This window comes from Cajanus cajan, chromosome 9 (assembly GCF_000230855.2).
Source record: "Cajanus cajan strain Asha chromosome 9, NIPB_CcT2T_4, whole genome shotgun sequence".
NCBI lineage: Eukaryota > Viridiplantae > Streptophyta > Magnoliopsida > Fabales > Fabaceae > Cajanus > Cajanus cajan.
The window spans coordinates 4,041,440-4,113,299 of record NC_138525.1 but is presented as its reverse complement, the minus strand read 5'-3'; the positions used below and the strand labels follow the sequence as shown (position 1 = coordinate 4,113,299).

General features: G+C 30.0%; 8 protein-coding genes across 11 annotated transcripts in view; 4 read left to right on the top strand and 4 right to left on the bottom strand.

The window, feature by feature from the left end:
- Positions 1–10,602: 10,602 nt before the first annotated feature.
- On the bottom strand, positions 10,603–17,851 carry DGS1 (dgd1 suppressor 1). 2 transcript variants are annotated; one of them, XM_083063422.1, is made up of 14 exons: positions 17,580–17,851; positions 17,310–17,451; positions 17,013–17,216; positions 16,251–16,388; positions 15,932–16,093; positions 14,894–15,088; positions 14,128–14,228; positions 12,981–13,070; positions 12,109–12,181; positions 12,012–12,040; positions 11,812–11,935; positions 11,411–11,521; positions 11,058–11,158; positions 10,603–10,913 (listed from the first exon to the last, which is right to left on the bottom strand). In XM_083063422.1, exons 1-14 carry the CDS (start codon positions 17,777–17,779, stop codon positions 10,796–10,798), a joined length of 1,788 nt encoding a protein of 595 aa, XP_082919548.1. In that variant the 5' UTR covers positions 17,780–17,851; the 3' UTR covers positions 10,603–10,795. The 2 variants fall into 2 exon arrangements, with proteins under 2 accessions (XP_082919548.1, XP_020210284.1); XM_020354695.3 differs by having other exon boundaries at positions 17,310–17,424; positions 17,580–17,850.
- A 2,610-nt stretch (positions 17,852–20,461) lies between these two features.
- LOC109810458 (cation/H(+) antiporter 4) lies at positions 20,462–24,184 on the top strand. The gene is made up of 3 exons (XM_020373924.2): positions 20,462–20,761; positions 21,523–22,563; positions 22,973–24,184. Exons 1-3 carry the CDS (start codon positions 20,462–20,464, stop codon positions 24,059–24,061), a joined length of 2,430 nt encoding a protein of 809 aa, XP_020229513.1. The 3' UTR covers positions 24,062–24,184.
- Positions 24,185–29,549: 5,365 nt separating this feature from the next.
- On the top strand, positions 29,550–33,172 carry LOC109810465 (cation/H(+) antiporter 4). The gene is made up of 3 exons (XM_020373931.3): positions 29,550–29,843; positions 30,587–31,627; positions 31,987–33,172. The coding sequence occupies exons 1-3, from the start codon at positions 29,550–29,552 to the stop codon at positions 33,076–33,078; spliced, it is 2,427 nt and encodes an 808-aa protein (XP_020229520.1). The 3' UTR covers positions 33,079–33,172.
- A 694-nt stretch (positions 33,173–33,866) lies between these two features.
- LOC109795127 (uncharacterized) lies at positions 33,867–36,304 on the bottom strand. The gene is made up of 3 exons (XM_020354550.3): positions 36,145–36,304; positions 34,738–35,699; positions 33,867–34,298 (listed from the first exon to the last, which is right to left on the bottom strand). The coding sequence occupies exons 1-3, from the start codon at positions 36,251–36,253 to the stop codon at positions 34,293–34,295; spliced, it is 1,077 nt and encodes a 358-aa protein (XP_020210139.1). The 5' UTR covers positions 36,254–36,304; the 3' UTR covers positions 33,867–34,292.
- Positions 36,305–38,684: 2,380 nt separating this feature from the next.
- On the bottom strand, positions 38,685–45,963 carry SCAB1 (plectin-like protein). Of its 3 annotated transcripts, XM_020367725.3 has the most exons (14): positions 45,829–45,963; positions 45,453–45,566; positions 44,788–45,088; positions 44,463–44,591; positions 44,009–44,101; positions 43,768–43,908; positions 43,039–43,107; positions 42,758–42,841; positions 41,982–42,162; positions 41,414–41,530; positions 41,172–41,230; positions 39,894–40,028; positions 39,232–39,381; positions 38,685–39,126 (listed from the first exon to the last, which is right to left on the bottom strand). In XM_020367725.3, exons 3-14 carry the CDS (start codon positions 45,067–45,069, stop codon positions 39,082–39,084), a joined length of 1,485 nt encoding a protein of 494 aa, XP_020223314.1. In that variant the 5' UTR covers positions 45,070–45,088; positions 45,453–45,566; positions 45,829–45,963; the 3' UTR covers positions 38,685–39,081. The 3 variants fall into 3 exon arrangements, with proteins under 3 accessions (XP_020223314.1, XP_020223306.1, XP_020223320.1); XM_020367717.3 differs by lacking the exon at positions 45,829–45,963 and having other exon boundaries at positions 45,453–45,818; XM_020367731.3 differs by lacking the exons at positions 45,453–45,566; positions 45,829–45,963 and adding an exon at positions 45,261–45,403.
- Positions 45,964–49,030: 3,067 nt separating this feature from the next.
- On the top strand, positions 49,031–51,664 carry LOC109805600 (transcription initiation factor TFIID subunit 9). The gene is made up of 3 exons (XM_020367755.2): positions 49,031–49,131; positions 49,455–49,727; positions 51,216–51,664. Exons 2-3 carry the CDS (start codon positions 49,464–49,466, stop codon positions 51,492–51,494), a joined length of 543 nt encoding a protein of 180 aa, XP_020223344.1. The 5' UTR covers positions 49,031–49,131; positions 49,455–49,463; the 3' UTR covers positions 51,495–51,664.
- A 1,077-nt stretch (positions 51,665–52,741) lies between these two features.
- Positions 52,742–55,583, bottom strand: CYCB1;4 (Cyclin B1;4). Its single transcript, XM_020367743.3, has 9 exons — positions 55,287–55,583; positions 54,863–54,983; positions 54,708–54,765; positions 54,327–54,563; positions 54,091–54,207; positions 53,753–54,001; positions 53,507–53,668; positions 53,239–53,420; positions 52,742–53,127 (listed from the first exon to the last, which is right to left on the bottom strand). The coding sequence occupies exons 1-9, from the start codon at positions 55,327–55,329 to the stop codon at positions 52,983–52,985; spliced, it is 1,314 nt and encodes a 437-aa protein (XP_020223332.1). The 5' UTR covers positions 55,330–55,583; the 3' UTR covers positions 52,742–52,982.
- A 14,856-nt stretch (positions 55,584–70,439) lies between these two features.
- LOC109789262 (early nodulin-like protein 18) overlaps positions 70,440–71,860 on the top strand; it is a 2,703-nt gene continuing 1,282 nt past the window's right edge. Inside the window, exon 1 of the mRNA XM_020348176.3 lies at positions 70,440–70,804. Coding sequence (XP_020203765.1) covers positions 70,609–70,804 — 196 coding nt within the window. The 5' untranslated portion in view covers positions 70,440–70,608. The remainder of the gene's footprint in view (positions 70,805–71,860) is intronic.

Here is a 71,860-nt window from a genome sequence, read left to right as displayed (position 1 = left end):
TATCATGAGCCTACCCTAAAAATAAGAAAAATTAAGACTTGAAATGAAATATTTTGATATATATATCACTAATGTATTCATGTATAACACAATTAAATCCAATCACTAGAGTAGTTGGGTTACACGAGATATTAGGTTCAAATTTGTAGTTATCAATTATCATTATAATTTTTACTAATAAAGAATGCAATAAAATCATGATATAAAAAAATTACATTTGATTTGACTTTATTACAATCTTTGGGTGGGAGGTGCATTCTTAGATGTGTTGGATAAGAGATATCAGATGAATTTATACGAAAGCTTATTTTAATTAGATTTAACTTATTTTTATATCCTAATTTTTAAGTATTAATTTTTAATTTTATTTTTATCTTCATTAATTATTTGAAATATTTTTCATCTCAAAAACTTAATTATATCTTTCTATATTATATTACATTTATTGTTTAGTTTATTAGCTAATTTTACCAATTAGCTTGTTAGTTAATTTTACCAAACCTTGCTTAATGAAGATGTTAAACATCTTGTTAGATGCTTTTGACCTTTTAGCTTTTAAGGGAACAACTGTTATTGTTCTTAAGTTGAAAGTTTTATGCCTTAAAGAAAAAAGTAGAAAGTTTTATTTGTAAGCTTTTGCTTAGGGATCTTTGATAAACTGTACGTTTCCATACTCTTGTTCCCTTCGAGCTTTCCAGTGGCTAAACTAATACTGTAAAAATTAATCAATATACTGTAATTAATAACAAAATCATATGTTCTTTCTTCAATAATACTGAGTTTATATTTTTATAATTATTAAAAGTTAAAATTCCCAATTCTTTTTTCTTCATTAAATTTAATAATTTTAAACCAATGAATTATTCGTAAAAATAAATTACGTACTTGATCGAAAAAAATAACCCTAAGTTATGCAATGTTGTAATAAGTGTTAACTGTATTGAAAATTAATCACCCCTAACGTAGTAATCGAAGTCTGGCTTATTTTCGCACTCAATTTTCTACGCTCTCACCCAGCTTTGCAATTCACATCCTAGCATAAGTGTTAATACTAAATAATAGATAATCGCATAATAGTATTGAACACTTAATTCCTTGAGAAAAAGAAAGTGTTTTCTTACAAATAATAGATGCCGCTAGCTTTATTTTTCGGCAGAGGTCATACTGATTTTTTTTTTCTTTTTTAAGTTAGTTTATCGAGAGCCTTAGAGACTTACAGCTTATTTGACATAATATAAGAACTCGCTTACTTTTTCGGCATCCCTCGCTCGCCTACTCTTTTCAGCCTCTGTCTTATATTAGACAAATAAATCATAAATCTTAAGGATCGAAAAATACTGGACCAATGGTTCATAGCGTTCTGTTGTACAATATCCTCTTAAAGAGGCGAGTACAGAGCATACTAGCTAAAACATGTACCACTGAGAGCATAATACTATAATAGGATCAAGAGCTTTCGAAAGAGAGGAAGAGAGGTTTTAGAAGTCCATGAATAATAAACACACAAGAGGTTTTTATTGCAAACTCGACTTGGTTACAAACTGAGAGAGTGCCTCCTTATATAGACTCGGAGGGGTTCTCATGTGGCTTACAAGCAACAGACATTTTTCACAAGGGCCAATTCTAATTGGCTATCTAAAAGGTGAATACAGGAAAAGACCCTCGTGGGGTGTGACTCATACAAACATACGGACTCGTCTGACTAAGATGATAAGGACTAATTAAAAAGAGGGACCCACATGGGTCTGATTCACACAAAATACAAATTATCGTACACACTGATTACACAACTAGTGGCAAACATGGCCTAGGTGTCAGGCATCTTCTGGAAAGTAGATTCCTATCCTCCTTTAATGATGGGTTCATGACTAGGAGAGAGATTCGGATCTGATGCATCTGAATCAGAATAGCTGTGCATCATTAATTCAGCATAGTAAAGATCTTCGTCGTTTTCTCCTAAATCATTAGTTGTCTGGAACTGTTCATCAGGCACGTAATATTCAGTTCTGCTCATGAAAGCATTGATTCCTTGATGGCTTGTCTGAGAAGGGATTAGACGACTGTGTGATGAGCTGGCTGCATCTTGGCTCCCTTTTTGGATCTTTACTTCTTTGAGATGATTGATTAATTGTGTCCTGTAACTCTGATCTGGAGGATATGTCTCAAAGGTTCCCCAGAAATAAGCTTCAGTTTTAGACCACAGTTGTCTTGTTGATTTCTGAAAGTAAGGACGACTGATGATGGCTATGGAGGTCAAGGACTCACATTGTTCTCTGGTCTTTCCATTTGATTCTTTTGAAAATTGAGGACCGTTTTTAACTCATTTCTCCACAATGGGAGAGGCGAAAACCATTCTAATAAAGTCCAGAATAAAAAATCTGTTTTGTCTGGATTTATCAGAATATTATAAGCAGATTGTGTCTTCAGGGCAATCGCAATTGGATTTTGTACAGTTTTACACCATATGGCCCAAAGAGTTGGTTCACATAAATCCCAACCAATTTCATAGAATAATTCAAATATTTCGGGATGTTCTTCTGTAGGATCAAACATGGATGGAGGGACTACTTTAAACCTTAAAGTCTCATGAAGATAATAAAAAAAATGAGCTTTAGCAAATTGAATAATTTCTTCAGGACTTTTTGGTTCAAAACCAGGGGGATATAGCTTTCTAGTTTTTGTTGTATCAGGTAAAGGTTTTACCATGAAAATCAGTGGAAAGCTATAGGTAGATGATATGACTATGACTGGGTTTTGAGGTCTTGAAAGGAAATCAAGAATGAGGTTATGTTTTCCTTTAATGTGTTTAACAGTGAAGTCATACCTGGAAAACCAGTCTTTCAGTCTTAAGATCTAAGGTTCAGGCGGTAATTTGTTCTTGAATTCCAAGATCTTTGGAAATGAAGAATTGTCCATCTGAACTTCAAAATGATGTCCTCGCAAATGGAAATCAAACTTTTTGATTCCATTTTTTACAGCTAATGCTTCTTTGTAGGTGGTGTGGTAATGCTTTTCTGCTTCTTTGAATTGTCCACTAGCATGTCCACAATAGAATTTCTTTCCTTGTACTTCTTCAATAAAGACTGCACCCCAGTAGTGATCACCTGCATCTGTTTGAAGGATTCTCTTTCCATCTCCTGGGATTTTTAATGCAGGGGGATCCTGTGCGATCTTCTTTATTTCTTGGACAGCCTGGGTTTGTTCTGATCCCCATGGAGGGGGGTCTTTCTTCAACATTTTTGAGAAAGGACTAGTATACCTAGCAATCTTGGGAATGAAATCCCGAATGTAGTTTATGATTCCAAGGAATTGTTGAATCTGTTTGACAGTTATATTTCCTTCAGGAAAATTGAGTAACTCTTCAGCAATATGGGGTTGAGGTTGGTAAGTCCCTTGAGAGAATTTCATCCCTAGGAAATCAATTTCCCGCTGTGCTAACTGTATCTTTTTCTCTGAGAACATGATTCCATACAGATTTGCTCTTTCCAGGAATTGGTTCAAAAGCTTCTTGTGACTCTCCATGTCTTTGGAAAACAAGAGGTTGGGATTTATGTGAACCAACTCTTTGGGCCATCCATGTTTGATCCTACAGAAGAACATCCCGGAATATTTGAATTATTCTGTGAAATTGGTTGGGATTTATGTGAACCAACTCTTTGGGCCATATGGTGTAAAACTGTACAAAATCCGATTGCGATTGCCCTGAAGACACAATCTGCTTATAATATTCTGATAAATCCACACAAAACAAATTTTTTGGGCCATCTATATGTCCCTCCATCCATGTTTGATCCTACAGAAGAACATCCCGGAATATTTGAATTATTCTATGAAATTGGTTGGGATTTATGTGAACCAACTCTTTGGGCCATCTATATGTCCCTCCATCCATGTTTGATCCTACAGAAGAACATCCCGGAATATTTGAATTATTCTGTGAAATTGGTTGGGATTTATGTGAACCAACTCTTTGGTCCATATGGTGTAAAACTGTACAAAATCCAATTGCGATTGCCCTGAAGACACAATCTGCTTATAATATTCTGATAAATCCAGACAAAACAGATTTTTTATTCTGGACTTTATTAGAATGGTTTTCGCTTCTCCCATGGTGGAGAAATAAGTTAAAAAAGGTCCTCAATTTTCAAAAGAATCAAATGGGAAAGACCAGAGAACAATGTGAGTCCTTGACCTCCATAGCCATCATCAGTCGTCCTTACTTTCAGAAACCAACAGGACAACTGTGGTCTAAAACTGAAGCTTATTTCTAGGGAACCTTTGAGACATATCCTCCAGATCAGAGTTACAGGACACAATTAATCAATCATCTCAAAGAAGTAAAGATCCAAAAAGGGAGCCAAGATGCAGCCAGCTCATCACACAGTCGTCTAATCCCTTCTCAGACAAGCCATCAAGGAATCAATGCTTTCATGAGCAGAACTGAATATTACGTGCCTGATGAAGAGTTCCAGACAGCTAATGATTTAGGAGAAAACGACGAAGATCTTTACTATGCTGAATTAATGATGCACAACTATTCTGATTCAGATGCATCAGATCCGAATCTCTCTCCTAGTCATGAACCCATCATTAAAGGAGGATAGGAATCTACTTTCCAGAAGATGCCTGACACCTAGGCCATGTCTGCCACTAGTTGTGTAATAAGTGTGTACGATAATTTGTATTTTGTGTGAATCAGACCCATGTGGGTCCCTCTTTTTAATTAGTCCTTATCATCTTAGTCAGAGGAGTGTGTCTGTTTGTATGAGTCACACCCCACGAGGGTCTTTTCCTGTATTCACCTTTTAGATAGCCAATTAGAATTGGCCCTTGTGAAAAATGTCTGTTGCTTGTAAGCCACATGAGAACCCCTCCGAGTCTATATAAGGAGGCACTCTCTCAGTTTGTAACCAAGTCGAGTTTGCAATAAAAACCTCTTGTGTGTTTATTATTCATGGACTTCTAAAACCTCTCTTCCTCTCTTTCGAAAGCTCTTGATCCTATTATAGTATTATGCTCTCAGTGGTACATGTTTTAGCTAGTATGCTCTGTACTCGCCTCTTTAAGAGGATATTGTACAACAGAACGCTATGAACCATTGGTCCAGTATTTTTCGATCCTTAAGATTTATGATTTATTTGTCTAATATAAGACAGAGGCTGAAAAGAGTAGGCGAGCGAGGGATGCCGAAAAAGTAAGCGAGTTCTTATATTATGTCAAATAAGCTGTAAGTCTCTAAGGCTCTCGATAAACTAACTTAAAAAAGAAAAAAAAAAATCAGTATGACCTCTGCCGAAAAATAAAGCTAGCGGCATCTATTATTTGTAAGAAAACACTTTCTTTTTCTCAAGGAATTAAGTGTTCAATACTATTATGCGATTATCTATTATTTAGTATTAACACTTATGCTAGGATGTGAATTGCAAAGCTGGGTGAGAGCGTAGAAAATTGAGTGCGAAAATAAGCCAGACTTCGATTACTACGTTAGGGGTGATTAATTTTCAATACAGTTAACACTTATTACAACATTGCATAACTTAGGGTTATTTTTTTCGATCAAGTACGTAATTTATTTTTACGAATAATTCATTGGTTTAAAATTATTAAATTTAATGAAGAAAAAAGAATTGGGAATTTTAACTTTTAATAATTATAAAAATATAAACTCAGTATTATTGAAGAAAGAACATATGATTTTGTTATTAATTACAGTATATTGATTAATTTTTACAGTATTAGTTTAGCCACTGGAAAGCTCGAAGGGAACAAGAGTATGGAAACGTACAGTTTATCAAAGATCCCTAAGCAAAAGCTTACAAATAAAACTTTCTACTTTTTTCTTTAAGGCATAAAACTTTCAACTTAAGAACAATAACAGTTGTTCCCTTAAAAGCTAAAAGGTCAAAAGCATCTAACAAGATGTTTAACATCTTCATTAAGCAAGGTTTGGTAAAATTAACTAACAAGCTAATTGGTAAAATTAGCTAATAAACTAAACAATAAATGTAATATAATATAGAAAGATATAATTAAGTTTTTGAGATGAAAAATATTTCAAATAATTAATGAAGATAAAAATAAAATTAAAAATTAATACTTAAAAATTAGGATATAAAAATAAGTTAAATCTAATTAAAATAAGCTTTCGTATAAATTCATCTGATATCTCTTATCCAACACATCTAAGAATGCACCTCCCACCCAAAGATTGTAATAAAGTCAAATCAAATGTAATTTTTTTATATCATGATTTTATTGCATTCTTTATTAGTAAAAATTATAATGATAATTGATAACTACAAATTTGAACCTAATATCTCGTGTAACCCAACTACTCTAGTGATTGGATTTAATTGTGTTATACATGAATACATTAGTGATATATATATCAAAATATTTCATTTCAAGTCTTAATTTTTCTTATTTTTAGGGTAGGCTCATGATACATACTTAATCTAACAACTTTCCTAGAGCGTTATTAGCAAGTCTTATGCTTATTAAAAGGTGTTCGTTCAGAAGGGAGTATTCTCACCCTCTCCAGTTCCACAGTTAAAACCACATAGTAAAAACTACATTCAACACAAAGATTTACAAGATAAAAGCAAAGCATATAGATGTTCAGAGATTAATTAATAAAGTAGACTGCTTTATTATATATTATTAGTATTTCTTGCGGACAACATGCATAAGGTTTAATAATACTTATTATAGGACCAGTCTACATAAGAAACAGAATCACCCACTTTCACATTGAGAACCAAACAACACTACTTATTGCCCTTCTTCTCTTCAGCATGCAAATCAGCAAAGTAACCCTGAGGGTTTTTCTCAAATTCCTTCCTTGAAATGCATGATCCATCTGCACCAGGAGCTTTCATCACCTTATCCTCTTTGGGTTTTGAGACTTCACCTTTGCTAACGTCACCACTAACTTTTCCATCCATGATTCAAATCAAACTGATCAAAATAGTTATATATGCACAATTGAGCTTAAATTAAAGATTTTGAATTATTAGCTGGGATATGACTAAATCCTAGACCTGCCTGGCTATTTATACAGGAAAAACGGTGAAGTTCTCGTTCATGAATTGCATGGCGATAATAAATACCTTCATTCATTTCCAAGACATGCATCCATTCATGCATTCGACCAAGAAAATATTAAAGCATTCATTTCATTTGACTGATGCTTCAATTTTCAATAATCTCACGCCATTCATGCGCCCAATTGTTCACACAGAAATCTATTCAAGAATTAGTATTAACGAATTTGATTATTTGACCGCTTAAATTGTGTTGCTTGACCATATATGAGAGCGTTGGAGTGAAAGTACAAGAAAATCCATACAAAAACTCATCATGTTGCACGGAAACAATTTCTTTTGCAAGAAAAAATTATTAGATAGTGGAGGATAATCAAGTAATTTCCTTACAAGAATCACTATATGATATATATACGTATATTTTTTAATTCACAAGAAAAAAATAATATTTAATTACATATTATGTAAAGATTAGCTACCATTTATTTGATCTAATTAGACTATCTAATAATTTTCCATTTTAAGAATAGTGTAAAGATGATTGCACTCTTGACCAATTAAAAATGAGAAATTCTACTGTTCCTTATAAATTTAAAACGGTTTTGAAATTGTTGATTTAAGACGGTGTCTCATTTTTGTGATTAATTGTTCAGTTAGAAATGTGTTCATTGTATGAGTTTTGGTTGTATCAAAATTTTGAAGAAAGGTTTTCAAAGTAAGAGTACTAGTGAATAAAAGAATGAGGCCGGGTTGAGAAGGATTATATTGTAAAAGGTTTTATTATTTTAAATGGCGATCTTTTGATCTTTGTAATAAGGAAGAAGATTTATAATTATGGTTTTATTAGTTTGACTAATATGAGAATTCAGAAAATCTATGAACATGGATGTGATGAATCCAATGTTCACTTCATTTTTATTGGTCTAAAAAAATGGTTATGTTAAGTCACTTAGATGTATAAAAGTACCAAAATAACTCTCATTAAAAATCACTAGAATAGTACTTAACATTTTTATCATACATAAAATCATATACATATTGTATATGGTAAGTCAATTGCACTCAATTTCTAATATAACTAGTAAGATATTCATGCATTTGTCTGGATCACTTTTATTTCCACCCATGTAATTATCATTTATATACTTAAATTTAAATTTAAATATGTTTTAAATGCAACTTTCTAAATGTTGCATCAGTGATTCTTGTGGTGCATTATGTATTCCTAACAACATAATTGTAAGCTAATAATATACCATATAGTAATACATATTGTTTATACACTAATTAGAGGTTGTATTTTCCACAAATCATTAATTAATAAACGAGCATAGTCTTTTCAAAATATTGATATTGATATAATTCAACCACACGTTTAAATTTAGTAAATGAATAATTGACAAATTTTACAACAGCTAAAAGTTTTAAATAAACACATTTTAGCCTAAATTAAATAATCAAGACTAAATTAAATAAATTGAAGGATAAAAAGTAATTTAACTTAAAAAATCATTCTTTAAGAAGCAAGTAAGATTTTCTTCTTTAAAAAAAAAGCAGAAAATTATAACTTTTTATTTAAAAAAAATAGTAAACAAACGAAACGTGTCCAAGGAATTTAAATGCTATTTATAAAAATAAAAATATCATAATATTATCCACACAAAAAATATTGCATTGGATAGGAATCAAATTAAAGAGGTGATATTTTAAAATTAAGAAATAAATTATTTAAGTCAAGATCCATAATATTTCTATGTTTATTAATTTAATATGATACGACGCGTTTAAATAAAATTGAAATTGGTATATTGACTAACATTCTAATATTCTTGAAATACTTTTTATCTAAAACTTACAAATACGACCTTGTAATGTATTAAGATTTAAAATTAAATGTTTCATTAAAAATTAATTGAGATTAAATAAGTTTAATGAATAGTATTTAAAAAAATAAAATACGATGCTAAATACACAAGAAGTCACACAACATAATGAGAAATAAAACATAACTCTAAAAGAACTCGTTTAAAGCTAAAGATTCACACATTTAGATAATTAATACACAATGCATAAACACTCCATTTTAATATATTTGGAATTTCTTTGGATAATACACGCAAAATAACCAACTTTCTTAATCCCATAGTTGTAAGATTTACTCTAAAAAATATGGGTCGACTTGGTATTTTTAAGTTTGATTTTTGTTCATGTGAAAATAATATTTAACTGACAAAAATCATATTCTACAAATACATACTTGAGTTTAAAATAATAATTTTTTATTATCAATTTTTGAACACTATTTAATCATGTCCATAAAAAGAAGAAAAAAATACACATAGTATATACAGACATTAAATCAAGCCCAGCCATACGACTTTTGGTGCCCATGCAATTCGAAAAAATAGTGTTCTCATAATTATTTGAGTATTGTCCTTCATATATTTTTTGTTGCAAAATCATTAATATTCCATTCATAATCAAGATTCTTTACAAAAATATTTTCAATAAAAATTAAAGCAATATTTTCAATAAAAATTAAAGCAATATTTTCAATAAAATATTTTCATATATTGCTTGCATTCATCCATGTAAGATTCTTTCTCAGATGACTCCTTGCTAGTTTCGAACCAAGGACTTAAGTTTATAATCCAACCAGCCATCAAGTCTCTCGGAAAACTGGCAAGGAGTCATCTGAGAAAGAATCTTGCAGGACAAATGCAGTATCTTTATCTGCAGAACTTTGTTCTGAGTAAAGAGACTCTACTTCATCTTGGTCATTTAGATGTAAAGTCGTAATCATCTTTGTGGCCTTTTGAGCTTTGTTTGGGCAGGACTTAGCAAAATGTCCTTTCTTGCCACAAATGTAACATCTTTGACCTGGATTTTTCCCACGAGTCTCCTTCTTCTTAAAGGTTTTTTATACTTCTTCTTCTTGAAGTGAGATTTGAACTTCTTGCATTTGAATTTGTTCTTGGGACAGTGGCATTTGTCCTTGTCTTTATATTTGATTTCCAAGAAGGGTTTTCTACAAGCTTTGACATACTTCCCTTTATCTTTCAGCATGTTTGAAAAGTATTCATGTTGTTGGCAAAGCTTGTCTACAACTTCTTGGATCATCTAGTGGATTCGACCCATTGTTAAGCCTGTAAAGTCTTTATTCATGGCAGTAGTCATTCGGGCTAGTTCTGGCCTCTTTTGTCACAATCATTTGCAAAATAAAAATCATTTTATATTGTTATTGATATGTGCGAGTAGGTGTATGGACACTTAATAACAATTCCATTCAATTTCTGTTTCATTTCTTGTGATAAAGAAGTAGTACATACTATTTGAAACCTTTTTTTATCTGGTGCTATTTGAAACTAATGCAGTTACAACGTGAATTGCTGAGTAATGTATGATCTCGATTGTAAATAGAAAACATTTAATTTTTATTTTTCAATTGTTTTAATCTTGTTTGGCAAATACGGGCATGCACATGGAAATGATTAAAAACGTTATCACTGCATGCAAATGAACAGAGACTTCCGCTAGTGTGCATATTTTCACGACCAAATGAAAATATATCATCCTCCATAATATGATTTGTATTCAATCGATAAAATTGTCAAAAAAATGTTGTCATACTGTGGTGATAAAATGTCACCGTGTATGAGGAATACATGCATACATCCACAACAAAATTGGATTTTGAAGTAGCAAGAAAAAGATCGTTAAAAAATTAAGAAAAAACAGTAAACTACAATATGCTACCGGCGGTTTTGACTTGGAAGCAAGCAGTCAAATGCAACCATGTGTGATATCACAGAAAGCTTGTTTGCAGTTTGCAGTCCAGGGTTAGCCAAATCTATTATATCCTGACGCAAACTGTTCATAATACCACTCAGCAATCTCAACATTCATAATAAAATTTATGCTCTTTTTATGTATTTAAGCAGTAAGAGGATATAAATATAAATTTGTCAGCAATGGCCTAGAGAGTTATAGCTAAGAGAGAAGAGAGCAACTAACCATTCCCACTCTCCGGAAGCTTCAGCGTGCCACTTGACAGAATGATATAGGCGATCCAAGCTGTAGAGTACCAATCCAAACATATATTTTGCATCTCTCTCCTGTAGACAACATGTAACGGGACCTTTTTATCCTTGCTTTATCCATCTAATTCAAATTAACCAAGGGCTTGTTTGGGGTGATTGTGGGGTTTTGGTTTTTAGATACAATTTTCAAAACAAAATGCGTTTGGCTAAAATGGATCTGAAATACTCTGACTAGGTGTCCCACATGTGTTTAGAAAGGGAGGGAAAGAAAGTTGAAACTTCATTTTGGGAACCGCCAAATAAAATCAAGTCAGGGAAGGTACTTACCAAGCCTTGATCAACATAAATTTGGTACCGCATAATCCTTTTCTTAACCTCTACAACAAGAAGCCTCCTCTGAATCCTAGCAACTCTACCTCTTCCCTCAGCTTTGGTATCCTAATTTACATGAAGATTTTTTGGTCAATTAAATAGTGCATAACGGAATTTTTCTTTAAGAGAGAATATAAAGATAGTACATATACAAGTTTACAAATCTGACCATATGGGTCTAAAATTAATGAGCCTCAAGATAGAGTTGCCACAAGAATTAAAGTTTTAGTACTCCAATAGTCATGTATAACAGTAGTGGTTAGAGTTGGTATAAGAACTATAGTAGGATATTTGGACTCCTATGTCCTATCTGCTTTAAACTCATCATTTTGTGCAAACCAAACAGGGGAAATTACCTGTTTGAACCATGCACGTACTAACATGATGAGTAAGAGAGAGAGAAAGAATGCAGGTAAAGCAGTCAGAACCGCAAAGTTGATTTCATTTGCCCGAAGGATCTGGTCCAGCTCTAGCATTGCCCTGACAAAAATATTATCTTGAGGAATTAAAACAATGTGTGAAATATTCAATTATGTTTTCAGATTAAAAAACTCACGTCTCAGTATCTAGCTTGAGCTTCTGAACCTGAAACAGTGAAAAAGTCATGTTAGAACCACTTAAACAGATGTTACATATAACATGTATTACATTACCTGAATAAGTATAGCTCGGACCAGCTCTCCATTGAGAATGTTTTGAATAGGATGCATGAGTTCCTTCTCATATCTGCATTTATACTTGAAAAAATTAGATCATAACACTTATGATAAACATTAATATTACAAGAAATGAAGTGATACTATGAATTTTACTAATAAGAATTCTAAATTCAATATTTCTTTCTTGCTATTATATAATATAGAGGAGCAGAGGACTAGTATATATAAAAATCACTTTCTGCATGTTATTGTTCTTTTTTTTTTTCCATCAAATTCCAATTTTTAAAATTGTCAATCAATGTAAATTGAAAAAAAAATTATATGAAAATCCAGGCACGGAATTTAGATTGTTCTAAGACATCTAATCTAAAATCAGGAAGACAACTTTAAAAATGAAGAACCCATTACCTCAATTATTTTGCCTATAAAAGCTCACCTATTTCCTACCACAAAAGACACTGCCAGTTAAACTGGGATAGTTAACCCAAAAACCCCAGGCAAGAAACACCTTAGTGAAAATATACAGCAGCACAATCATTTAATGTCTACCAACAAAACAGTGGCTTTCTTTAAAAACCAACGTATTTTCATAAAAAAACCTCAAAGTGAGTAGAATAGGTAGAAATTGCATATGCCAATGACATCCCAGAAAGTCATTGGCATGGAGACTTATTTAGTACTAATTCCAGAAAACAACCAAGTTATTACCAACATATAATGAACCCTGTAGTATAATGTCATGAAGAATCACTCAACAGGCAAGACCATTTTTCAATTTCAAATTCAATACCACAAACCACAGTTACCTTACTACCATCATACCAGCATAATTAGAGATAGTTCTAAAGCAAAATATCACATCTCACCTATACATGACTATCTCAAGCATTTCCTGATCTGAAGCATTCACTGGGAACTTTTGACCCTTTGCCTGCTCACTGAAAGCCAGCAACATTCTGTACAGAAATTTAAAATTTTTTTACAAAGACAGCAGTATCCAATTATCCATGCAACTAGCATGGCTTTCAATATCCATGAATATGAGCAAATGCAATTCTAGGTAGTAAAAAAAATGAAATAATTGATGGTACAACTACAAAGGCTAGTTATCACTAATATTTAGTTACTGCTGTGCTGGACATATTTTATCTCATTGTTAACAAATTCAAATCCTTCAGACCAGGATTTAGCTTGTAACAAATACTGAATTATATTTCTGCCATGGTATTAAAGGATGATAGAGTACATTCTAAAATGACCATAGTAGGTAACTGATATACAATGAATCATCGGGAAAACGTAGCATCCTGTATTGACTGCAAACCTTTCATTAGTTGATTTTTTTTCCTATTTCTTTTCAAATTAAATCTTGTACGTGTAGAATTGTCTTCAATCCAAGCCACAATAGAGACTAGACACAAATTATAATTTTCTTGATACCAAAAGTTTCACCGAAGAACCCGGTCATAATCCTTTAAACATTCCTTCACAAGTATCACACTCAACACACTTCATCAACTTGCACGCATGCATATTCTATTATGATTTATGAATGAATAAGACCATGCATGTGCATAATTACATATTCAGAAGCAAACTTCCACGATCTGCAAGAAACTTATGCACACTATTCTATACTATCTAATAACTATTAAATATTAATTGTATAGTGGGTTTTTGAAAGGCAGGGTGCTTCATAATCTTCAAAAGATTCAATATTAGTCTTCATTTATCACTTTATTTGATAACTCATTTTTTAAAAAAAAATGAAATGATGTCATTTTCTTTTAAAAAAATTGCCCTAAAGGATTGAAAGTTTTTACGTTGACGGGAAAAACTCAACAATTTATAATAAAAAGAGGACCATAGTAACAAATTTATTAAGGTGTCTAAGTAACAACATACATTGCAAAACTGCTAAAAGTTATGTTAAAAATAAACATTCTGAACATTGAGGTTCTATACAAGTTTTGAAAAATAAAAGGGAGGGCAACGCATTTAGAAACCAGTAACCTGTGTAGTGAGTCAGCTGTTAACTTCACTTCTTCATGGTCCATAATACCTTGATGTCTCTTTCTGAAAGTGTCAAAAAGTTCGTCCCTAATGGACAAAATCTGAAAATTGATTGCATCAGAATATATACACAAATTATGACATGGGACACAGTGATGAACAAGAGGACTCAAATCTATAGGAATTTTATGATTATTATAAAACTTTTGTAGGGATTACTTTAAATTATTTTATTTGGTTTCAACCAGTAGATTTAATGCAATCAAAGTACAATGTGTACTAGTGAGATATTAAATTTGAATAAATAATTCTAGGGCTCAGCTTTCTCAATTTAAAAACAAGAAACACTCTTCCTAGCTTTATAATATTAAGAACTTCCCTTATTTCTGGTGGATTCCTATCCTACCATTTCTACAAAGTGCGCTTTAGATCAACTACTAGACAATATTAAACATTATATTATGCTTCAATCCTATATCAATTTGTAAACCTCAATTACTGGTTTAAAGATAGGAATGAAGAGGAATAAGATAGAAGAAACAAAAATTTCTCCATTGCTTATGAAAAAACAAAATCTTAGGAAGGTCACATAGTTAATAGTAATTATCAATAGATTGAGAATTAAGGGCAAAATGAGGTTAAGAAAATTGAATAATGCTGATCACAACTATCTCATTAGGAAATGGTTAGTTCGTGTCCCCTTTATTGAAGAGGGAAAAAATGAAAGACAAACAAAACCCTGGTAAATTACTAAGAAGAAATGTACCGGTTGCTCTACGTGATTCTCAAAAAAGCCTATTGTCGAGTTCTTAGCTTCCTGAATCCAATTATCAAGATCAGAGCTTCCCATCAAACTACTATGCCGCAAGAGCCAAATGGAGCATACTGACAGACCAACAGCACCACATGCATAGCGGATCCAATATTGGGTTATTTTTCTTGGTTTTCTATGTTTGATGACCTGAAATATCACAACCATAAAAGTACAATTTAAAACTTTATTGAAGCTACAGAGCAAACCAATCAACATAAGCCAACTGACAACTAGAAACTTCTCTGTATTATCAAAACAAGTTGAGTAATTCTTAAATTTCAGAGCCTCCATAAATGACTAAATCCAGTATATGTGGTAAAATAAAAATAAAATAAAAATAAAAAAAGTCTTTTAATGTAAAATAATTTCAGTATGTGAAAAAAAAACTATCATTACATTTTTAAAATTCTAAACAGAAAAAAAAAATCTTTGAAGGGAGACTTAACTAATAGGAGTATAGAAATTCAAAAATAGTAAAAAGAAAATAATTTCTATGTAACATTTTTTTAGTAAGTTTTAAGAAGTTCAAAAAAAAAAAAGGGTGATCGGTTCACTAATGCTGAACGATATGGCACATAACATAAGCAATGCTACACTGCTGCTCACCAAAAATTTACAGAAATTATAAAATTGCTAACACTAATAGAGTGAACCTCTAAAAGCTGAACGGTTAAATTATGAAGATTGGATTCAGATCGGTTTTCATTATTTCTCAATTTCCACAATAGTGAAAGTTACAAGTAATTTATGCCACCGGAAATGGTATTTCTTGAAATGTATTATTCACATATTCAACTCTAAAAGGCCATCCTAATTAAGATACTGGAGGAGAGCTCACTGAGATACATAAATGAAAGACTCTAAAAGACTAAGGTTACAGTTACCACAAGAACTCTGCCATGAAATAAATTTTCCTTATGCACATAGGTATAAAATTAGAAAGCCCCATTCTACAAAATTAATGAGATAACATAAGATAGAAGCTCTTACAAGAAAAGATATGTATGAGTCCAGCTTGTCTAAATTTTGATAAACAGAATTAATGGCATCTCTCATTTCACAGTCTGTCCACTGGGACCCCTCCTCATTTATTTCTGGCATCTTTTCAAACAGCAAAGGGACTGAATAGCTCCCATCAACAGAAGAATCACTCTGAATAAGTAGAAAAGATCAATTCTAGTTTAGTTGCAAACTTACTCCAGTTTTGGTTTGAACAATCATGGCTCATAGAGATAACAGTTAAGAGTGATATACATAAAGGAAAACAGAGGGGTAAAAGGAAAAAACAAACAACATTATTTATATAAACCTGACGCATTGTATGTAGATGTCCAATTGAAGCTTCTAATGTTGAAAACAAATCGTTAATTGTAGCCAACAACGAGGGCAGCTTACTCTCTGGATTTGCCACTAACTCTTCTCCAATTTTATCAACTTCCGTATAAACCTGATCATGAAGTTTCAAAGTTGAAGTAATATCAGAATTTTGATGGCACATTGGCATTTAACAAAGTTGATGAGAAATTCTTCCATATTTTTTATTTTCTATTTTTACATGTGAGTTCATAAGTGAACATTGCATCAGTTCACCATAAATATTAGTCTACATTTCCAGAATCACGTGATATGCCAGAAGAACTTGAATCCCACATCTACAGGTAAACAATTTTGCTTAAAACCATGCCGACTGAAACTATCCTTCAAATCTATCCTCATAATCCCTCTGAAGGCCCATCAAAGAAATTCCCCCGGAGACATCAATAACGGTGTCACACAACCCAAAAAACAAAATTAGGCCAATTGCATTAGAAGTTGCAGCCACTACAAAAACATATAAGAAACAACACCAGCTTCATAATGATTCTGTCATTCCAAATATTCTCTTCTACAAATACAAAGATTAATAATAATAACACCAAGTGACAGAATCATACAATACCAAAGGATTAATAATTACTTACTAAGTAAGCTTGACAGCAAGACACAACCAAGAAAGCAAATTATATTCATTCCAATTATAAATGACTAATGCGATTCAAAACAAGGAAACAATGAATCAGACAAAGCAAACCTGAGCCAAAAATGTGGCGAGCGAATATCTTAAGCTACTCAAAACAGCTACTCTCTCATCGATATAATCCGATGCAGACTGGCACAGATTTTTTACGGAGGAACCTTGAGCAGTGCGTCCACGCAACAACTTAACCGTTTCATCGATAAAAGCCCTTGGACCCCTCTCAAAAATCATGAAACGTGCCTTCGTAGAATCAGACCTCTGAACCCATAAACAAACAAGCAGTATAACTAAAACTATTTGCAATAACGTAAACTATAAACACACACATAACAAGAAAAGCATTAACAGAACCTTAGCTCTACACTGCCAGAACTGCAGATTCTTTTGGATGCTATGCAAATTTACCAGAGCACGCCCTATTATGTCCTCCAAAACAAAATGCACTCTAGATCCCTTGGTGACGAGCCTGCAAGGGAACGCAACATCGAAAACCCTAATATTGATTCATTTATTAAAAAACAATGGTCGAAACTGGAATCAAATGATAAACGACATTTAAACAGGAAGGAGTTTAGTAATTAATGGTCAATTTAGTGGAAGCGAAAAGGAAAACGAAGGTACGTGGAAGAGTCGAGAGAAAAGGAGGGTAACGGAAGAGGGAAGCATTCGCGGCGGTGGGTTGATCGGAAGCGAGAAGCGAAGTTGGAGAAGAAGGGATAGAGAGCATGGATTCGATTGCGGAGGTAGTGAGAGTAATAATGCGAAAGTGAAAGGAATGTTATCTTCTCGCTGGATTCGGTCTCCGATGGTGGAACCGCCATGAGAACCACTGCTCCAAGCTTTCCCCGCACAAAAACTTTCTTAATTGCACCTTTTTTTTTTTCTTCTTCTAATCTCAGTAACTTTATTCGTCAACTGAACATTTTCTTTTTTTTTTTTTAGGTTAAAACCCTATTTTGGTCTCTTATAATCTTTTTTTGTTTTAATTTAGTTCCTTATTAATTTTTTGTCTCAATTTGGTCTTAAATTAATTAATTAGTTTCAATTTAGTTCTAAATTAATTAATTGGTTTCAATGTGGGACTTTCCGTCTAAATTGCTTTAATGGTGTTAACTTTTGGCTACGTGGACGCCACGTAGATGCATACGTGGCATCCACGTGGATGAGAATTTTTTTGAAAACACCTGGATCCAGAACGTCTCATTCTGAAACCGGAACGGGACGTTCTGGGTGCACTTTTGGTGTGTTAATTTTACATCCGGAACGGCCCGTTCCAAGTGCAAAATTAACACACCCAAAATGCACCAGAACGGCCCGTTCCAGTTTTATTTTATTTTTATATATATAAAATATTAATAATTTTATAAAATATATATTATTAATTATATTTTAATTATGTTATTATATCTAATAAAATAAATATATTAATATTTTTTTATATTTTATTTTATTATGTTTATCTTATTAATTTTTATCATTTTATTCCTTTCATCTTAAATAAGTTGCAAAAAAATTATAAAGTGATATTCCTTTTATCTTATTAATTATTATATTTTTTAATAAAATTAATTAAGAATATTGGTTTAATTGCATTTTTTATCCCTCAAGTATTACAATTGTGCAGTTTTGTGATCTCCAAGATTTTAATTGCATAATTTTAGTCCTTAAAGAATTGCAATTGCGCGATTTTGGTCCTTCAATTTTTAATTGAACAATTTTAGTCCCTCAAATATCATAATAGTATGATTTTTGTTTCTCCCATTAAAAATTAATAATTTTAATATATATATATATATATATATATATAATGTTTTAAAATTAAATAATTATTTATCTATTCAAATTAACGTATATTATAATTTTCGATATTATATCAATAATATTATTAATATATTTATAGATAAACTAATAATTTGATAAATATAACTTGTTATATATTAATATACTTCTACAAAAATATAAGTATATTAATTAGAAATATATATCTGATCTTATATATTTATATTTTTGTAAAAGTATATTAATATATATTAAGTTATATTTATCAAATTATTAGTTTATTTATAAAAAGGGTAAAAATATTATTGATATTAATTTATCAGTAATATTAAAATACTAATAATATATAAATTTTATTTATTTAGTAATAGTAAATATATATCATTTGATACATTAAAAAAAATAATATACGTTAATTTAAATAAACAAATAATTATATAGTTTTAAAACATTATATATATATATATATATTAAAATTTTAAAATTATTAAATTTTTAATGAGAAAGACTAAAATTCCACAATTATGATATTTGAGAGATTAAAATTGTTCAATTAAAAATTGTGAGACTAAAATTACACAATTATAATCTTTTAAAGACTGAAATTACTCAATTAAAACCTTAGAGATCAAAATTGCATAATTATAATATCAAAAACACAATTAAGTAAAGAATATTTTATTCACAGTTCTGGAACGGACCGTTTTGAAAGCAGAACGGCCCGTTCTGATTTCAGAACGGCTCGTTCTGCTTCACTGGTGGTGTTTTAATTTTGCAACCAGAACGGCCTGTTCCGGTTTCAGAACGGGCCGTTCTGGGTCCAGGTGTTTTCAAAAAAATTCTCATCCACGTGGATGCCACGTATGCATCTACGTGGCGTCCACGTGGCCAAAAGTTAACACCGTTAAAACAATTTGGACGGAAAGTCCCACATTGAAACCAATTAATTAATTTAGGACTAAATTGAAACCAATTAATTAATTTGAGACCAAATTGAGACCAAAAATTAATGAGGGACTAAATTGAAACAAAAAAGATTATAAGGGACCAAAATAGGGTTTTAACCTTAATAATTTCAAGTTCCACGTTTAGATATCTAACTAATTTAACTACTTAAATACAAAAATTGTAAAATTTTATAATTTGAGAAAGCAAATTGTCAACAAAAAAAAAACCCTAAAATTTGGAGTAGAAAAATATATGATTAAAATTTTATTTAATTCACAATTTTAAATATTTTTGTGATGTCTTATAATAATTATTTTTCAAATCATCGAATTTTCTAATACTATTGTGAGAATATTATGCAAATGAAAAACGTTCCAATCTCTTCAACAACAATTTTTTTTTAAAATAATCCAAATAATTTTATTATAAAATAAAATGAACCCTTCACGTATTAAAAAAAAAAAAAAAAAAAACTTGCACATTAAATGTAAAAGTCCATCAATGATAGTTAGTTATATAATACATATAATGACACGTAAACAACATTAGGTGTGACATAGCAGTTAAATAACTTACAATGCTTTGTTGTATTTATTGTTTCAGGTACAGCTGAAACAAGCTATATCTACGAAAAATCCGTTATCATGGTCAACATAATCTTCGGATGATGCTAAGAAACTAAGCCTGTCACAACTTACGCCAAATGTGACCACATTAAAAAGACTCGAGCCAATGAATAACTCATTTGTGATTCTGATCTGATCATAAAGATTATCATGGGGACATCATATAACCCCCTAATAAGCACAATAAACAATACAATTTTCAATGCAGCAGTGTTGGACGAGTACAATTCAGACCCAGACAGAAAATTTGTTCTCTTTAATGTTTCCATTGAAATGCCACCCAAGATAGTATCTGATGGCATGTGGGGTGACCCAACCTATGGCGCATTACCACATAAATCCACAATGCCACTGTTGCAATTACAAATTATCACCATTTTCGTCATCACGCAATGCTTTCATACGATACTCAAGCACTTGGGGTTCCCTTATTTCGTTTCACAAGTCATGGTACATGTTTTGTCCCCTCTCCTCTGTTTGGTTCTAGTCTCATTCAAAAACATGTCACGTGACATTTTGTTGCACTTGCACATCATCTTACATACAGAAACACAATTTTCTAATATTGTCTTATGTTTGTGTGTGTGATTTTAAGGGAAACCAATAGATCAATCCATACTAATACATATGGCAACGTAGAATTGAACTTTGGAATAAATACATTAGATGAAAGGTTGGGTACATCATTAATATCGTCCACAAAATGGTATAAGAAAATCGTCTTAAAGTACTTTCACGAGGGTATTTTAAGGACAAAATTTAAATGTAATTTTTTTAAAGAATTTTTATGTGACTTTTTTTTTATATCATAAATAGAGTTTTAGTTGAAAACCTATAATTTAAATGTTTATTATACAAATTATTTATATAAAACTATATTTTTAATCCAAGACAACACTAAAAACGCTTAAGAAATTATATCAATGATTTATAACCAAACATCAAGTGTGATATATAAATATATAGTTGTTGTTCCTTTTTATTTATTTATATATAGTAGGTATAACTTTCTGCTACAAGGTCAGCTCATTTAATGAGAAAATGATACTCAGTTACAATCTAATGTCTAAGTTAGGAATCAATCATTAATTAGATAAGAAACAAAAGTGTGAAACCATTTGCAGTAATGATTTTCAGTCTTCTTGTAGTTTGTTTACATATGAAAAACATTAATATTATATATATATATATATATATGTCTCCAATTGCAGACTGGGTTTGTCTTAGGTCCATCTCTAAAGATAGGGGCATTGATGCCATATAAAACCATGTTGTTCCCTGACGGGAGTGAAGACGTGTTGAGCCTAATATCAGGAATGGGCTACACAATGTTCTTGTTTCTAACTACAGTGCAAACGGATTTCAGCATGATAACTAGAACCGGAAGGAAAGCTTGGACAATAGCTCTTTCCTCCCTGTTGATTCCAACAGTAGTTGGTCTCAGCCTATGCTACAGATTCATGGGGGACTTTCAAAAAGCCCTTGGAGAGTTCAATGGAGGAAAACTCCCTGTGGTAGTAATAAATCACAGTGGTTGTTCCTTTCCTGTGATAGTTTCTCTTCTCTCTGATCTTGAGATTTTGAACTCAGAACTTGGACGCTTAGCACTCTCATCATCCCTTGTTATGGATGTAATAAGCCAAGTTACAACAGGTCTAGGCACTGCTATTATGAGCAGCCTAAGAACCGATTCTCATGATCATGAGCTAGGCAAGGGCCCTAAACTTGCCCTTTACACTATCCTAAAATACATTGGTTTTTTATCAATTGTGATTATGCTTGCACGTCCCGCAATGAGAAAGATTGTGAGGATCACACCTGAAGGTAGACCTGTGAAGAAAGCATACACTTATGTGGTGATCCTCATGGCCCTTGCTGCTGGTTTGCTTGGATTATTTGCAAACCAACCTGTGTTAGGTGGGGTGTTACTCCTTGGTCTTCTTGTGCCAGAAGGTCCTCCGTTAGGGTCTGAATTGATTAAGCAATTTGAGTTATTCAACACGTGGTTCCTTTGTCCTATCTTTGTCACATGTTGTGCAATGAAGGTGGATATTTTGGTGCACATTAATGGCACCTTGATTCTCATTGTGGCCACTATAATTGTTTTTATGCATTTGCTTAAGATGCTCATAACCATTATAGTTTGCCATTATTGCCACATGCCCAAAACAGACGGTTTTTGTCTCGCTCTCTTGTTGAGCAGTAGAGGTGTCGTGGACTTTTGCACACACGTGTTCCTCTTTGATTCAATGGTAACACTCTATTCCATATATTCCTTTAGCCATGCATAATGTGCTTATCACCAAGCCTTTTAAAAAAATATATTTTTGTTCACATATCACTTATTTTTAGAAAAGTTACTTGTAAATTCTACATTTGCACAATTTTTTATACAATAATAAAGAGATGTAAAAATAAGAAGAAAAGAGAAGAATGAGATAAAAGAACTAATGAAAAAAACTTAGATAATGTTACTTTCAGGTCTTAATTAAAGTTTTACTTTAGTAATATACATCAATATTTAAAGATATTTTTACTGTGTATTACTGAGATGAAACTCTAATTATAATGTATACATTGTTATTGCATACATTAATTAGTTAATGTATGCATATAAGCTTTTTTGTTTGGTCCTCATCATGTGATGTGCAATTTATGCAGTTAATGAGCAACGAAACTATGTCTATGATGGCTATATCAGTGTTGGTGTTGGGAAGCATTGCACGCATTGGGGTGAAAGCCTTATACGACCCATCAAGGAAATATGTGGGGTATCAAAAAAGGAACATACTCAACTTGAAACCCAACTCAGAGCTTCGGATGGTGGCATGCATCCACAAACCAAGCCACATATTGTCCATAAGAAATGCCCTTGACATATTTTGCCCCACAACAAGCAACCCTATGGTGGTTCACATCTTGCACCTCATGGAGTTAGTTGGCAGATTCTCACCCATCTTCATCTCACACCGTCTCCAAGAAAGTGTTGATTCAGGTTACAACTACTCTGAAGATGTCATTGTCACCTTCAACCTCTTTGAACATGACAATGCCGGAACTACATCAATTAGCACCTACACAGCCATATCTCCCTTACGCTTCATGCATGATGACATATGTTACCTTGCATTGGATAAACTCGCTTGCATCATCCTTCTTCCATTTCACGTGAGATGGAATGAGGGTGGTTCCATCGAATCCATGGATGACAATGTTAGGACTTTGAACTCTAAAGTTTTGGAAAGGGCCCCATGTTCCGTGGGGATTCTGGTGAATCGATCAAGTTCTTCCAATGCTTGCATAAAGCAAATAGGCTTGATTTTTTTGGGGGGTCCCGATGATAGAGAGGCATTGTTCTTGGCTAAGAGGGCCATTAAAGATTGTGCTTATAACTTGTTTGTGTACCACTTGGCTTCGAGTCAAAGTGAGTCACACTGGGACATGATGTTGGATGATGAGGTGCTGAAGAGTGTTAAGGGGTACTATGGGAGTATTAAGAATGTGACTTATAAAAAGATCACTATTCAGGACCCTTCTGAGACCGCTGATTTTGTCTCTAAGGTTGCGAACCAACATGATTTTTTCATAGTTGGTAGACGAAATGGGATCAAATCGCCTCAAACTACAACACTTGAGAATTGGACTGAGTTTCCTGAGTTAGGTGTCATTGGAGATTTGCTTGCTTCCTCAGATACCAAAACTAATGCTTTCATTCTTGTTGTGCAGCAACAACAAATGCCCAAGTCGTGACCGAGTGAGAGATGTATACATTCTTCTATTGATCATTTGCTTCCAATGTTGTAGCTCAAGTTTCTTATCAGCTAGCAAAATAAAATTTTCATCCAATGTTTTTGTTGATTCCTCGTGTAAAATGTGCAAATGACTCTTTCTTTCTTTAAGAAACTTATAGTGAATTTAATTTAAATAAGAGTAAATGAGAAAGTTTATATTTAATTTAAAAATAATTAAGATGAATGAGATTATTTTTTATGTTTGGCTGGATGGCAAGTATTTAGGTATGGGCGTGATTTAAGAGTGTTTTTGTTGTTGGAATGGGACCAATCTTTATGCAATGGTGTCTATGGAGATGATGGGGAATCTTTTAGGATAGAGTTTATTCAGCCAGTGCATCAGATTTAGTACACAAAACAAAGGAACAATTCTAAAAGTGTGTTTAGACGAATGGCTTTGAGAAATTAATTCATTTTTTATTTTTTGAATTTGAAATGTTTTTGTTTGGGTGAAAAATGTATAAAAAAAAATTAAAATTTGTTATAAAAGCAAGAAAAAGTATAGAGAAGAAATGAGACAATATGAGATAGAGAAAAGAATCTAATTGGTGTATTATCTTTGGAAGAGGAGTAACCTATTTATAAGTACATGTGGTAACTGAACAATTATACAATAAAGAGAATAATACATAACGGACATATAAATGGTAATGATTGATAATGAATATTGGCATCCACTAATTAAGCCACTAATTATTATTCATAACATTCAAATATTTGTGATTTTTTAAATATTTAATGAACCCAATTGAGATTTTTTTATAAGAATATGTTTAAATTTGGTGATATTTGATTGAAACTTTTTTATTTAAAAATAATCTTTTAATAATTAAAAACATACAAATTTTGGTATATTTTTATTTTGTGAAATATTTTTAGAAGTTGTACTTGATATAATAAACTCATCCAATCATTTCACAAAAATCTTGAGATTTTTAATTTTTTTTTTCTCGTCATCTCCTATATTGTCTTTCTAGTTGATCTCTCTTTTTTCTCTGTTTTTTTTTCTCCTCTATATTGATTTCTCCCTTTCTCTGCCTCTATTTCTTCCCTGTCTCTTAGTCTCTTTCTTCTCTTGTTTTTCTCTTTCTCTTTCTCTTTCATCTCTTCCACTTTTTTTTTCTTTTTCTTCTTTCTATTCTTTCTTTCATCTATTAATATTAACATAAAATTTATCGATTTTATTCTTTTAAATTATAAATATTTAAATTTATTTTTAAACTAATAAATATTATTTTTGTTAATTTTAAATTATTAAATATTTACATTTTGGCTAATGTTTATTTTTATGAAACTCAATATTGAAATTTCAATTTTTTAAAAATATATTAAAAAATTGCATGAAAAATAAATTGTCTTATCAAAATTAAGAAATTTAAATTAAATTGTCCAATCAAAATAATTATAATATCAAAAAATTTAATTAAAATTTTAAATTTCCTACCAAATTGAAATAAAAAAATAGATTATTTATAAAATTGGTATGTGAAAAGTATTTTCAAAAGAGATAAAACATTGAAAATGTGTGATTATGAGAGTGAAAGTTTCACTTTTAAGTTACATGCAATATCAACTGGAAAATAATTAAATAATATATATATATATATATATATATATATATATATGAATGAGACGTATATTATGAGAATGACATTTTTATGTGAAAATAAGAGTACACAATCTCAATTCTTAAATTGAAATAAATGACTTAAATTAAAAAATTATTAATTAAATTATCACGTAATCATTATAATTATCTTTATTATTATCATTGTTCTTATCATCATTAGAATCGACATCACCAACTTCACTATTACTACCAAAACTGTCATTGCCGCTAAATATAAGTACTATAAGAAAAAAAATAAAGAACGAAATAACAGTATAATTTTTACATGAAAATTTTTCTTAATATAAGCAAGAAAAAATCATGAGACCTAATTTAATAAAAAATCTTTATTATGAATATCAAATAGTCTCTCTTTTCAAGAGGATCACTCGTATAATCTCACCTCTCTATGAAATGGTTATATCTCAATTCCCATGAAAACAAAATGACTCTCTTTCTCACAAAAAAGAATATAAAAATTTTCTCACTCTACTTCTCTGGTTCTCTCAAAAAGGAACTCTAGAGTGGTGTAGAATAACATCTATGTAAGTGGTGATCCCTTTTTGATGGTGACCATAACTTGTCTCACTAAAGTGAAAGAGTAAGTAAATGTGGAGGTGCATGGAGGTAGAGAAGGAGAAGAGATGGGAGGTCATGAAGGATAAGGAGGAAGAAAATAAATTACAGTCGTGGATCATTTTCTTTTCATGACAATTGAAAACTTTTTGTTGGGTTCTTTTTTTTTTTTTTGGCTAAAACTTTGTGTTCTCCTTTATATTAATTGTTTGTTTCAATTTAGTCCTACTTTTATTTTTAGTTTCAATTTGGTCCCAAACTAATTAATTGGTTTCAATTTAGTCCCAAATTAATTAATTGGTTTCAATGTGGGACTTCCGTCCAAATTATTTAAACGGATTTAACTTTTGGCCACGTAGATGCATACGTGGATGCCACGTGCATGACAATTTTTTTGAAAATACCTGGACCCAGAACGGGCCGTTCTGGTTGCACTTTTGGTGCGTTAATTTTGCATCCGGAACGACCCGTTCCATATGCGAAATTAACACACCAAAAGTGCAACCAGAATGGTCCGTTCCGGTTTCAGAACGGGCCGTTTCAAATTCATCCTTTTTTTATATATAAAATATTAATAATTTTATAAAATATATATTATTAATTATATTTTAATTATGTTGTTATATCTAATAAAATAAATATATTAATATTTTTTTATATTTTATTTTATTATGTTTATCTTATTAATTTTTATCATTTTATTCCTCTAATTTTAAATAAGTTGCAAAAAATTATAAAGTGATACTTAAATATTTCTTCAAACAGAAAGAGAAAAAGAAAAATTTATTACTCTATTTATAAGACAATTGTATTTTATAAAAATAAGTAATTTTAAAATTTTTACCATAAAAAAATATTTTTCAAAATTATTATATTTTTTAATAAAATTAATAAATAATATTGGTTTAATTGCATTTTTTATCCTTCAAGTATTACAATTGTGCAGTTTTGATCCCCAAGATTTTAATTGGGTAATTTTAGTCCTTAAAGAATTACAATTACGCGATTTTGGTCCTTCAATTTTTAATTGAACAATTTTAGTCCCTCGAATATCATAATAGTACGATTTTAGTTTCTCCCATTAAAAATTAATAATTTTAATATATATATATATATATATATAATGTTTTAAAATTAAATAATTATTTATCTATTCAAATTAACGTATATTATAATTTTCAATATTATATCAATAATATTATTAATATATTTATAGATAAACTAATAATTTGATAAATATAACTTGTTATATATTAATATACTTTTACAAAAATATAAGTATATTAATTAGAAATATATATCTGATCTTATATATTTATATTTTTGTAAAAGTATATTAATATATATTAATTTATATTTATCAAATTATTAGTTTATTTATAAATATAGTAAAAATATTATTGATATTAATTTATCAATAATATTAAAATACTAATAATATATAAATTTTATTTATTTAGTAATAATAAATATATATCATTTGATACATTAAAAAAAATTATAATATACGTTAATTTAAATAAGCAAACAATTATATAGTTTTAAAACATTATATATATATATATTAAAATTTTAAAATTATTAAATTTTTAATGAGAAAAACTAAAATTGCACAATTATGATATTTGAGAGATTAAAATTGTTCAATTAAAAATTGTGAGACTAAAATTACACAACTCTAATCTTTTAAGGACTGAAATTACTCAGTTAAAACTTTAGGGATCAAAATTGCATAATTATAATACTTGAGCGATCAAAAACACAATTAAGTCAAGAATATTATATTCTCAGTTTTGGAACGGGCCGTTCTGAATCCAGAACGGCCCGTTTAAGAACGGCCCGTTCTGCTGCACTGGTGGTGTGTTAATTTTTGCATCTAGAACGGTGTGTTTCAGTTGCAAAATTAACACACCAAAAGTGAAACCAGAACGGCCCGTTCTGGTTTCAGAACGGGCCGTTCTAGGTCCAGGTGTTTTCAAAAAAATTATCATCCACGTATGCATCTACGTGGCATCCACGTGGCCAAAAGTTAATTTCGTTTAAATAATTTGGACGGAAGTCCCACATTGAAACCAATTAATTAATTTGGGACTAAATTGAAACTAATTAATTAGTTTGAGACTAAATTGAGACCAAAAATAAAAATGAGACTAAATTGAAACAAACAATTAATATAAGGAACCAAAATAGAATTTTTGTCTTTCTTTTTCTTCTCTTTTCCTGACCCACTTTTTCCCTTTCCATTTCTTTACTTTATTCTAATTCTAAATCCAAGTTCCCTTAACACTACTCACCCACGACATACCCATCTCATGATTTGAAGAGGTGTTATTTACACGTGTTTCTATTCTTTCAATTTTTGAAGAAGCTTTGCATATTGGGTTATAAAATACTACTCTTCGTTGCTCAATTAAAATATGACAATAAGCATAAATCTTATTTATAAATAATTTATATTTATTTGTTAAATTCTTTTTTATTTTCTATAAAGAAGTTTATTTGGGTAAATTTTTAAATTACATATTTATATATTTTAATTCGTGTTTATAATTATTTTTGTATATTTCAATAATGGTAACATTATCCCCACGTTTAAAGTATTTTAAATAATTACTATTAATAAATAAATCATTCATGTTAGATTATATCTCATATGTGAAACTCTTATTTGTCATTTTTTAAATTTATTTATTTATGTTAGAAAATTAAAATTGTAATATTGAATCAGAAATATTAAAACAGTGACACGTTTACTAAGGAGATATTAAAATCGTAATACTAAATCATGAAACTAAAATCATTATATATATATATATATATATAAAATAGACTCAAATCATGATATTCAATTTGTGTTGTTGTAGATTGATTGAATCTGAGTGGTTTTCATCACTATGATATTAAAATTGAAGTTGGAAAAGCCTGCTAATTAATATAATATTATGCAAAACGTTATGATGGTTATGATACATAAACGGTATTCAACTTCTGATTTAGGAGTGAAATTACAATGCGTGGTTGTATTTATTGTTTTAGGTACAACTTAAATAAGCTGTACATGACAAACTCGTACCATCACCATAATGTTCAAATGATACTAAGAAATTAGCTGTGACAACTTATGCCAAATGTATGTAGTCACATATTAAAAAGACTTGTGCCAATGAATAGCTCATTTGTGATTCTGATCTAATCATAAATTCCATAATTCTACGTAGCTATTGTATTTTGAACAATTTAATTCTTTCTACCAAGGAACATCATGGGGACATATGATCTCATAACAAGCATAAACAATACAATTTTCAGTTCAGTGGTTTTTGACGAGTACAATTCAGACCCAAACAGAAGATATGTTTTATATAATGTTTCCATTGAAATGCCAGCCAAGATAGTATCAGATGGCATGTGGGGTAACACAACCTATGACGCATTACCTAACAGAGCCACAATGCCATTGTTGCAGTTCCAAATTATCATCATTTTCCTCATCACGCAATGCTTTCATACGATTCTTAAGGGCCTGGGGTTCCCTTATTTCGTTTCACAAATGATGGTACATGCTTTCTCCCTTTTCTTCTCTTTGATTCTTGTCTCCTTCAAGAACATCTCACGTGACATATTTGTTGCACATCATGTTACATACAAAAACGATTTTCTAATAGCATGCCATTGTTATATGTGTTCTTAAGGAAAATCAGAACTTTGGAATAAATGCATAACATGATAAGTTGGGTAGAAGTCATTCTCCAAAAAATTTATTAAAAAAAAAAAAAAATCTTAAAGTTCTTTCGTGAGGAAGAATATTATATGGACAAAATTTAATTTAATGTAATTTTTCAGGTATTTTTTTTGTGTGATTCTCTCGTCACAATCAGTTTTATTTGAAAATCTATAACGTAAATTTTTATTATACCAAATATTAAGATAAAATTATATGTCTGATCCAACATCCAAGACAAAACTAAAAACACTTTAAAAACTGCATTAATGATTTATAACCAAAGATTAATTGTGGTATATATATATATATATATATAAACAACTATATATATAAACAACTATATATATAAACAACTATATATATAAACAAGAGGTTTAATTTCCTCTGATAAGATAGGTTTGTTTAAAGGAAAAATAGTATCTCCAATCATGATTTTATAACTAAGTCGAGAATTGAATCTCGATCATTAACTGATTAAGAAACATAAGTGTGAAACCATTCGTGATAACAATTTTCAATCTTGTTGTAGTTTCTTTACATATGAGAAACATTGATGTATGTGTCTATAATTGTAGGCTGGGTTTGTTCTAGGCCCTTCTCTGAAGATAGAGGCATTGGTACCATACAAAAACATGTTGTTTGCTAACGGGAGTGAAGACATATTGAGCCTAACATCAGGAATGGGCTACACAATGTTCTTATTTCTAAATGCGGTGCAAATGGATTTCAGCATGATAACCAAAACGGGAAGGAAAGTTTGGGCAATCGCTCTTTCCTCCTTGACGATTCCAACGATAGTTGGTCTTAGCCTAAGTTACAAATTCATGGAGAACTTGCAAAAAACCTTTGGAGAGTTCAATGGAGAAAAATTCCCTGTGATAATAATGAACCACACTGGTTGTTCTTTTCCTGTGATAGCTTCTCTTCTCTCTGATCTTCAGATTTTGAACTCAGAACTTGGACGCTTAGCTCTCTCATCAGCCCTTGTTATGGATGTGATAAGCCAAATTATGACAGGTTTAGGCACTACTATTTCAAGCAGCCTTAGAACTGACTCTCATGATCATGAACTAGGCAAGGGACCTAAACTTGCCCTCTACAATGCCCTAAAATTCATTGGTTTTGTGTCAGTTTTGATTATTCTTGTACACCTCATAATGAGGTGGATTGTCAAGATCACACCCGAAGGTAGGCCTGTGAAGAAAGCATACACCTATCTAGTGATCCTCATGACCCTTGCTGCTGGCTTGTTTGGAGTATTTACAAACCAGACTGTGTTAGCTGGGATAGTACTCCTTGGTCTTCTTGTGCCAGAAGGTCCTCCCTTGGGGTCTGAATTAATTAAGCAGTTTGAATTGTTCAACACGTGGTTCCTTTTGCCTATCTTTGTCACATGTTGTGCAATGAAGGTTGATATTTCTGTGCACATTAGTGGCACCTTGATTCTCGTTGTGGTTGTTGTAGTTGTGGTTGTGCATTTGCTTAAGATGCTCATAACCATTGGAGTTTGTCATTATTGCCACATACCCAAAATAGACGCTTTGTGTCTCGCTATGTTATTGAGCACCAAAGGTGTCGTGGACTTTTGCACACAAGTGTTTCTATTTGATTCCATGGTAACACTCCACTCCATATATTCCTTCAAGCATGCATATCATCATATATTATGCATCTCATTTTCACTTTTCTAAACAATCTCTTCTATTTTCTAACTCCATTATCTAGCTCATTTATTCTCTTTTCACATCACATTTTTTTAGAAAAATTGCATACAAATAGCACAATACAAACAAAATTAGATATTGCATTTCTCAAATCTAAATTATGATCAAAGTACATACCAACAACATCTATAAAATTTCATGTAAATTGTATCCATAGTTAAATTTTATTGAAAGAGGTAAAAAAATTAAGTTACATAACTAATATATAACTTTTTCTCTTGTTCTCACTCTGCAATATGCAATTTATGCAGTTAATGAGCGTGGAAATAGTGTCCATGATGGCTATATCAGTTTTGGTGTTAGGAAGCATTGCACGCATTGGGGTGAAAGCCTTATACGACCCATCAAGGAAATACGCGGGATATCAAAAAAGGAACATACAAAACTTGAAACCCAATTCAGAGCTTCGGATGGTGGCATGCATCTGCAAACCAAGGCACATAATGCCCATCAAAAATGCCCTTGACATTTTCTACCCTACAACAAGCAACCCTTTGGCGGTTCACGTCTTGCACCTCATGGAGTTAATTGGCAGATCCTCTCCCATCTTCATCTCACACAATCTCCAAGAACGTGTTGGTTTGCATTACAACTTCTCTAAAGATGTCATTGTCACCTTCAACCTCTTCGAACATGACAATGCTGGAACCGCATCAGTTAGTACCTACACAGCCATATCTCCCCTACGCTTCATGCATGATGACATATGTTACCTTGCATTGGACAAACTCGCATGCATCATCCTTCTTCCATTTCACATTAGATGGAGTAAGGATGGTTCCGTCGAATCAACAGATGAGAATGTTAGGACTTTGAACTTGAAGGTTCTTGAAAGAGCACCATGCTCTGTGGGGATTCTTGTGAATCGACCAAGTTCTTCCAACGCTTGCATGAAGCAAATAGCCATGATTTTTTTGGGGGGTCCTGATGATAGGGAGGCATTGTGCTTGGCTAAGAGGACCATCAAAGATTGTGCGTATAACTTGGTTGTATACCACTTAGCTTCGACTGAGAGTGAGCTAAGTTGGGACAAGATGTTGGATGATGAGGTGCTGAAGAGTGTTAAGGGTTACCACGAGAAGATTGACAATGTGACTTATGAAAAGATAATCATTGAGGACCCTTCTAAGACTACTGCTTTTGTCTCTAAGATAGCAAATCAACATGATGTTTTCATAGTTGGGAGACGAAATGGGATCAAATCCTCTCAAACAGCAGCACTTGAGAATTGGACTGAGTTTTCTGAGTTGGGTGTAATTGGAGATTTGCTTGCTTCCCCGGATACCAATACTAATGCTTCAATTCTTGTTGTGCAACAACAAAAATTCCCAAGCCGTGGTTAAGAGACAGAGATGTGTACATTCTTTAGTAGACATTGTCCCAAGATCTAGCTCGAGTAATTAATTTCATATTAGCAAAATAAATTTTCATGCAATATTTTTGTTGATTCCTTTTGATAGTGATTTGCTTTAATTGGTTAATATTAATTAGATGTAAATTGTACAAGCCGAGTCTTTTTTTAAAAAAATTATACTGAATTTAATTTTAAAAAAGATTAAATGAGAAATTTCATATTTAATTAAAAACTAATTAAGATGACATGTAATAATGATATAGAATTTTTTTATAACTATGTTCTTAGAACGAATCTCCTCGTACTAACAGGAAAACACAACACAAGAGAACTTCAATACTCAAATATGAGATATCTCTTAAAGAGATCAAGTTCAATTCTACTCAAACCAACAATTTAATGGTAATATTATAAAATTTGATTTTTATGCATTGTTAATTTTAAAAAGTTAATTCACACTATCAATTAATGATAAATTATTCTTAATAAAATTTGTAAGATAATTATTGCAAAGGCTAACAAATTTGTCATACATAATAATTTGTAATTAAATGATAATATATAACAATATATAGCAATTACTTGGAGATGCGTTTTTTGTCTTAATACTTGGACCGAAAGACACAACTTTGGAGTGTTTTCATGTTGTTTGGTACAAGCACAATTTTCATGAACTATTTATGGGGCAATAGGCTAATAAAAACCACACATTACCTTAAAAAAAAAAAAAAAAAAAAAAAAAAAAAAAAAAAAAGATAAAGTTTGTTTAAATATGAGTTCAGAAGGGAAAGAAATAAGTAGTTTTTATTCATAATATAGAAGCTCTCAAAAACACTTTTAAGTTGTATTCAAACAAACTCGTAATCAATTCTCAATTTCAGAATGACAAAGAAAACGCCACCTCTTAAATAGATATCTTCCATAAATAAAACCTCCCACACACAAAGTTCCAAGGCAAATGAGCTTCGATCTCACATTAAGACAGCACTAGATTGTCATGATCATGAATTAAGTACAACAAGAACGCGGTTTCAAGAGAAAGATTACAAGCCAGACTGCAGCATATACTCACTAAAATTCTGGTATCGGCACATAATTTGAATGTCAACTTGATCTCTCAAGAACTCAAAAACTAATCCCTTAAAGTTCATGTCCACTTTTATTAAGAGCTAGCAATAACCCGCTACAATTCCTCTTCAATATTCATTCCTGCAAAGAAAAAGATTATACACAAATGTTATGACACATGTAAATACAACTTATACAGAGGATAAAGAGGAAAGACATTAACCTGCTTAGTGATATTATCAATAGTTAGTTTAGGGAAGCAGCAAGATTTTAGACAATAATTTCTTATATATATACAGAAAATTTAATACAAAACATTTTTCACTAAATCTACTCTCAGCTTTCCAACTAAACAGATAAATTTTAAAAAAATTTGATTCTGAAGCATTTCTATTATATTGAAAATGTGCAAGACAATGTCTCTATATGTCTAATAAGGAGGGATTGTTTTGGTATCTAAAGTTCCACCTTCATTTATATGCTCATATGCATAATTGCACGCCAATACCTTATCAATTTCTAGAGAAAGTGGAAAACAAAGAAAGGAAACAAGAAACATAGTTAAAAGAAGTTTACAAACCTCGTCATCATCATCGTCATCGTAATCGCGATCTTCCTTCTTTTTCTTAAGCTGGGTAGTACCACCTTCTTTGCTGATAGGCAATTTCATTGCTCCAAAGGGAGTGTCAACATCAATTTGTCCTTTCATGGTGTAACCAGTTCCCCTTCCTCTAATCATGTCCCAGAGTGCGGATCCAAAGTCCTTAGGCCTGAAGGTAATTGGAATGTCAATATAACTAATTCCACTTTTCTCAATCTTAGCAGATTTGGTGAGTTCTGCACCCCCAATGCTAACATCACCAAGCCAGACCTCGTAATCAAGCGCGTTGAGGCCGAGGTCGAAATCATTCTTGTTCTCCAACTTCAAGTGAAGAGTTGCAATTGTCTCTTCAAAAGAGAACCTCTCAAAATGAATCTTCTCAAGATCAATATCAGGCTTGTAGGGGATAGGGATTTCTCCAGTTTTCTCCAAAGGTAGAGTAAACCTTCCCAATAGGGGAACATCAAAAATGAGATCAACCTTCACCCTATAAGGAATGATGCTCCCAGGTTTAATATCATCATATGTTTGCTTGATGTCATCATAAATCAAAGTCACAGGAATTTTGACAGCCTGCTCTCCATGTGCATGGATAGTACCTGCATCCGGTATCAAACCTGAAACCAGTTTCCTTCCATCACTCTCAACCAAGTAATTTATGTCGATCAGAGGGATCGGCACCGGATTAGGGTTCTTGATGAGCACATCAACCACAAGATCTGCCTTGTGAATATTAATTGATGGAATGTGTATCCCAGTAACATCAGCAGTCGGCTTTCCAAACCCTATAGCTTCCTCAATCTTCTCACCAATGTCATGAATGAAATCCTTCACCTTCTCAATGAATCCACCCTTCCCATCCTCTTTATCATCCTCCTTGTGCTTTTCATCCTTGCTACCCCTTTCCACCACTTCTGGTTTATCATCAGATGTCGACATATCTAAATTAAAGATGGTAAATGTGCAAAGAAATTAGCTTGAGCAAGATCCAGTTCCAATCCAATCACACAACAAATCAAAGTCAACAAAAGTAACAATTTGACTCTCTGATCAATTATTTACAAAAGAAAACACAACATTCTGATTACATGCAGACATATTGCTCAAACTACAATCTTAGATCTCCATGCTCCAAAAAATGCAGCAAAACTTATCATTCCATATGATGCTAGTAAAAAAGATATTCTGATTGTATCTTTTTTATGTAATTTCTTTATGTCAATGAGGTTCCCAGTAATCAAGATGCAAGATACAAAGAATCATAAGGTCAATGTTTGATCAATGGAGTAGAACATAAGATACCAACCCACAAGAAATCAAAATGAAGCATAGTCAAATTAGCCTAAAGGGGATCAAAAAAGGGGAAGATAAGTGGGAAGGAAGTACCTGAGATGAGATCAGTGATCCAAGTAACAGAGAGAGTATAACTCTGAATGGGATTAACACTACAAAATAAAATAGCTGAAAGATCAAGATTATGTAGGTGGAGCAACATAAAAATACAAAAATGTAAAAATAAAAAACAACATGAGATGATTGAAGGGTCAGATATTTGGCACGAAGACATAAAGAATAGAAGCCGTTGATTGGATAGACCACAAAACCGACCATTCCACTCTGTAAAGCATGGTCCACACGGAATGTACATGTGAATGTGATTACATTGTTTAAGGAGGGAAAGGACACCGACCATCACTTTCTAAAAATTTCAACTTTATTAACGTTACAATCACCAACTTCACAAAAACTCTAAATTTTATTCAAAAGGTATACTATCTTTAATTTATTATTTATTAATTAATTATTGAGTTATTAGTTTAAATATTTGTACAAAATTATCATCAAATATTAAATATATTTAAATTTATATTTTTAGTTAGTGAAAAGATTTTGATTTTGATTTCCGTTAAAAAAAATTAATTTTTATTTTTAAAATTTAAAATTATTATTTTTAATCTTTATTATTGTGATCATCTTAAATATTATTTACAACTATTAATTTGTGAATTCTAAAATTTTGTATAAATTCTTAAAATAAATATTATTTATCTATCTTAAAATTATTATAAGAATTAAAAAAAATAATAATTTAAAGATTTAAAGGAATAAAAATAAAAAAAATTTACAAGAACTAAAATTAAAATTTATTTATTTTACAAGAATAATAAAATATTATAAGGATCAAAATCAACATTTACAAGTTTTAAAAGATAAAAAATAAAGAAATTATTTTACTGAAATTAAAATTAAAATATATTTATTTTATATGAACTAAAAATATATTTAAATCATATATCTAATAAAAAAAATTGGTAAACTTTTGAATATATAGCCACTTTAGTAATTAATAAAAACAATTAGTATTCAAGAAAATTTTAATTTTTTTACGACAGTATTCAAGCAAATTAAAAAGATAACAATTAATAATTCATGAGTCAGAAAAGATATGTCAACTCTCTTTTTTATTCAAATTTTAATTAAATAATCCTCTCTATTCAATATTATTTCTATTATGAGTCAGAAAAGATACGTCAACTCTCTTTTTTTATTCAAATTTAAATTAAATAATCCTCTCTATTCAATATTATTTCTATTATGTCGGTAAAAATAACATAAAAATGAAAGTTTGAAAAGAGAGATGGAGATAAAATAGTACCGTTCAAAAAAATTTTAACTTAATAATTTAAAATTATGAGTCATTATATTAGTCTTTTAGAAATTGAGTTAATTTCTATGTAACACCATTGTAAAGTTTTTTGCTCTATTATTCAATTTAAAATTATTTTGAATATGATTTCACAAGTAATTATTATAAAAGTTAATCATTCATATACTATCAGTATAAAGTTTTTTACACTGGCAACCAATCATATCTTTTAAAATTGTTTATTTTATTATTATTTTATTAAATAAGCAATTGACATGTCACTATTAAAAGATATGATTGGTTGTCAATGTAAAAAAATTTTACACTGACAATGTATAGGTGATTAACTTTTATTATAAAAGTAAATCATTTTAATTATTTAACATACATGGAAATTTGTTACTAAATGATAGTATAAAAAAAATATTATCAGCACATTCAAATAAAATCCTCACGGAAATTTAGTCATTAAAATATTTTTTAAAAGATATAAACCATTATTATATTAGGTTCTTAAAAGATTTTATCAATAAATTAATCTTTTAACGATTTTATTTATGAATAAATTAATTCTTTAAAGATTGAAAATATTAGTATAATAATTCTTAAGATAGATTCAAATAATGGGAAAAATAAGAGAATTAAAAAAATAATAGTAACAAAATTTTAAAAACTATTAAAGTGATACATATACTTTGAATAATCAAATTGTATTGTTGAAGAACTAACTTGGAAATAATTTTTTTAAGACTAAAGTAGTGATACAAAAAAGTTTTTGAAAAAATTAGTGATCAGAATTTTAAAAAAACTAATGAAAAAACATATTTATAAGTGCAAATATGTGACAAAATTGAGCACTATACCATCTATACCTCTACTTATACCTACAAAATTTCGTGATAAATAATTACTCATACCTTAACTCAAACCTATTCTATTTTCATGGATTGAATAATAATTAGCTAATGCAAGTAAAATTTGTGAGACATTGAATTGACGTACAATAACAATATTCATGCAAATGAGTTATCCTAATAAAAGAGCTATTAATAAATCAGTTGAATAAATTTGTTGCTTAGAATTTGTGATAAATAATTTATATAGTAATTCAAGATTATTTTAATTATTGATAATTTATCTAAAGTATTAAAAATTAATTTATAAATAAAAAAAAATTAAATTAGATAAATAAATAAAAAACAAAAGACAGCCGAGGCAGTTGACAAACATTTATATATATATATACCATATATTATAGTATCTAGAACTCTACATGGGATTCTTGTGAGGCAATATGAACATTGGATTTTTTTATATTCATAATTAGAGTTTAGAGAAGAATCGCATATTGTCCTGTTCACGAGGGCAGTGTCCATAGACAAATGCAATCAGAATTCTCAGTAATTGTCTGTCCATCAAATACAACCAATTAGCATCTCAAACACTTGACATGGCATGCAGCCAAGGATTCTATAATTATAACCTAAAACTTAGTCTCTAAAAGGCAAATAAAAAAAATGCCTTGGACTGATTAAACAAAATTATATAAATGATTCAGACCACAAGGTATGAATCAGTCTAATAAGGCAGATTTTAATGCTAAAATGACACTTATAATACAAGCTAGAAAAACTCATAATTACAAAGGGGAAAATAAGATGTAAGGAGGGTCATTATCATGTCCCTAGAGGAGCCCTGTCATCTGGTCCAGCAAGCATGATCTGCATAATTTGCATTGGCAATTTAGCAATGGTGACCAAAAAAGAGAGAAAATGTGAATTTTCATTCAAGTTCTAACAAATATGTTAAGTTTGAGAAAGACATACATTACAGTCAAATGCAAATCTCCTTGCAAGCATGATGGTAGCATTCCTTTCTCTCTCTGATTCAAAGGCTAATACAAAAGAATGCCCTTGCTTTGGCTGCCAAAATAGTGCCTGCGCCGCCGCATTTCCGCCGCCTCGAACTCCACAAAGCTAAAGAAAACAAGATCAAAGCACAATGGTTGACCAGATTCCAAAGAGAAGGAAAGCAAAAAAAGACTGATACTAAGAGCACAAAAACAAATGCGTTTTCATATACAGAAAGACAGCTTCATTGGACCTATTTGAATAAGTCTAGAAGCACTTCTAAAGAGAAAAGTAAAGGAAAATAGAAATAAGTATTTCCATAAACTAAAACCAGATTATATACGAGTTAAAAATAAGATTTTAGAGAAATTAATATGAAAGAGCTTCTACAAATTAGTCTACGTATAAGCTAATTTTAGTCTATAGAAAAACTTATTTCATTTCTTTTTCATATTTTTCTTTCTTAAAAGTGATTTTGAAGAAATTTATTCACATAAAGTCATATATAGAGAATTAAGTGCAAGAAAGAGGTTAGAATATTGCTTGGCTTGTTACAATCAAAATATGGCTCCTTTCCTTATTTAGTAAAACTACAAAAGGCTGGAGAATAGATATATAGCATTAACAATTTGAGATACCTGCATTGAACTTGAATAATATTCTTTGGCAATTGTTGTTCTTCCTTTACAAAGCTTCATCCTCATCTTCCCAACATGAAGCACATGAATAGATTCAGTTGGATGATGTGAACCATTCATCTGAGTCACAACTACCTGCAAAGTATTAAATACAACTACAGTATTATTGTCACAGAATCTGACTAGATTTGACTTCTAAAATTTTCACATTAAGATGTGAAGAACGAAGTACAATACGCAGCACTGTCAAAACTAAACACCAGTGTTTTAAAAATCGACCGGTCAAACCAATTGAATCGGGAACCGACAATGCAATCAGTCTGAACTTTGAATTGAATCGTTCATGTATTCGACTCATTAAAAACCGAAGCAAACCAATCAATTTTTGGATCAGTTCAACCATGGAGATGTTGTTTACCACTTTTAAAATGAAATTCAAAGAAAAACACAATATATGAGATTCAAACCCTGCTCGTGGGAGCATGAAGAACCTTATTAGACACCACCTATTCCAACACATTTGTTTGTAATATGTGCAACTTAAATAAGTTTTATAGTATATTATTAATTTTAAATTATATATTTAATAATATAATATATATGCAGATATTACATATATTATTTTGTGATATCAATTACAAGTATATTATATTTATATATATATATATATTATTTATATTTTTAATTTGTATTAATTTATACAGTTTAATATGCAGTTTTTTTTTATGTATTTCTTTATACAAAATAAAAATAAAGATAATTTTAAATAAAATATGGAAATTGAAATTTAAGATACAATATGAATTTATTGAAATTTATAAGTATAAAATATATACAACATGAATATTTTTTTAAAAAAAATTAATAGAAACTAGATCATGCGATTCAATTAATGATCCATTGGTGCAATCTCTGACCCACTAACCCAACACCCTAATCAGTTTGATTATCGATCTGATTTTTAAAACTATGCTAAACACTATTATAAAAAAAATTGACTACAAGACTGAAGCAACAGCCATGGAACCATGCATACTTGGGTCAAAACACAGCTCCACTTAACAATGCTCCAAGTTACAAGCATCATGCATAGAAATATTTCTTTTCTTCTTATGGGGTTTGACAGGTAAACAAAAGCACCAGTAAACATAAAAATTTCAGTAAATCAATGATACAAAATAATTACTCCCGGATATGTCGTATTCATGCTCACATATATTTTATATAATTGTAGCAGAGAGAAAAAAAATAAAAAATAAAAGGATTAGAGCAACATACATTGAATTCAGAGTCATGCTTGCGCACAAGTGCCTCTACATAGGTTCCCAAACCAGCAGCTGCATAAGAGGTACAAAAGAAATTTAAGCTCAATGTGATTGCACAACAAAACCTGTCTCAAACTCTTAAAACTGATAAGAGACCAACTCTGATTGAAATAGAAACAAAAATAATAGAAGCAATGCCTGTTAAACGTTAACGATTACTAATGCAAATGAGAATAAGTCAAATTGAAACCAGACCTGGATCTATTGGACCAGAGGTTGAAAGTGTGACATGCTGGCTTTCTGAAATAATATCAACTTGTAATATGCGTCCAACATCAAAAGGTTCAGGGGCATACACTGATTTGGTTGCTCCTGAGAAAGTTGTATTATATGATAAGCAAAGATAAAAACAATTAATTAAGATTAGTATATTTTTTTTATCTATAGGAATTATAATGATGACGACATGGTTCAAATTTATGACTCTACGCATATTACCACCAACTCCTACCATTAGGTCAACTCTAGTGAATTGAAATATTAGTATATGTGTATGCACAAAACAAGCAGTCTTCTTGAACATTTTTATGAGTTAACAATCAGTTTAACAATTGGTGAGAGTTTGGGTGCTGCCAGTATGTCATTTCTAATTTTCTATAAAACTGAGGATAGAAATGCCATCACCAAAACTGTTATTCACATTCTGGGAAGTGACCAATAATCAAACATGCTCTACCAGAAGTACAAAAATGAATAAATCAAGAGTCAACTGATTTGCATGCCTAACCAAAAAAAATAAAAGGAAACCACACAGAGACAATACCTGAGATAAGTTCTTTTTTGGCACCATCAGATGATACGCGATACCACTGAATTGAACAATTTGAAACTTCAGGGGCATTATCAGAGCAAGGCTGAATTTGCAAATAAGAACCCAATGTTTCAATCCCTTCAAGTTCATACAAATGTGGATCATTTTCCCCACCTTTCTTCGTCCTCGAAAGCTGAAAAGAAGCATGAAGGATAATCAATAAAAGAGCTTCCAATGGTCAATCAAAGACAATCATATGATTTCTCCATTTAAAGAAACTTACAATTCAGTATTCACTTGAGACAAAAATATAGTTTAGCATCAAGTCCCACACTCTAATTCTTATTCATATAATTAAAATTCATCATGGAATTTTCCATCAAAGTCTATCCAAAGATTATACTCCCTCAGCAAAGAAATAAGGAATATTAGATTTTCAGTATTGCCAGAGAATTTAACAGTATGTAGGTATTTACTGCATGACATGAAACAGAGGTGACATAAAATGTCCCCCAGTAGTTGAGGCACACACAACAATTGAGGTGTGCTATCCCTGTAAGCCGTGCATTATGCCAAACCATGTTATGAACACAGATTCTCAACCACTCAACCAAAAAGCAAACTATAAAAACCAAATTGAAGTTATGGATCATGATTCATCATAACATGCTGCTTAAAAACCAACAACTGCCTAAAGTCTTCCACATAACGCATTAGTATATCATAGTTAACCATGGATGGTGTTCATATAACAATCTTTTCAACGTGGCATAAGATGACAGACATACCTCCTTTTGAAGTCGGAGATACTGTCTAGTCTTCTCTGCTAGTTGAGCCCTCAATGCTCGAAGCTCATGTTCCATATCCATGACCTACAAATAAATCAACAATCAATGCATTCATCTCTTTGCAATAACTTGATAAAAATGTTAATAATATGGAAAAATGAAGTCTTAGAAGATAAAGGGAAGAAAGCCAATTCAAAACAGGAGAATGAATAAAGAGAAGGCTCTTGAAATAGAAATAAGATGACAAACAGAATAGGGATATGTGTTCAATATATATATACCTTGCTTGGCTGATGAAGCATTTTGATTCTTCGAGCCTCTTGAACCTCCTTCATTAATTGTTCCATGTCCTAAACCATAACCAAATGTTGTCAAATCAATATTACTAAGTTAACACAGATTCACAGTATTTGTTCCCTGAAGGGTCTCACACAATAACATTATAACAATAGCCAAAAAGATGTTCAGTTCAGGCTTTCAACGGAAATAAAAACTAGAAGGGAGAGAAAAGAATAAATGCAAGACACATTGAAGCATAAAAAAATTAAAAAAGAATATCTTGAGCAAAATACCCATCTTCCACTTTCCCTTTGTCCTTATCAAAATAAATAACTACTTGCAAATATAAGAATAAAAAAATAATAAGCAATTAGAAGAAAAGAAAAGAAAATGAGGTAAAATGAATCAAACTTCTCACATAAGTTAAAATCAATTTATCTGTCTCAACTTGTGAAGAAGTTAGATGTCAGGGCTCCTATTTTAATTTAAAGTTTTATTAATTTTATTTCTTTAATTTTATTTTCTTCTCCTATAAGTGTTGTTAAGAAGTTTAACCAAACTGACTTCGAATCACCGTAAACTTAATAGACCTTCAGGATATGTTTTGCATGAAAACATAAGAATCAGAAAACAATTGATACTTAAGTCTGCTGTATTTATCATTATGACATCATGAATTGCCAAATTCCCCTATAATAGAACATGGCAAATGACGAGTAAATAGTACTAACCTGCTTCCCTGAAGCTTGAGACATTCTCTCATGTTCTTGAAGTGCCTCTTCCACTCTTTGAACTGCTGCTCTGGCATCCTCTATTTCAGCACGAGCAAAAGCTCTTTCCTCATCAACAAGTTTCTTAGCATCTTCGGAAGCCTAGAAATTAATCTAAACTCTCAGCATTGGAAAAGGAAATTTATTTATGCAGGCATGTAAAAGAAAATTTGCATCACCGCGTAAGATAAGTTAACATCACCTGCTTAAGAAAATTTGCAAGCTTCTTCACCTCTGCCTTCTCTTGTATCAGTTCCCCTTCCCTCTGAGTCAACTGAACTGCTAGTGCCTCAACCTGAAGAATGTGCAGAATAAGTTACAGTTGCATCTCATAAAAGATTTCAAATGCACAAACAAATTGGCACCAGGACGAACATTCTATTAAAAAAAAGGCTGAAATTATATTTCTGGGATTGGAGGTATGGAAATATTATATAGATGAGAATTTTCTCTTCCACAAGCCTATGAAAATTTTAGAGTATCCCAAGTTTATTCTCAAAGCCTTTCCATTCACATAAACACTCCCAGATTGACTTTTATAGAGAACAAACAAGACTTGATAAATATACTTTCAGGATTATATAAATTTCTTTAAGCACAAAAGGGAATAATTATGAGCATCTGCTTATTAGATAGCAAAAAATAAAATAACTAACCATAGCAATAGCTTCTTCCACATCATCCTTGTTTCTACCTGCCACGCGGCCTTTTAAGGATTCAAGTGCATCTCTAAGCTTCTTCAAAAGAACATGTTTTTCCAATGATGCTGCCTCTCTAAGTCTAGCCTGATTCCACGAAAAGCATAGTTAAAAAAAGGGACATCGGTTTTCTTTGCAAACTACAACTATGATCATTAGTTATTTCAACTGTAAACATTGAACAATAACAATCTCAGGCTGCAAAACCCTCAAAAAGGAAGAACTACAACCCAATGAAAAGAAGAAAAAAAACAATTGAGTTTTAAGCAGAAGAAAAGGTAACCTCATCAGATAACTTAGCCGCGGCTGCCAAACCCTTCTCGAATTTACTGGCAAGGTCACGAACCGAGAGTCGTTTATGTTGTTCCAACAGCTGTGCAGTCTCACGTGCAACAACCTCTTTCATAGATAGCACCTTTGGATCATCCTTTGCCTCCATTATCTGATTGTTAGCTCCAATTCTGTAATTAGGAAAGCGACTTGAAGCAAACACAACATCAGAAGACACCGCAGGCACAGCCTCTTTTTGCATTGTATCACCAAAATCACGAGTCACCCTTGTCATCTTTTACAACCAAATACCTCTGCCAACCACAAAAACACACCCTTTACCAAAGGCAATTGAACAAATTATATACAATAATTAAAAAAAAATAAAAAAAGGAAACTTTCACTCAGATATATACATGAAGAGAACAAAAACAAAAAGTACTAAACATAACATAGAAAAAATGAGAAAGTAACAAATATAGATACCACAAGTCCACACCCCATTAGGCCTACTGAAGTCAAACCATATTTGGAGAGTATTTCACAAGGAAACCAAACCCCAACTTTCCTTATCTTCACCCCTTTCTTAGTTAGTTTTTTTATTTATTTTTTGAGTTAAGTTAAAGCAGTGAGGAAAAGGGCTAACAAGAAAAGGACAAAAAGAAAGCTTTAACTTACAGATCATGAGAAGTAGAAAATGGGTAGCTAGCCTTGTGATTGTAGGATCAGATTCAAAGGGGATTGCTCCAATTTGGTTACACACAAGCAGCAGCAGTATTCCGATCAATGGTTCTAGAGAGAGAGAGAGAGAAAGAGAATAAGAACATAGCATATGGATAGAGAGAAAGATTAAAAATTGCTTTTTGAAAAAAGGAGGAGAAAAAGAATAGGTTGTGTTGTGCCGCCCGTGTGTAGGGTGGCCCCCCCTTAACGGGATTCTAGTGCCAACGTTTTGTGATGTGTTTGTCTTTGTGTGAACGTTTGCCACAACAGCTTTGAATGGAACTAAAAGCTACATGATCCTTGTCTTGAACATGTTACTGTTACAACTTACACCCTGTTGTTACTACCATTGTCATCATGCTTCTGCTTTAAACTTAAATTTCTTCAATTCCAGGGTCCCATTCCTATCTGTTCAACCTTTACTTCACTCACACTTCCATTTTCTTTTTGCTTTAAAAAACTAAAGGGTGGTGGCAACTGGCAACCCTCTCTTTAATATTTCATCTGCAATTATATTATTCACGTTCAATGAATTGGATATGGCTTTCCGTGTTAGTTATTTGACTGGGATTTGTTCTTGGTGTGAGTGAGTGGAGTCAATCAATCAAAATTTCTCAAAATTATATTTTTTTATTAAGTAAATAATTAATGTCATGATAGAGTAAAAAAAAATTATTAACAGTGGTATCAATAATAAATAATTGGATAAGATATATTTGTAGATTTTTACCATATAACAAATTTATTAATTAATTATGTAATCTTTTATATGTATTTTGTATAAGGGAATTTTCGATAGAGACAAAGAATTCATACCTTAGAAACATAAATTATAATTCTTGAAAATGATTAAAATATATGTGATAGTGACAAATATTTTCTGAAATAGTTATATATTATTTAAAATTTTAAATATTTTATTTTATCAAATAAGTAAATAAAGATGATGTTTTCTTATTTTAAAATGTTTTTTCAAAGTTAATATTTTTAAACATAATAAAAATAATAATATTTTTTACTTTAGATTATTTGAAAAGCTTTGCGTACTAAACCCTTTTGATGGAAAGAATATTATCTACTAAATAATATTTTAGCTTTTAGGGCAACTGTCAAAATTATTGAAGTCAGAATTTTGTTTTATTTTAGAACCGAAGCCATGCAAAAGCACAGGTAAAACAGTTGAACAGGTTTTAAAATTTTAAAATTAAGAAAACACGACACGAGAAGTGAGTTAATAGAAAATGAATACTTTTTGACAATATTTTTAAAAATCATATTCGTATAAATTAGAATAATTTTCTTTAATAAGAACAAAAATGTTTTTACCTATAGTGACTTTGAAGAGTATTTTTTTCTCTTTATGTTTTCAATGAATCTTTATAAGACAAGATTAAGTTATTGAGCTTACAACCAAAAAAGCTTACAACCAAAAAAGCTTACAAATAAGCATAATAAGTTTCCTATAGTATGTATATATATATATATATATAGTTTCTTATTTTAAATAAAATAAAAATAAGAATCTCTTAAATTAAGTAAAACATATCTTAACACAAAATAACATGCAAAAATATATTGGAAATTTATTGCATAAATAAATAATCACTTGTTACTTGATAATTGAAATCTTTGCTCCATGGTACAGAATTATCTTTTCATAATAAGTGCATATGAATTATTATTTATTATTTCTAATAAACCTAACCCAAAATCAATCACAACTTATTACTTACTACCGCTGACAAAAATACATTGAATGATTTGTGACCTAGGAATGACTAGGTTAACCAAAAATTCAAGTTATTTAATGCAATAGATTGAATTTGAGAGTATTTGAGAGAAATAGATCACATGAGTGTAATTAATAAATAACTAGTATTTAAAGAAAATGTTCCCTATTATAATTGTCATTATAGGAATTTGATCTCTCAACTTTCTTTTACTCAATCGGGTCTCTTAAATATTGTAACTTCGGAATTATCGTCTTTCATCAATTTTTTTATTTAGATTTTAATGATTTTTTTACTATTTTGACTCTGATGATTTGATTGATGATATAATGCTAATAAATGTCATTGACATGATGATATAATTTTGATATGTCTGCTAAGATAATTGTCGTTGCGTTAATATCGAGGCATGACATTGTGACATATAAAAATAGAAGAAATTGTTATTAAAAAAATAAATAAAGGTTCATAACAACATTTAACCATTAGGCTAATATGTTTATTTGATACATAAATGAAAGATATAATATAGTAATGTACAGTTAAATATATTTCAAATTTCACTTTTTTAATTTTTAAACAAAAATTTGACTTGTCTCGGTAGTTAAACTTTTTCTCCCTTATTATTTTTTTTTTCATCAAGTATCGTCGACAATGTGAGAATTATGTGTAATTTTTTATTTTTTATCTTTTAACGAAATTTACTTTTACTATGTTAATATTTATTTTGATTGATGTTAGTCTTAGTTTCTCATATTTTTATAGAATTTATTTTTAATCTTTCATTAATTTTTTAAATCAATTTAAGTTCTTTAATTATTGTTTGTCAATTAATTTTAGTTCTTTCAATAAAGTATTATTGTTAAACGATGATGTGGTAGCAGCATTAATAATCATGTGACTTTTTTCTATTTTCATGTTTCTTTTATTATTTTGACGTAACCTTCACATGATATAATGTTGATATATTAAAACATTTTGACGCAACGATGGCAAAAATGATATACCAGGACAAAAAATTAAAAGTGAATTTCATTATAAAAAAAATATAAGATTTAGATTGACAAAAAAAAATCTTGAGGAATTAGAAAGAAATTTTCATTAAAAGATGATAGATTAAAAATATAATTTACATAATATATATAAATATAAGGAGAAATTCGTTTATTCCAATAGTAAGTCTATCTAAACTTACTTCGTTTAATAACTTATGAAATTTTAACAATTCAATCATTGAATTTAAAGTTTTTAATGCATAGCAAATTTTTAAAAAATTTAAAAATTATTTAATATTTCGTTTTATAAATTTAAATCAGTGTATAAAATAATGATTATTTGTCAATTTGAATTAATGAAATGAAATATTAAATTATTTTTAAAATTTATAAAAATTTATAAATTTAATTTATATATTAAGAACTTTAAATTCAACGGTTGAATCATTGAAATTTGATGTAGAACATGAATTATTAAACAAAGTAAATCTAAATAGACTTACTCATAAAATAAACGAACTTTTCTTCTCTATATATATTTATGATTATAATTTTTATTATTATTTAGTGTTAATATCATCATTATAATCATAATTATTAGTATTGTCATTATTATTATTATTAATGTTATTATTATTATATAATATTGATAATAATGATAATAATAATAGAAATAGTAAAAATATTATTATTAATTTTGATTAATAATTTATTTTATTGTTTTCTAAATACGAAGTTCTATTTAAAAAAAATGGTAATAATAAAAAATATATATTTTATTTTATTTATTTGTATTAATTTGTTAGTTATTATTGTCGTCGACCCTATATATTCAGAGTTTAGAATTAAATATGGAACGAAGCTGAGTGAAAACTTTTGAGCAGAGAAGCCTTTCCGATCCATCCTCTGGTAAGTTCGTCATCCCTTTCCCTTCTCTGCTTTGAAAATGTTGAGAATTTTATGAATGTTCATACTTCATATTTCGTTTTTTATTTTTAACAATGCAATCTATTTTTTTTTTCCTAATTAGGAATGCAATATGTCTGACCTATTTTTATATTCTTATAAATTTGCATTTTTCTGCGTTACTTACTTTCTTCAATTTACCATTCACCACCATTACTTTCTATGGTATTAAAGATTAAAACTTTTGGCACCATTGAGATTTCTCAACATAAAATACAAATTCCCATTTGTTTCAAATCATCAATAATTGCTGTTTTTGGGTGCAGTGGACAGGTATGGCAGAAAAAGATGAGGACTTGACAATGCCAAGGGATGCAAAGATTGTCAAGTGTTTGATGAAATCAATGGGAGTGGAGGACTATGAACCTCATGTTGTACACAAGTTTCTAGAGTTATGGTATCGTTATGTTGTTGATGTATTGACGGATGCCCAAGTGTATTCAGAGCATGCAGGCAGGACTGAGATTGACTGTGATGATGTTAAGCTTGCTATTCAATCGAAGCTTAACTTCAGTTTCTCGCAACCACCCCCTCGTGAGGTAATATTAGTAATTTTCCATTTGAACCATTAGGATTGGCTTAGCAAAGAGAGATTGAAATAATATACACAAAGTAAGTTCGAACATTGTTGTTTTCATTGTAAATCTTACCGATAAAAGAAATATGTAATTCATTTTTAAATCTTTTTACCCAATGGTTAGAATTTGTTTCTTGTGCAAGGAAAATTGATTACATATATATTCTTTATTGTTGAACTTACGTGGGTTTTGATTTTTCTGATAGAAAATGCAGGCATTCCTTCTCTCCAGTCCTTCTATTCTCTGACTTGTTCGTAGTTAGAAATCAAACATGTATTGTAAATAACTTGAGTAACCCATCAGAAGAAAATTGTTCAGTTCTGTTACTTTTTTATATTAAATCTCAACATATGGTATCAAATACAATAAAAGGTGCCAAAAGAGGCTGTCATACTCGTTGAGCGTTTGTAGACTTTACTTGTAAACTCATAGGAGTTCACTCTAAATAATGCAAATGGAATGCTGCAAATTCAAAATTGATGGCCAAAGATAATATGTTGGAACAAATTAGTGAATGATGAAATAAAGCACCATGTGCCAAGTGGGTGTGGGTTTGTTCCAAATTACCAGAATTGTGAAAACATTATATTCAAAAGTAAAAGATGTTGCACAATCAGTGGGGGAAAAATAAAACAAAGATGGAGAAGGAGCCTTAGTGTGGGTTGTGGAATGTTGCCGTGAAATGGAGCCTGTGACTGTGTGTTCAAGCTGGGAATTTAGTTCCTGGATGAAGTTCATTTGAACCGGGTTCATACTGACATGTTTCAAGGAGGCTGGAGTAGCTCATTCACAATGCAAAATTAGGATGAAAGCTGTAACATCTAAAACAACTTTTGCACGAGTTTTGAAGAATTGGGGCAGATTATTGGGTTTGTTCTAGACTGTGACTCGGACTAAGTTTGTATGAAACTATTATTCTACTCAAATCTGCCCAAGTTCCTGCAAGATCAAGTTTTCAAGCAAGTTAACTCAACTTCCTAATTCCCTTACCGTGAATCATAATCTTGTGTTTCATAGTTTATAAACTGGTAATTTGTTTTTTCAAAATTATCGCACTGGATTATGTAAGAAATTGCATGTAAATTATTTGTGTCTACTTTTCTTATCTATGAGCTCTAGCATTGTAGGCTCCTCCTTACTGTATTGCAGTTTAATTACTAGCTTGCAGTAATTAATCGTGTTGAAGTTTTAATTGTCAGTTGTTTGGGAATTATGGCGGAGATTGTCATTTGGTGGGACATGATTGATTATCACTCAAATTCAAAACCTTCTAGAAACTAGAAACCAATTTACTGAGATTCAGTGTGTTAGTTATGGTATCCTGAAATAGTTGCTTGCTTGAAAGTATCCCTATCTCTTTGGTGACCCCTATACCTTCTTCTTCTCTTCTCCTTCAAGCAATAATATGTCTACCTGAAAGATAATATGTTCAATGTAATCACATGCCAGGTGCTTCTGGAGTTGGCTCATAACCGCAACAAAATACCATTGCCAAAGAGTATAGCAGGACTTGGTATCCCGCTTCCACCTGACCAGGATACATTAATCAGTCCCAACTATATGTTTGCAATTCCAAACAAAATGCCTTCTGAACCTATGGAAGAAACAGAGGATGAAGAGGCTACTATTCCCAACACCTCTCAAGAAGAGAAGATAGACATGCAGCTGGATCCCTCTCAAACTGATCAAAGAGTATCGTTTCCGCTACCTAAATGCCAAAAGGATTGATTTTTTGAAGTCCCAGCTTCCACTAATGCTTAAATCTTGTCTAGCTCACATGTAATTTTTTTACTGCAAAATTCTATAAATATTGGTAGTTTATTCGATTTGTTGTGTAAAGTCCACCGGGTTCTAACATTGAAATAAAATGGTTTCCAAAGGGCTGGTTAATGTCTGAAGTCCTCGTGTACAGAATGTGCACCTCAACTCTATTGTTGGTTTGGAGCCATGCATATTCTGAAATTAAATTCATTTTTGAGTATTTCTAACGAGATGAATTGTTTTTATTGTATACTGTTCACTTAAATGAGATCCTTGTGATACTGATTGAAAACTTTCCAAATATTGTGTGCCACATAACCTTTACTTATCTGAATGAAGCAAAATTGTAAATTTCATACTAGCAGTTGCATTTGACTACTTTTAAATGTTTTTATTTTTGGGCTTGTTTGGCGTACACGAAACTTGCATAGGTTGGTTTAAAATCCTGTTTTGGAACTGCTATAAAACAAGTGTATAGTTTGTAAAAATAGCCATGTTGATCGTTGTAAAGATCTCTGTTCTGATCTCTTATTCCAAGTATATTTGCATACGGCAGATTATATATATATAGGGTAAAGCTAAAAAGTAAATGCAAATATACGGCATATGTTGAGAGACATGCTGAAAGCTCATTAGTTAGATACCCTAGCTTTAAAGTCTGTTTGATAGACTTCTTTTCAAGTTTTTACTGAATGATCTAGATTCAATCCTACACGTGATCCATCCATAGGTTGAACTGTTGAAGGCAGCTCACTTAGGAGTAAATGAGAATAGTACTTACGGTATTTATAGCTTATATAATCAGCAAACAATCCCATGGTACATTAAAAATAGTTTGTAAAAAAAAACTTTGATTTTTCTCGCAACATGGCTATTTTTAAATCAACATGTAATTTCATAACTTTTATGTCATGTCATTCTGTCCTAACCTTCCAACTCCCACACATTTCATCAAGTACTTTTTGAGCATATTAATGAGAACATCCACGCAAATTGCAAGGACAAAAGAAGAGAAGAAAATGAGAGTTAATCCACAAACCCTAAACGCAAATTGCAAGGACAAAAGAAGAGAAGAAAATGAGAGTTAATCCACAAACCCTAAACCCTAAACCCTAACCTTCCAACTCCCACACATTTCATCAAGTACTTTTTGAGCATATTAATGAGAACATCCACGCAAATTGCAAGGACAAAAGAAGAGAAGAAAATGAGAGTTAATCCACAAAGCTTAATATTCATTAGAGATGTTCAATACAAATCAAACGCTGGTTTACAAAAAGAATCACCAAACATTGCTTGAGGCTCCACAAGCAAGCAAACTTTGTATCACACTCCTAAAAAATAAACAAATACTATTATTATATATAGATCATAACAGCAATGATCTCCCTAAACAAACCCATCCATAGATTTTCCAAGTCATACAGCAATAATCCCCCCTAGACTTGAATCTGTTCAAGACAGTGGTGCTGACAAGTTCTTTGCTGGAGTTAGAAGAGCAACAGCACTGCGATCTGAGCTACAGAATTTCTTGTAAACTGCCCTAAGCTTACTTTCTGGTGCATCAGAATGAAGGTTGACCATGATTTTGGCACAATCCCTGGCAGCATAAATAAACAAAAGTCACTTCATGAATGCTGAAAAGCAAACACTATCTAGTATTTTAGTTGCATGTTCAAACATCAATTTGCTGACCCAAGAAATTTTTTACCTTAGTTGCTCCTCAGAGTAGCCTGTGTAATGCTTCAAAGTCCTTGTCCAGAAAGGACTCTTTCCAAGAGTACATCGAGCGGCGTATACAGCAGAAGCGGCAATCAGAGAAGGGCAATACAGGATTACAGTAGGATAGTGCATCAAAGCGAGCTCGGCAAGGAAAAACACCATGTTTTCCATCTACATTGATGAAAATTAGACACTTTCATCAGGACATCCTACTACTTAAAAAATAAACTTAACAACCAAACTACAAAGAATTTTACCTCTTTCTCAAATGGAATGGAGGCTTTGATATACCGAACCAAGAAGACATAGGGTGTGGGGACAGTCAAATACCATTCAAGCTTTCTCAGGATCATTTTCTCCATCATCAGCACTTGTTCGCTAACATAAGCATTGTCTGATATGCATACAAAGTCATTAACCTGCATATTGAAAACACACCCATGAGTTGGCACATTTACTTTCTCAAACATGGTTCATAAATCATAAAAGAGAAAGAATTCCACCTCCGGTGCCCATATCTCTTCATATTTTGAGGCTATCAGCATTGAACTGATACCAACCAACTGAAGTTCCCTTCTAGGCACAGCCTTCACGGACAAGAATCGATCGACAATGTTCAGAGTCAGATAGAGAGTTTCCGGAGAGAGCTCAAATTTCCTATGCACTTCTATCAACCAATCCACAAGGATTGATCTCATCTTGGAATTTATATCTGGCTGTGAAGCCATGTAATCATGCACACGACCATCTTCCTGTTTATTTCATCAAAATCAAATAAGTAACAATTGCGTAGAAAAAAAGGAACTTAGGAATTATTAAAGAGTAAAGCATAGAGCATTACTTCAGTTTCTTTGAAAAACATGTACATATCATCAATGTATTCCGCTGCTGCCAATTCATTGTCCTTGTCCGTTTCATCTATGTTCACTACTGAATCCCTTGGGACTCCACAAGCAGCCTGAGGTTGACAAATTTAGTTGTTACTTGTTAGAACACAAACAACAAAGTACAAGAAAAAGGGTATTCCCCAACCCAAAACCACATTCCAAAGTGAAGAAAAAAGGAACAAGGAAGAACCTGGCTTCTAGCTGAGAGGGCTGAACTGAAGGCCTTTCCATTTTTCCTGGCAGACATATCCCTTGCCTTTCTTCCCTTAACAGCTGGGCTCTCCATCTCTTCTTCTGATTCATCATCAGAGCTAATGATGATTACTTCAGGTTCTTCTTTTGCCTTCTTAGAAGGTTCCACCTTCCTTGCAGCAATAAAGTTTCCATTTGCTACCACTGCGCCATTCTCTACTCCAGTGTATGGCTTCTGAAAAACATTCACACTCAAACAGATTCAGAGTTTGTCATAATAGCCGTTACAAAAAGAAAACTTTTCATGATCCCTTCCAAAATCAGAGGTCAAGACTAAATAAAGTTGAGAAAAAGAAAAGAAAGGAAAGGAAAATGCAACCTTGTTCTTCTCTGCCGCAGCTTTTTGTGCATTCGCCAACAATTGAGCACGAAAGTTCCTAATTGACAAAGACAGAAGGAATTAGGCATCATGGTCACATCGAAAACATGAGTCTAGAAAGATTAAAAAAATAATAAAAAGAAAAGAAAAAATACCTTGTGACACGCTTAGTCACATTGACACCAGGATCTGCTTGTTTAGTCACAAGATTCCCAATATCCTGAAGCACCCTTCTGTTTCTCCCTTCAGCTCCCACATTCTTTTGCTTGTTTTCACCTAAACCACACAAACACATAAGAGGGACATTCAGAAAAAAATAAAAAAATTAACAAAAAGAAAGCACAACAGACATGAAAACTTCATTAACAGAAGATGCACAAGAAAACTAATCAACCAGAAAAACTTCCCATACTCATCAGATCTCACTCGACAAATCTCAAACTATATAACATTTCAAGTTTCAACTAACATTCAAAGGGACCAATGTTGAAAACTTGTCCAAATAAAAAAAATAAAACCCAAACATTTATCAACCTTGACATCAAGAAAACAACAAAAGACCAAATAAAAAACACACACCATTGGTGGGTTGTCCCTGCGCAGGAACAGCTCTAGAAGCCATGACTGAGTGCGACGATTTTTCTTGAAACGTAGAGCCGAAAACACCGCCGAGAGTGGAGAACAGCGACGACAGAAACCCCTGAAAACCACCGTTCTGCGCCTCTCCTCCTCCGCTGCCGCCGCCTACGTCGGTCGTCGCCACCGCGGATTGAAAACACTGCTCTGAAAACAACAAACTTTTTTCCTTTCTTCGAGAAAAGATCTTGAGAAAGTGAAATACTGTGTTCCTTTGTTTTTGTGAATGCAACGTTCCCTCTACGGCTATGTCTTATACGCGTCCAACGGTCGAATCTTAATTCAATTAGGACCCTTCGATTTTCCCTCGCATCCAACGGCTACGGATCTTTTACTCACTTTCCTTACCTCTTTTCTAGCCGTTACTCACATTCTCAATTTAACCGCTCCACCTGTTAGTGTTACTGTTATGTTATGGGACCTTCTTTTTCTTATTCCTTTTTAATTCTTACTCCTTTTTTTTTTAATCACTCCTACAAATTATTATTATTTTACTAATAAAATAAAAAAGATTCTATTCCTTCACTCTCTCTTCTCTTTTGCACTTTAGTATAAAGTTGTTTTTGGTATAATTATCACGTTATTCTACAAGTGTACCTAGACTATCAAAAACAAAATAATAATAATACAAAGGTTTAATTAATTATTTATTTAGTTTCTATATAATTACACAAACTTTACATTTTAGTCTTCCATTCATACTTAAAAATTATTTATTTTAGTCTTCACATGTATACTATTTAATTAGTTTTAAGTATATATAAAGACTAAAATTAATAATTGTTTGTTTAAAAAAAATGAATAATTGTTTTTTATACCTAAAATGAATAGTTAAAGAATAAAACAAGTTATATTAAAGGATTAAAATGAGAGACTAAAACGTAAAAAAAATAAAATGTGAAGCTATCTCAGCAAATAAATAAGGGTTTAATGATTATGTATTGTTGATATAAAAGTTTGTACACCTTTAATTAATAAAAAAATTATTTATTAATATAACTTTTAAGATAGTTGTTATAAAATTTAATAAAATGATGATTGTGATTAGAGTGGTCAATCCATAACCTTTTAATTGAGCAGTAATAAGTCAAATAAATAAATTATGTATATATATTTTTGCATATCAATGATGTAAAAACTTTGAATTTTAGCAAATAAAAAATACATGGTTGAGTTTTCTACTCACACCACTTGTGTCTTTGATTTTTTTTTTTCCTCATAGTAATGATGTTGTTAGCATATGATTTATAAATTTCACTAACACTATATTTTGATAGTGGATTTAGAGGGAATTGTCATGTCGAGAAATAGATTAAGACGTATATATTCAAAAAAAAATATGTGTTTAATAGAGGAAATTAGCGAGTATTTTAGTGGAGAAGATGGTGAATTTTATGATTAAAAATTTACCTTCTAAGATAAGGGAATTGTCATAAAATTGAGTAATAAAGTCATAAATAATTGTTATTTCTTTTGTATTATATAACCAGTAATTAAAGAAACAAAGTTTCCTCCGATAGATAATAATACATTTCAATAACAAAGTTTCCTCCGATAGATAATAATACATTTCAATAACAAGTAATTCATTATAAGAAGTGAAGTTTCCTCATATAAGTAATGCATTATGCTAATGGATAATGCATTATGTGTGAAAATCATCATATTGGAATATGGTAAAATGAGTAATGTATTATAAATAAGAGTCGAAAGGTAAAATGATAATTGTATAAATTTTTTATATTTACATAAAATATAATTTTAAAATATCAGTTTTCATCTATTTCTTATCTAATTTCACTCTATCAATTAACTACATATTTCACTATATATATTTCTTATCTGTTTCATATCAAATCAAATTTCACTTATTATTTTGGTCTTTCTTTCAATTCCTACCTTTCTCCCAAGTAAAGCATTAGGAAACGTTTAGTACTCAAAAAGATTTTACTTCCTTGAAAAATTTGATGTAAAAAATGTTTATTTTTTTGCCTTTTATTTATTATTTTAAAAATAGCATTACTAAAAAATATTATTTCCTAATAATTGTTTTTGTATTTTTCACAAAATTATTCTCATGAAAAGATGGGAAACAAACTTTTTTCAAAGTAAAAATAAAGTTTAAATGCAATAAAAAACACCTTATATTATCTTTATTTATTTATTTAATATAATAAATAAATATTTTCATATAATATTTATAAATATCCTAAAATTATTTATGACCAATCAAATATATTTTCATGATTATTATAAATCATAATGTATGAGATTTATGACTCTCATTAATAATGATTTCTAAACATAAAAGTAAATAAATAAACGTCCCCCTAAGATAAAATGGGAACATACCTATTACCTACTATGCATTTTTTTTAATGGACGTACTCTATGTTTTGTGAAGGGTTTTTTTTAACCAACTATATCTTAAAGATAAAAATTGATTTTTTTTATTAAGTATTTTTAATTGTTTTTTTATACATATTTTTAAAAAATTAAGTATTCTTTTAATCTCTATAGATTAAAAAATTACTTTTTATTTTTATAGTTTAAAAATATTTTATTTTAACACATATATATATATATATATATGTTTTTTGTTTTTTTAATCATTGTCATTTATTATAAGAATTAAAATATAAAATTTAAGAGATTATAAGAATTAAAATGATAATTAGACCTCCTTTAAATTGTTTTAAAAAAGTGAGTATAATTTTTTTTTGTATATTTAATATAATAAATATTTCAACAACAATTTGAACTCTAATTTCATTAAATAATATTATTAATGCATTAATTAACATGTAATCGTTTTAAAAAAATGTAAAATCATTTATAATATAAAATTTTAAAAATTATTTAATACTTCATTTTATTAATTTAAATTGATTAATAATCCTAAAAGTATTTTTCACGTTGATTTAAAATTATATAACGAAAATATTATATGATTTTGAAAAATTTTAAAAATTTGTAAACTTAATCTATATATTAAAAAATTTTAATTTAATGATTGGATCATTGAAATTCAACATAAACTATGAGTTATTGTATGAGTTATTGAATGAAATAATTTTACAAAAATTAATTTTAAACACATTTGATATTTTTTCACATATACATGTATATATTAATTACTATTATTATTTTGTGCGCATTATCTTAAATATTTGAATTTATTTGTAATTATGACTTGACTTTATGCAATTAGGTGATTTTACTAATATGGTGTTATTAGTTTTGTGTTACTCAATAGCATGTGATTTGAAATTAATCCACTTACGAGATTGCTTTTGTAAAATAAAATAATGAGACATAATGAATAATGGAGAAAATAAATTGTGATGCATCGCTTAGAGAATGATGTAGACAATTATTATTTGATAATTTATTCGTATTGACAATGACTGATTATTAATATGATATTAATTATTATCATGAATGAGATGAGACTCACCATAAATCTTATATAAATAAAATATATTGATACCTTTGTGGTATTGTAATACCAGTGATTTTTAAGTTTAACTCGTAAAAGTTATTGTCATTTATGAATTGTTAACAATTTTGAGTAATTTTACTTGACTATATGTCAAATGCGGTGTTCTCCATATGAGAAATTTATATGTGATGATATATCGGAGTGGTACCATAAATTATATTTAATATTGTAGATTTTTCATTGTATTAGAGAAATCAATGGTGATTAATTGAACTTTTGATCAAAATGAGTCAAAATTTACTAATGTTATGTCATTACTTGTAGCAAAATTATTTTGATATCAACCAAATGTAATTGTTGAATTAGAGTTGTTGCTCTAAAGATGGTTGATTATGAGGCTTAGTGGTTGAGAACCTTTTAACATCAAATATTTTGTTGGAAATATATATTAAGAAATTATGTGTATAGCATTTGCTTAAAAAGATTGAAAATTAATATCTATAGTCAATAATGGATTTGGTCAATTTTTTAACTTTAAACCCTTAAAGAAGATATTATTTACAAAACATGATTAATTATTTATAAACATCGAGGCAAAAGAGACTTTGTTAAAGTCACTTGAATGACATTATTTACGAAACACCATTAGTTATTTATAAATATCGAGGGAGAATGAGATTTTATTAAAGTCACTTGAATGCATGGTAACCCAAACTTTGTTATTGGAGATTTCATGAAAAAAGGTTCAATGGGAAAAATAAGTCACTTGTTAGTTTTGTTAGTACTAAAATTGGTTTTAAATCAATTTTATTTTTTTAATTTCTTAAAAGTGTTAAGGCTACATTAATAAAAGGATGATCTTTATAGTTAAGTTTTATGTGATTATAAGAAAATTTGACCGTGGTGTATGATTTGCAGCATACATTTGATGAAATCACTTCTATGAGTATCAAATGGAGTCATTTGCATGAAATATTGGTAAAATTTTTAGAACACACATGAATATTGAATGCCCATAACTAAAAGTGTAACACAATGATAATGCCAAAAATTATAGGGTGTACTATGATTGATTAACCTCTAACATAAATCAAGTGTTTTGGGTTCAATAATTTGTTATACTCATTACAGTGTGTGTTATATTTTATCAATCTAGGTCAAGTTTGATAGTTTGCTATACCATGTTCGATGCATTACAACCTATATGAAAATCCAAAATTTATTTTTATACCTTTTGAAATATGTGGAGATTGTTTTATATTCTGAGATATTTCAAAAGGTAAATTTATTCACGAAATTATTTTGAGTTTAAATTTATTCAAAGTAATTATTTTATTAATTATAGGTGTTAAAATATAATTAATATCAATATTAATGAGATATAGTAATTCGATCATTATAGTTTTAATTCATTTTAAATTATCAAATATTTTAAAATTAATTATTTTTAATTATTGTGATTAATTATAGTTACACTCCATATCCCTTCCTATAATTATTGAAAATCAGTAGGAGTTAGAGATACAGAACACTATTCTCTTTTCTCTTTCTCAATGTTATCTTCTTCTTCTTCTTTTTTTGTGAGAACTTATTAGTTTTGCATCATTAGTCTAACACTAAGATAATCTTGTTGAATCCTAAGAAGCTTGATCTTAGGAGTTTACATCAATTTGTGTTTTTAGTATCTATGAACAACAAAACTCAACAGCAATTCACATCAAAAGATATAATTCATACCGGACCCTCAATCATATAAAACCCTCAATTCAATACTTAATAAAATTCAATTAATCATCTTAAATCCACAAAACATTACAATCATCACCACACCACACCACACCATCAATCACATAATATCAACAAATTCATCAAACACATTCAATTATACAATTCTTAAAGAGGTTAGGGATCACCTCACTACCCATAACCCTATATGTGTCCACCAGGTTAGACATTTTTACTCTCCCTCTCTTACCTCATATGATAATTAATCTCCAAGGCACAGATATATTCCTCTGCCATTTTCATAGCTACTCTATGTGTTTCTTAGGGTTCTCACTTGGGTTTCTTTTGTAAACACTCTTAGTGTGTTTGCTTCATAGATTAAAAACTCATTTTATGGGAATAGAGTTGGAAAATACAATATTTTCATGTTTTTTTTAGAGTTTTGAAAAAATATTTATGGGTATAATTTATTCTTTGAAATTAAGTAGCCATAACATGATTCACTTCATTTTGATTTCTATGGTAGAGGATGAAAATGTTGTATTCTCATGAGAATGTGAGAAGTTATATTTTAACTCAATTATTCAACTCATTTTTTATTTTAAGTATTTTTTAGGAATGTTAAAATCCCATTAAAGACATTTTTAAAATATTCTCAATAATATTATTCCAATAATAATATTTATAGGAATACGATTATCAGGAAAGTAGTAACATATCTCGAAACCAATGTCCCTTAGGGTTTAGAAACTAATGTGCAATCTAACTTAACTATCTTTCTCTCACTTCATTAAGAGTATAAAACTATGGGTTTAGTCAAAGAGTTCAATCCAAAGATTCATATCTAACAAATTGATTTAATTTAATTTAATTTATTAAAAACCTATTTATTTATATCATAAGTTCAATTAAATAAATTAATTAAGTATATATTATAAATATTATTTAACATTTTATTTTATTTTTTATTTAACAAAAATGTCACATTTACTAATTAATTAAACACACTCGAAATAACTTAGAAGCTATAGAAACTACGTACTAAAGTAAGCCTACCCAACAAGTGAAAGTAATTTATAAAGTCCTCTAATATCTTATAAAACACACTCTTAAAAACCATATAAATTAAGCTCTTAAAAAACATGTATAAAGGAAAAAAACAAACACGTACAGCATCTGCAACTCACTGTACAAAAATGCTCGAAATCTTCAAATCAGTTGTTAAGCAAGTTTATTGCGAGCTTTGTTTATTTGCATGCAATTAAAGATAAAGAAGACAAGGCTGAAAAACAAAAAGTGAGACCAACAAAATCACGAGAGCAATAATATTTAGAAACCTAACATGTAGAACATTACACTACGTACCACCACCACAACCCAACCCCTTCTTAATTAACAATTGCTTCAAACATCAATCACCATTCCTGAATTCAAATGGAGAATCTCTTCATGCTGCTTCTCTTTCTCTCGCTCTCAATCTCATGCACGCCACAAAGATGCTTTAAGTTATATAGATTAAATATATATATATATATAGTATGAACATATTCATATGGAGTTCACATCTTAGTCCTTATTAAGAAAACTTCATATTAGTAATATCAAAGTATGAACACAATATATAGCCCAATTCATCGGGTTGAATGTTATAAATAATTGTGTACCAACTATAACAAGAGGCGAGAACAGAAAGAAAAAGAAATTGTGTAAGTAGTTGAAAGTTTTCATTTGGAATACAAATATAACTTATAATTACCATAGTTAAAAGATTAAAATGTGAAAACAAAATTTTTTATTAGTTTATTTTTTAAGGAAGTTGTGAAGGATAAAATAGTCTCATTGAAAAAGAAGACAAAAAATAATTAAAATAAAAAATATTTCTTTTATATATTATTATAAATACCTTTTTTGATCGATTATCATATATATTTTGATTATGGTAGGTATAATCATTATCAAGAGAAACACAACAATAGACCTCTCCGATGGAGAAGATATGCAAAGTTTAGGATGGATCATTTGTTGCAAGGTTTAATTATGATAAATATTGTTAACTTTGAGAGAAATATAGTATTATGATAGACATCTCTAGTATAGAGAAGGATGTAAGGTAGTAAGATCTGTCCATAACGACAAACACTCTAAAAACCATAAAATAAGGGAATAAGTCAACGAAAAATTAATAACCGATAAGAATATCTATAATCAATTACGAAAAAGGAACATGTATGGTCAATCTTGATACTACGTATAGCAACACGTAGAGTAACATTGTGCAAAATCAACACCATATTAAAAAAAATTACTCACAGCTTCACTTGAGCAAATAACCGAGGCACTTATTTTTCCTTTATTATAATTACTAGGGTTGAAGTACTTTATACTTCTATTACAAATAAAATAAAAATAAAAATTAAGTAACAAATGTATGTTGATTTAGTGTTATGTTTAATTCATTAATTTTAAATTTGATTTTAATAAAAAAATTATTTTTTTTAAATTTTTTTTAAAATAAAGTGTATAATGGTCAACAAAATTTAGAGACCAAAGTAATTATTAAAATGAGTATTTCCTTTATATATTAATATATATAAAATAAATGGTGTGTGACCAACATGTATAAGAAAAAGTCACTATTTCAATTAGTGACACATTTAGCAACAGATTTTTTTCGGTGGCTAATAGATAATGATTTTATTTTAAGAAAATGAAATTTAACATACATGTGATTTTATTTTAAAAATAAAATTTAGCTACCATTTAGAGACTAAAATTATCATAACTTAGCAACCTAATATGTATCGGTCGCTAATACTCTAATTAATAACAAATAGCTACCGATGGTTGCTAATGACAAAAATGTATTGTAAAGAGCAGTTATATCAAACTAACTCTGGGTTGCTAACTCTAGTTTACTAAACTATAGTTAGTGAATACTTAGCTGTATTATATATAGTGTTCTACATATTGTAAACTGTACAGTTTTTATATAATAAAAATTCAGTTACAAATCTGTTACTCTGGCTTTTCGTTTCTCTCTCTTTTCTTACATGGTATCAGAGCTAGACTTGACATTATTCAATACATCAACATCAAAAACTACAGTATTGGAATTATTAGAAACTATGAATGCTGAGGAGTTACTTGGAGCAGCTTGAAGCTGAAGATTAGGAAAACAGTATAAACCATCAGATCCCACATTTCCTTGCACCAACACTTCATTGGTGACCTGAGATTTAACCAAGCAATAAGTGGGATGAAATTCAAAATATACACAATTCTACTCCCTCCACTAATCCTATTTGTTCTTCACCTAACACTTTGTCTACCAACTCAACTTCATCTCTGTCCAACACTGATCCACAGTCTACTTCTCCTGTCCAGTCACAGAATGTTCACCCTATACAAACTAGATCTAAATCTGGCATTCACAAACCCAAATATCCCTCTGTTCTTCTTGCTCAATCTGAACCAAAGAATGTTAAGCAAGCCTTAAAGGATCCTAAATGGCTTGAAGCCATGAAACAGGAATATTCTGCTCTTCTTAAAAATAATACGTGGACTCTTGTACAGTTACCTCCTGACAGAAATGCCATTGGCTGCAAGTGGGTTTTCAGAATTAAAGAAAATTCTGATGGGTCTGTAAACAGATATAAAGCCAGATTAGTGGCTAAGGGCTTTCTTCAGCAACCAGGTTTTGATTTTAATGAGACTTTTTCACCAGTCATCAAACATGTTACCATCAGATTGATCCTCACTCTAGCTATCTCAAATCATTGGGACATTCATCAGTTAGATGTAAACAATGCCTTTTTAAATGGCTCACTAAATGAAACTGTTTATATGCAACAACCTCCTGGATTTGAAGTTCCTGATTCTACTCTTGTTTGCAAATTAAACAAGGCACTATATGGTCTAAAACAGGCTCCACGTCAATGGTTTGAGAGACTACAATATACTTTACTACAGTTTGGATTTAAGGCCAGCAAGTGTGATCCTTCTCTATTTACCTATCACATGCAATCTAATATTGTCTATCTTCTTGTATATGTTGATGACATCATAATTACAGGGAATTCTTTTCAGTTCACTCAGCAACTTATAGATCAGCTTAATTCCATTTTTTCCCTCAAACAACTTGGCAAGCTGGACTACTTCTTGGGAATAGAAGTCAGACACTTACAGAATGGATCTGTTCTTCTCACACAAAGTAAATACATCAGAGATTTGCTTCAAAGAACTAATATGCTTGAAGCCAATGCTATTTCATCTCCTATGGTGTCATCCTGCAAGTTATCCAAACATGGTTCAGACACTCTAGCTGATTCTACATTCTACAGATCAGTTGTTGGAGCACTTCAATATGCAACCATAACCAGACCTGAGCTTAGTTTTGCTGTCAACAAAGTTTGTCAATTTATGGCTCATCCTCTTGAAAGTCATTGGAATGCAGTCAAGAGAATTTTAAGGTATCTTAAGGGTACAATGTTCTATGGTCTACATCTTCAACCAGCTCGTGTTCATCAACCCTTTTCACTGTATGCATATTGTGATGCTGATTGGGCAGCTGACCCTGATGACAGAAGATCAACATCTGGTGCAGCTATTTTTCTTGGTCCCAATCTGATTTCGTGGTGGTCTCGGAAACAACCTGTCGTGGCTAGATCAAGTACAGAGGCTGAGTACAGAAGCTTAGCTCAAGCTACTTCTGAAGTTCTATGGATTCAAACTCTACTTCATGAATTAAGGGTTCCTTTTTCCACTCCTACAATCTACTGTGATAATCAAAGCACGGTGTCTCTTGCTCACAATCCGGTTCTACATTCAAGAACAAAGCATATGGAGATTAATCTTTTCTTTGTGAGAGAAAAAGTTCTTGCCAATCAACTCACTGTTCAACATATTCCTGCCTCAGATCAATGGGCTGATGCTCTCACCAAGCCTCTTTCTTTTACCAGATTTTTAATTTTGAGAGACAAACTTAAAGTTGTTGAGCTTCCCTTTTCTTCTCACCCAACTTAAGTTTGTGGGGGGGGGGTGTGTGAATGTATTGTAAAGAGCAGTTATCAAACTGACTCTGGGTTGCTAACTCTAGTTTACTAAACTATAGTTAGTGAATACTTAGCTGTATTATATATAGTGTTATACATATTGTAAACTGTACAGTTTTCATATAATAAAAATTCAGTTACAAATCTGTTACTCTGGCTTTTCGTTTCTCTCTCTTTTCTTACAATAAAAAAATTCAACAGGTAAAAAGTAACATAAAAATAAAATCTAATTATTATATTAAAAATATTCATCTATTATAAATTTTAAATAAAAAAACATAATATGCATCTTGTGAAATATTTAAATTAATTGTAAAGAATAATTATTTTCAAATTTAATTAATTAAATATGTTTTTACACCATTAATTAAATGTGTTAAATAATTTAAATTTAGTCTTTCTTCACATATATTTCTTAATTTTAGTTTTATGTTATTTTAATATTAAATTGAGTATATATTAAATTAATTTAAAATTATAAAATATTATTTAACTAATTTAAAATACTTATATACTTAACATATATAATATACTTAAAATAAATTAAATAAATCAGTAATAGTTGAAACAACTAGCAATAGCTTATGTCCTTTAATCAAGTATTCTAAGGTTAAAAAAAATGGCCAAAAAATATTGAATTTATTTCATCATATATTTTTAGACATTTTGTTATAAATTTATATATGTGTGGGCGCCTATTTAGTCACACCCTTTTAATCATTTCTATATATTTATAAATTTATACTAAATATGTTTAAGTTTATTTTTAATTAAGGTCAAATCGATAATCAAACTAATTATAAGACTTTAATTAAGCCATAAGAATCTTAATCTAAATTAACTTCGACCCAACTTGACCAAGCCTAATCGATTTCACATTATGAACAAACCAACTTGAATCTTTATATTTTTTTAAACTCTCATTTTGGAAAAACATAAGAGGCCATAGTCACAAGAAATCTATTATTTTTCTGCATTTTTTCTTTGCAAAAATATATCCACAGGAAATATAATTTATAGATTTTTCTGCAAAGTTAAATGCGTAAAATATTATTACAAAATTTGCTGCGAAAAATATTTATAGAAAATTCATGCAAATTTTGATGTCACTATAATTATAATATTGAACTTTTTATAGATAAAAACCGTAAAAAATGTTGCAAGAACTATTGTTCGTTTCCTGCAAACTTAATTCGCAGGTCATATTTAATAATATCTTAATAAGTTGTATAAAATATCACGAGTAAGTATTCAGTGGATTTGTCTAATGATTTAAATTCACAGTAAATATTAAAAAAAACATATTTCAAATTACTAATTAAAAAAATAAGAATTGCGCGACATTCAACTTATCAAGAAAATCGACTAAGAAGACGAAATCGTAGTCAAACAGTAGCTTATCCTACATAGATATAAATATTATTTTGCTTAACTAAATATTATTTTCTTAAATTATTTATAAATATGTCATTATACATTATCTTAATAAAAAAATTAAGTTAATTAAGTATTTATTTAAAAAGAAAATTATTATAGATATGGAGACTAAAATATAAAGATTATATTAAATAAAGTGTAAAAATAATAAAATTATAAAGACTAACACGTAAAACGTAAAGTATAAATAGATTATTAAGAATCATACCAATTGGATATATATAGTTAACAATGTTAAATTGTATTTAACTTTATAAACTAAAATATATATATATATATATATATATATATATATATATATATATATATAAAGATCTTACTTGTGTAAAAATTAAAATAAATAACTTTTAGGTGAAAAGAGTCAAAAACATACATAAATAATGTAAAATTATAAAAATCAAACGAGTAATTATATATTTTAAAAATCTGGTGTAAAGAGCGAGATTTGTATAAATCTTATAAAAACTAATTAAAATCATATCATTGACTAAAAGGCAACATAATGTATCCTTGTCATGTCATGTCATTGATTAAAAAATATTAAAATTGATCTGGTAGAAAATTGATATAATTAATCATAAATTTTTAAGTTGAAATTTTAGTATAATTATTATAATTTGATTAATTTTGTTAAATAAAAAATATATAATATCCTCATCATATTCAATAACACGTGGAACATAAAATTTGTAAGATAGGAACTTGAGTCAATCTGAATTGAATAGACTATAATATAAAAATAGATAAATTTTAATTAAACTTCTAAAAACTAATCAAAGAGAGGAAATTGCTCTAAGTCTTAAAATAATTATTTATAATTATTTTATTTTTAATCCATGCGAGATACTTTGATAAAAAAAAAGTATTCATAATCACTTATGTATTGTAACTTGTAAGTAAATTTTGTCATGGATTGAAACGTGAAAAAATCAACATTGTGTGTGCATTTGTCTAAAACAACGAAACATAATTGATGATGTTTATTTAATCAATTATATATATATATATATATATATATATATATATATATATATATATATATAATTTTTAAATAATATAATTTAAAAAACTTAACTTCCACTTTTTTTATCCCGATGTAATTTTCTTTCCTTTACTTATTTCTTTGATTTATTTTTTCCTTTATTTGTTACATAAAATATTTATTTTAGTCTTTTATTTTTTATATTTTAATTGATTTGATCTTTCTAAATTAAGATTATTTTCAATTTTGTAACATAATTTTAAATTGATTTAACACATAAAATTTGTAACATTAGATTTATTTACATGAAAAAAATAAAATTGAATTGATTTTAAATCTAAAAAGACTATAAATATAGTGAATACTTTTACAAATAACTAGAAAATAATATAAAATTATATATTTTTTTAAATTTCAATTTCTTTTAAGATTTACTTTTACACAATTTTTACCATATTTATTGTTATTGCCACTTTTTTATTTGAACTATATTTTTATTCAATAGTTTTTGTATGATTGAATCTAACAAAATGAGATTTAAGTCTTAAGTCAATAAAAAAATGATTTGAAATCGTGTCTTAAAAACAAAAATAATCATTATTAATGAATTAAACCAACTCAAAATTAAAAAAATAAGAGATCAAAGTAAACATTTAAAAAATAAATAACTAAAATAAATTTTAAAAATAAGATAAAGGACCAGAAATATAATTTAACCTTTATCTTATATTTCTCTTCAACTAAATAAATTTTATTTATGTTCTTTTCACTTTTTTCACACACTTCCTTTCTGTTTATATACTTTTTACTAAATAAAGTCCTAAAGTTAGGGTTAACCATTTCAAAAGATAATGAATATTTAGTTTATTTATTTTTAAAAAAGTCTCTATAAAGCTCTTATTTTTAATAAAACAAGGTTTTTTTTTCTGTGTTTATTTAAATTTTTTTAAAAAAAATAAGTAATTTTTTTGTTATTTTTTTAGATGTAACTCTTGTTTATTTCTTAAAAGAATTGTTTTTTCTTTCTAAAATAACTTGTTTAGAAACATTTATTTTTAAGTTTAAACAAACAGATGCATTATTATTGGTTAAAAAGTATAATTGTTTACTTAGAAAACTGTATTAAATAATTTTCTATTTTTATACCACATATGCTGTCTTTTTTAAATAATTTTTTTATCGGTTATGTTTTTTTCAAAACAATTTATTTTTTTATTCAAATAATAGAAATAAAAAAAAAAGAAAAAAAAGCATAACATCCATTAGGGTTTTGGACATCACTTTCAGGACCAACTAATCTCTACTTGCTAAATGCAAAGTCAAACCAAAGTAGTTGCATCGTTTTATTGCCATATTGAAATAATTGTGTACAATTCCAACATTGCACACTAAAGAACAAAGATACAACTAATGCTGTGTTGTTAAAGGAGTGACATTTTATACTAGAGGATATAAATTCATGTCATTTTCATCGTAACCAACAAATATATATATATGAAGAGTGGCCAAACTCGTATCATTTCGTTACATAAAATCGCCATAATTATTTAGTTTCCACAATTTAATTAGTTTAAACCATAGTGTTACTGGTACAAATCTCAAGAAATATGAGGAAAATTTCAACAATGTTCACTGTTGCTATAAAGATAAGTTAAAACTGGTTGACTTGTGGAATGACTCATTCTAATTCTAACTCTAACTAAAAGTAAGTCATCATGAAGAAAATAAAAGTTGAATAAGAATAATTATGTTATATAAAAAAATATAATGTTACTTGTTAGTTTGAATATTTTAATAAATTAAACAGAGACTTTTTTTAACCATTAATTTACTGGAGTAAACAAAATGAGCTAGTTTCTTCAATATACCCCCAATTGATTTGGAGTTTGGTTAAAAATTAAAGTTGGATTAGGAGTTTTTCCTTTATTAATTCCTTGATATTCTAAAATCATCACTTATTATAATTTATATCCAAATTTATTTAAAAATGAATGAGACATATACCTGACATGTCACCGACCCACCCCACCGCTTTAGCTTACTCCACGTGTCCACAATCACATGGCTATTTTTGTTGGGATTCTCTTACAACTGAGTGATGATGAAACCCAAACTACGATATTAATGAGATTTTCCTCAAAGAACTTATGAAACTTGAAAGCTGGATTTCCTTCTGGCTTTTACCCCACACACAATGTGTTCCTTTCTTTTCTGCATGTATGGATTATTTTTCAATTTCTTTTCAGAAATTTATAACACTTCATATTGGTGTTAGATTATAAATCAATCAGAATTTGAAATAGTTTAATACAGTACTTTATTGATGGTATAAAAATTCTATAAACAAATTATTTATTCACAATAAAGTAAATTAAATAATTTAAAAAAGAAAATATAAAGAAGACAATTATAGTTGTCTGACACAAATTATTGAGAGCAACATGGAGCAGTGAGTATTTTAGTAATTCAGTGGAAAGGCTGGGGCTTCATAATCACTCTATAGCTGGCAGCACAAGAATCCCACATTCTCATTCCCTTAACTTAGCCAGTGCCACTCATAAAAAGCCAGTTTTTCTGTGCTTCCTAAATCCTACTACTCCTACTACACCTTCACAAATCCCAAGAAGAATGAAACAGGGAAGAACCTCTTCTGGCCCCATCTTCTCATGTCTTCTTCTTTTCTTCTGTCTCTCAGGATCTGCTCAGGCTTACAAGAATTACACAGTGGGAGACTCTTTAGGCTGGTTTGACAACACTGAGAAATCCAGTGTCAATTACCAGAAGTGGGCTGACAGTAAAGAATTCAGTTTGGGAGATTTCCTCGGTAAGTCTTTCAATCATAATACTTCATGTTTTCTATTCACAATCCTTGTTTGTGTAGTAGTAGTTAAGTAGACCTTTGGAATTTTTTTATAATAATTATATTATTAACATAAAATATTCACATATCATTTTTAGTGAGATTTTCTCTAAAACCATTTTTTTCTATTCATGGTCCTCACAAGAAAATGAGTTCAATACTACTCAGATCAACTTTTCAAAAGACTAGAGCATGAGGAATTTGATTGTTAATCTTGGATCTTTTGTGGATATATGTCCAAGACCCATATGTGTCTCTAGTTTTTATACAATTTCTTAAGACATGAATGTTCTAGTTTCAATTCTTTGATCTGATTTCCGATTGTTTTTAACTAAAGATTGAACCCTTCTGTGATACCTAATCATATTTAGAAAAATACTGGATAGGAAAGACAGATCATATTACAGCACATCATCCTGTAGTTTTTGTAGTATGTGTTTTTTAACTTTGCTTTATAAACAATCAAAGTATCTACTTTCTCTTCACAAATTCTCTAACCCTCGCCGCTGTATGATGGAGGATGAACAAAGCTATACAATTTAATTACTAATATTATTATTCTGGAATGTGTTGTAGCATTAGAATATATCAGAGAGAGGCACAAATTACATTGCCTTTGATTGTACTGATTTAATTACTAATATTTTTATTCTGGAATGTGTTGTAACATTAGAATATATCAGAGAGAGGCACAAATTACATTGCCTTTGATTGTACTGTTGGTCACAATCGCCTGTGTTTGTGTGTTGTTTCCGTTGGAGTCATGTATGCTATTTTTTTTGATTACGCTGTGCCAAATATTAATGTCAGAAAAACTAGACTTAAATTGGAATACTACACTTGTTGTATCTTTTTGGACTCTGCCACGATCCGCAATGTTAGTCTCAACTCAAGTATTCACTCTTCCATTTGGCAAAACAGATCATGAAAATATTACTGTTATCACTTGTCACTTTTTAGGTAAATGGGGAAAAGAGGAAAATAAAAATCTGATACCCAAAATGACTAGTTGACAACAAC

What these genes read in the sequence shown, in the direction of transcription:
- LOC109810465 (XM_020373931.3), top strand. Translation starts at nt 29,550, where the DNA reads ATGGGGACATATGATCTCATAACAAGCATAAACAATACAATTTTCAGT. An exon ending in ATTTCGTTTCACAAATGATG is followed by an intron (nt 29,844 to 30,586) that starts GTACATGCTTTC and finishes CTATAATTGTAG; the next exon opens with GCTGGGTTTGTTCTAGGCCC. An exon ending in TGTTTCTATTTGATTCCATG is followed by an intron (nt 31,628 to 31,986) that starts GTAACACTCCAC and finishes CAATTTATGCAG; the next exon opens with TTAATGAGCGTGGAAATAGT.
- SCAB1 (XM_020367725.3), bottom strand. Translation starts at nt 45,069, where the DNA reads ATGACAAGGGTGACTCGTGATTTTGGTGATACAATGCAAAAAGAGGCT. An exon ending in CGGCTAAGTTATCTGATGAG is followed by an intron (nt 44,592 to 44,787) that starts GTTACCTTTTCT and finishes TCGTGGAATCAG; the next exon opens with GCTAGACTTAGAGAGGCAGC. An exon ending in GATTTGCATTTGACTGTAAT is followed by an intron (nt 39,127 to 39,231) that starts GTATGTCTTTCT and finishes CAAATTATGCAG; the next exon opens with ATCATGCTTGCTGGACCAGA.
- DGS1 (XM_083063422.1), bottom strand. Translation starts at nt 17,779, where the DNA reads ATGGCGGTTCCACCATCGGAGACCGAATCCAGCGAGAAGATAACATTC. An exon ending in TCGCCACATTTTTGGCTCAG is followed by an intron (nt 16,389 to 17,012) that starts GTTTGCTTTGTC and finishes CTTCATGATCAG; the next exon opens with GTTTATACGGAAGTTGATAA. An exon ending in TACGTGCATGGTTCAAACAG is followed by an intron (nt 11,522 to 11,811) that starts GTAATTTCCCCT and finishes CATGTAAATTAG; the next exon opens with GATACCAAAGCTGAGGGAAG.
- LOC109810458 (XM_020373924.2), top strand. Translation starts at nt 20,462, where the DNA reads ATGGGGACATCATATAACCCCCTAATAAGCACAATAAACAATACAATT. An exon ending in ATTTCGTTTCACAAGTCATG is followed by an intron (nt 20,762 to 21,522) that starts GTACATGTTTTG and finishes CTCCAATTGCAG; the next exon opens with ACTGGGTTTGTCTTAGGTCC. An exon ending in TGTTCCTCTTTGATTCAATG is followed by an intron (nt 22,564 to 22,972) that starts GTAACACTCTAT and finishes CAATTTATGCAG; the next exon opens with TTAATGAGCAACGAAACTAT.
- LOC109795127 (XM_020354550.3), bottom strand. Translation starts at nt 36,253, where the DNA reads ATGTTGCTCCACCTACATAATCTTGATCTTTCAGCTATTTTATTTTGT. An exon ending in GATCACTGATCTCATCTCAG is followed by an intron (nt 35,700 to 36,144) that starts GTACTTCCTTCC and finishes TCTTTAATTTAG; the next exon opens with ATATGTCGACATCTGATGAT.
- LOC109805600 (XM_020367755.2), top strand. Translation starts at nt 49,464, where the DNA reads ATGGCAGAAAAAGATGAGGACTTGACAATGCCAAGGGATGCAAAGATT. An exon ending in CGCAACCACCCCCTCGTGAG is followed by an intron (nt 49,728 to 51,215) that starts GTAATATTAGTA and finishes ATCACATGCCAG; the next exon opens with GTGCTTCTGGAGTTGGCTCA.